At 44.3% G+C, this 67,236-nt stretch overlaps 2 protein-coding genes across 5 annotated transcripts; both read left to right on the forward strand.

Moving 5' to 3' along the window:
• Nucleotides 1-7,403: 7,403 nt before the first annotated feature.
• Nucleotides 7,404-35,971, forward strand: tp53i11b (tumor protein p53 inducible protein 11b). 3 transcript variants are annotated; one of them, XM_072694964.1, is made up of 7 exons: nucleotides 7,404-7,522; nucleotides 25,386-25,523; nucleotides 30,472-30,530; nucleotides 31,613-31,661; nucleotides 32,698-32,794; nucleotides 33,312-33,413; nucleotides 33,612-35,971. In XM_072694964.1, exons 2-7 carry the CDS (start codon nucleotides 25,395-25,397, stop codon nucleotides 33,743-33,745), a joined length of 570 nt encoding a protein of 189 aa, XP_072551065.1. In that variant the 5' UTR covers nucleotides 7,404-7,522; nucleotides 25,386-25,394; the 3' UTR covers nucleotides 33,746-35,971. The 3 variants fall into 3 exon arrangements, with proteins under 3 accessions (XP_072551065.1, XP_072551064.1, XP_072551066.1); XM_072694963.1 differs by lacking the exon at nucleotides 7,404-7,522 and adding an exon at nucleotides 11,698-11,793; XM_072694965.1 differs by lacking the exon at nucleotides 7,404-7,522 and adding an exon at nucleotides 12,578-12,766.
• A 2,335-nt stretch (nucleotides 35,972-38,306) lies between these two features.
• Nucleotides 38,307-60,518, forward strand: cd82b (CD82 molecule b). 2 transcript variants are annotated; one of them, XM_072695377.1, is made up of 9 exons: nucleotides 38,307-38,536; nucleotides 47,074-47,146; nucleotides 48,014-48,086; nucleotides 51,838-51,962; nucleotides 53,403-53,441; nucleotides 55,315-55,413; nucleotides 56,287-56,460; nucleotides 57,392-57,475; nucleotides 58,567-60,518. In XM_072695377.1, the coding sequence occupies exons 2-9, from the start codon at nucleotides 47,084-47,086 to the stop codon at nucleotides 58,642-58,644; spliced, it is 735 nt and encodes a 244-aa protein (XP_072551478.1). In that variant the 5' UTR covers nucleotides 38,307-38,536; nucleotides 47,074-47,083; the 3' UTR covers nucleotides 58,645-60,518. The 2 variants fall into 2 exon arrangements, with proteins under 2 accessions (XP_072551478.1, XP_072551477.1); XM_072695376.1 differs by having other exon boundaries at nucleotides 38,312-38,536; nucleotides 53,367-53,441.
• Nucleotides 60,519-67,236: the final 6,718 nt, after the last annotated feature.

Genomic DNA, 67,236 nt, shown 5'->3' on the forward strand with positions numbered 1-67,236 from the left:
ACTGAAGCTCTCTGGTTCTCGACACATTATGAGAAGAACCAGTTCACTGGAAAAAACAATTGTGATTGGATCAGCTGAAGGTAAAAGAGGAGGAGGAGGAGCAGCAGTAAGGATAGAAACAGAGGATGAATGAGCGTCTATTCGTTAATAATGAGCTCATTTGTAATGTTTTGAATGGGCCTGCTCCCCCACCACTCACTCAGTTCATACTACAGAAGGATAGAAGCAGCAGGACAACAAGAACCAGACGAGACTGTGTTATACAGTGTTATATATACACACACAATATAGATGTAGTGTACAGTCTTTTCAGTCAGAGCCTTTACTGGAATAGTTTACTAACTGTATTAAAAGAGAGCGCTAATTACCAATCAATTAAAAAAATGATTATGGCTTAAAGCAAACCATTACAATGTTAAATCCTTTTCTTTTTATATGTGTGTGAATGTTGGATATATATATATATATATTTAAATATTATTGTGTTGTATTGTGTATTGAGCTGATGACATCAGACCTTTAGTCTGTATTAACCTGCCCAGGGACTACAGATAAAATAATGTTTACTAGCTAACTCTGGCATATTCACATTGACAGGGAGACTGGGCCCTGATAACTAACTAAATCAACCAACATGAGAGGATAGAAATATGCAAAATGATTTCTGCTAAAGACTAAAAGGTCAAGCTGATTGGACAGCTGAGCTGAGTGTGTTTAATCAGAGCTTTAGGTCTGAACTTCTACACAATTCTGCAGCTTTTTCACTGCTTTACTGAGGAGTGAACTTCTGGAGTGTAGAAGAGATGACTCTGAGTCCTCTCAGCTCTGGATCAGCTCTGAATCTCTTTTCTGATCATCACAAGCTTTAGTGTCCTGAAGCAAAAGAGATCAATAATAAAGTTCCTCTGGGCTTCACTCTGCCTTCTCTCCAGACTCAGCATCTGTCCGGCAGTTTGGCTCATAGGGCTTGAGGTGCTGTAGTCAGGGAATCCTCAGCCTGGCAGTGTGGATCGCTGTGTGCAGATCACTTGTTAAATCTGTGTGTGTGTGTGTGTGTGTGTGTGTGTGTGTGTGTGTGTGTGTGTGTGTCGCTCATCTCAAGTGACAGCTCTGCTTTTCGAACCCGCTGGCCAGAACAATACTCTGAGCACTATCTCAGTTTGTCACAGTGGTGCATGCTTTAATTAGCTGCTAATTGGGATTATTATCTCTATTGTTGTTCACAAATACAATTAAGTTGGGGAGGGCTCTGTCTGTCCCTCTGCTCACACACACACACACACACACACACACACACACACACACACACACACACACAGTCAGTGTGTGGAAATGGTGGAGCTGAATTCTGCAGGACTGATGAGGGTTGGTGGTGTACGGTCTCAAGTCTATGGGGGTTGTCTTGCTCTGAACTCTTACGCTGTGTGAAGTAATTGGTGTGTGGGCATCTCCTGTGCCTCCTCTCGGCGGCTGTGGACTCGAGCGCCGGGTCGGTCATTAGTACTGTCAGCCTTTCTCACACTCCGGTGACCACACTCATCCTCCCCCACAGACCAGCACTACATGTTCAGTTTCTCTCTGCCCAAACTTTCTCTCTCTCTTCTTACCAACACTTTATGTCCAAATGTTTGTGGACACCCCTTCTAATAAATGCATTCAGCTACTTTAAGCGGCATCCATTACTTACACAGATGTGCAAATGCACACACAGAGCTTGTCTAGTCCCTGCCAATACTGCCAATAGAATAAGACTCTCTGTTGCAGATCCACATCATGACCCTATTGGCTCCATGCTGCCTAATGCCAGGGATGGGCTGAGTTGGGGGTGATGAGGTGGGGTGGTGATCATCCAACATCCTGACCTCACTAACACTCTTGTCCACATGATGTTTAACCTCAGCAAAACATCTGCAAATGCTGACAGTTGTTTTTTTGTGTGAAAGCCTGAGAGTGAAGCCCCCCCCCCCCCACACACACACACACTAAGCTTCTGAACCTTTCAGAGTGTGTTCCACCTACTCAGAGTGTGTTCCACCTACTCTACTAAATCTTTACTTCCAGTGAAAGACATGCACGGCAGGTTGGCCTCAGAAACTCTGGCATTTTCTCTCTGCCTGGTTCGTGACCAAGCACTGGAAGACGTGGGAGCTCCAGAATGTACCGCTGATCTGAGTGAAACCATTTACTTCAAAGACTATTTAGTGTGTGTGTGTGTGTGTGTGTATGTGTGTGTGTGTGTGTGTGTGTGTGTGTGTGTGTGTGTGTTCCTGAAAAGAATCAATGCTTTATAGTCTCTTCTGCTTTCTCTCTAAATCCACATTAATTAAATCAGGCTGCTGTTAGAAAGGCAGCCCTCTCTCTCTTTAATCATCCTGTGGGCCGTCTCTCTCAGATCAGGCCGGGTCGCTCGCTGGAGTGCCTGAATTACTTTCCTTAACTGGGAGGTTATATGCCGGCACTGCCCTGCAGCAGTTTTACCTGATTGAGGCTTAAGGATCATAGCCCAACTTTCATCTTCATGAACTGTCCATCCAGACACACACACACACACACACACACACACACACACACACATAATAAATACTTCTGGACCTTGCCAAAACTGAAGGGACACCGTTCTACCAGTGAAGCACAGCACAAAAACATGTCAAATGATACTAGAAGAATAAACTGAGAACTGATAATCACACCATGAGACCCTGCCACCGGTTGTCCTTCTGTGGAGCACTTTTGGTAGGTCCTGTCTGATGTTCTGGAGATGTTCTGATCCAGTCATTATCTAGAACATCACAGTCTGGTTCTTGTCAAAGAGTGTCAGATTCTTACGCTTGTCCATTTTTCCTGCTTCATCACCTTCATCACCTTCAAGACCTGACTGTTCACTCACTGCCCAATAGATCCACCCCCTGACAGACAGGAGACACAGTAGATGAAGATCAGTGATCTTCAAGTGTTCTTCACTTGTGCTGATCAGTGTGTATTAGACACTCTTCCACCTCTGAACTGTTGAAAAATGCTGTACAGGATCTAGTGCTGTATTTCTGCATGTTAACAGAATAAAACCTGTCTCTCTCTCTCTCTCTCTCTCTCTCTCTCTCTCTCTCTGTCTCTGTCTCTCTCTCTCTCCCTCTCTCTCTCTCTCCCTCTCTCTCTCTCTCTCTCCCTCTCTCCCTCTCTCTCTCTCTCCCTCTCCTGCTCTCTCCCTCTCTCTCTCGCCCTCTCTCTCTCTCGCCCTCTCTCTCCCTCTTCACTGGGCTGCTTTGATATTGGACTCACTTTGCCACTAGTACCAGTTTGTTCCAGATGAGTGGAGAGTAACAGTCTGAGAGGGAGTCAGACAGAGCTCAGTAGTGTAATCAGCAGAAGCAGCCAGTGCCTCTGATTTGCTGTAAAGGAAGGTCATGTGTGAGGTCTCCTCTCAGCAGTGTGGAGGGCTGTGTTAGGACAGTAGAGACTGGGCTGATATTTACTGCAACGTTAGAAAATACAGCAATTCTCTGCTAGGATCCGTGCTAATCTTCCTTTTGTATACAGCAGTAAAGAGCTCAGCGTGTCTGATCATAACTCGCTGTTTGTGACGGTGCACGTCCTGTGATCAGACTTCAGCATGTTGGAACGACGATGCTGAAACCATATGTTGCGCAGATCTAGGAGAGACTCCCTGTGCTTTGCTGGGAACCTGATGTCTTCCTGCTTCTGTTAGTGTGAACAAACACCCACTCAGCTACAAACTGCTGCCATTAATTAAATGTCCAGATTCATTCAAAAGAGGGTAAAGGATCAGAAGCGTCAGAAGTCCTGTATAAATCCTGCAGAGTTTTCCATCACCAGCTTAAACAAGGTTCATATTAAGAAAAAGCAGCATATTAAGAAAAGTGTGTGTGTGTGTGTGTGTGTGTTTTCTGTGGGCTTTGTTTTCCCTGCCACTTCACCCACAAATAGCTGTTATCAGGACCATCAGGCTGCTGCTTTCCTTAACCTCAACAGTCACGATCTAATGGCCAGAGCACAGCAGAGGTGTAGAGGTGGCACTACCTACTGTTATGTAAGAAAGTGCTGTATTTGTGGAAACCTGTTCTGCTCTGTGGTGTAGAATTGGGTCCAGTGACTACTGAATCGCCCCCAGCATTAATTCTACTGAAAAACAGCGGCCCGTCAGTGTCTAGATGTGCTTGTAGGCTGAATGAGAGACGCCATCCAGCAGGTCTGTGCTGTACTGATTCAGTACTGATTAGCTAGACCTGCTCGTGTGCTTCAGATCATTGTCCTGCTGCAGGACCCGACTGCGCTTAAGCTTTAGGTCAATCTGACGGACAGAGGTTCTCCTTCAGGATTTTCTAACAGAGAGCAGAATGCATAGCTTCATCAGTTACGACCAGTCGTCCAGGTCCTGCAGATGCAAAGCAGCCCCAGGTGCTGTGCTGCAGAGGTTCTCCTTCTGTGAACTTCAGCTTGTTGGAAGAGACAGAAAAGAGTTTCTCCTCAGCTGCAGATAATTGCCTTGCTAGGCCCCTTAACTTCAGCCTGTGTCTAAGTCTTCATCTGAGAGCTCCTTGGACCGTGCTTCACACCCTCCTAATTACTGTAGCATGAGTCAACAGACCTCAGATACCGCGCTGAGCAATGAATGCAGTCCTAAAACCCCACCCAACAGGTCTTTCACACTGCGGCAGCTGGCTTTAGTGTGTGTACTTCAAAACCCCCATGTTCTCCATCAAGGCTTAGAACTTCTAAAAGTGCAGCTTGCTGTGACCTGCATACTCCACACCAGGAGAGCAGGACTGGAACTGTCTTCATCCCTGAGAGCCTGACTTTCACTCCTTCAGCACAATCAGTCTGAAATGCCACTAGCAGTCGGGCTTCATCTGCTGCTTCATCAGGTTGAGTTGACCTTTTTATCTTCATCTCTCTGATCAGATTAAACATGATTCCTCAGATTATTTAAGCATTTTAACATTCATGAATTCAGTCCAAAAGTCTGAGACCGCAGTGAAAGCTGGAAATGATAAAACATAAATATTGAAGATTCTGTATTTTGGTAATAATCAGTAATCAATAATAATAATAATACTAATAATAAGCTCATTTGTGACACTGACCATGCTCAGGCCTTTAAACAGGTTATTTTAGATGTTGTTTTTTAGTCTCTTCCTCTCCACTCCAGGATCAGACTCAGGTAAATCTGATTTACTCATCAGTGGATGTTGCACAAAGCTTTGGAATGCATGCCAGCTCAGGAGCGTGTCGTCATTAAAGCGAAAGGGAGAGAAATATTAATACTAATACATTTTTAATTCATTCTGGTTTTATTGGGAAACTGATCATTTATCATGAAAAGCTGTAGAAGAGTAAGCATTAGTATTAGTATAAGTATAAGTAGTGACTTCTAAACCCCACTCTGTCACAGCGTGCATTTCTGTACATATACACTGAGGGGCGCTGTCACAGATTTTGGGCTCCACAAGCAGATACTACATTGGGCCCCACAACTCTGACAAAATGTGTTATGGGCCCCAGTCAGTCACAGGCCCTTAGAATCATCCTAACTCAACCCCTGTATACAGTACTACACAATGCTGCTGTCCAATGAAAACCATGTATCTCCATTTCTGCCTGTTTGTAGATTCTCCATGGTCTGAGCCCTGCAGCTGCTCTGTACACTATGCCAATGCTTCTGGATAAATGGACCAATAGAAATGCTTTTAATGACCTGGACTTCCTTTACATTACCGTCCATCAGAGTTCAGAACAGTTCTGTTTCTCCTGTAAAGTCAGTGCTTTGGAGGAAACATGTGGAGCCACATTCATACAGGCTCAGGACACATGAAGGAAAGAAAGGTAATGAAAGCATTCAGAGCCGCACTGATGTGATGATGGTCGCCCTGCTTTAGCTGATGGTTTTAGCCTCTTTTCCACTTAGTGGAGCCAAAATGTTGAGGAGTACAGGGAGAACCCATTTAATGGCATTTCCACCTGGGTTTGATTAAGTCTGGAACATTTCCAAACTCTTTGCTCAGTATGGATCACTACCCATGCTCATGTTGCAGAACTGTGGGACATTAGAGTGATGTAGATATTCAGAGACTTCAAAACCAAACCAGGCTGAACTGAGTTCCCTTAGACTTCCTTTAAACACACACACACACACACACATACACACACACACACACACACACACTGTTACACTGACCATTCATCATTTCAGACAATACCAAATAAATAATATACTCAGTGACAGCTAGCAGGTCCACACAGAAACAATATATGATTAATAATAATAATAATAATAATAATAATAACGGGAACTTATTATTATTATTATTATTATTATTATTATTATTAATCATTATCACAATCAATCTATAATATGGACATGTTATCCTAACCCTAAGCAGCTCCTGGAGGGTAGCATTTTGCTGGGACCCCCGGCACTGATGAGCTTATCTTTCTAGTCTCACTTTGAAGTAAACCTGTCGAGGTCTGGCTCCTGTCCTGCAGGTAAAGCAGAAACTATTGTGTTTTTATTTCAAATAAAATAAACTAATAAAATGAATAATCTTTTCTAACCTAATTATTATTCAAATCTGATTAAAAGCTCATCATGCTGGCTCTCACATTTTACAGCTGGAAAACAGGTCATGAGTGCCAGGGCAGGTTAGGCTGAGTTGCTCATCTGCATCTTAACTAAGCCAGAGATTTGTGTCCTCCAGGTGGACGGTCCTCCCTGTGCCTGATGAAGAAGACACATGAGGAAGACACTGGTCCACTGTTTTCCTGACTGTGTGTTTGATGTTAAAGATGGCTCATTGTGGTCCATTGTACATTCTTCCTACTTAATTAACACCACGCCCACTGCTCACCCTCTCCACTGTGCACAGTATTCAGTGAGCTGATGAAGATGACCTCTCGAACTGGCCGCTGGCCTGTGAGGAAGGACCTACGCATTGTCTTTCAGTAGAAACAATATCCCATTCATCCACAGAGCCGAGCTCACATTCATTCTCCACTGTTTCCTCCAGCAGGAAGAAGCTGAGTCAGATTTACGCCCAGGACGGGGACGGGGACAGGGACAGGGACGGGGACGGGGACGGGGACAGTGTGTGGACATGGGGCCTGCAGGTCAGTCCAGCAGTGCAGGATGTGGAGGCTGCAGGGCGGTGTGTGTGTTTCCCTCCTCTATATGATATAATATCATAGCTGTGAGATCCTGTACAGACCCCGAATCTCATCTAATCCAACAGAACCGACCCTGCAGTACATCCCTGGACCCGGAACCTGCCCGCTGTGATCGCGCGCGTCTGAGCTGAGTGGTGAAGTGAGGGACCAGGCTACTCCACACATTACGGTAGAGGCCGGCACGTGTTCGGTCCATTACGGTAAGTTCATACATCTGTCTGAGCTCCGGCTCCTGCAGTCCGAGCAGCAGTGCGATGTGAGGCTCGCGGCGGAGTGATCAGCGTGCTCTAACGCCAGACCGGAAAACAGCAACTTTCAGCGCGAGCTCTCTCCGTCCACCGACCCGGTAAGTCCCGGAGTTTCCGCGCTCTGCTGCTCCGAGCCCGTGCCTACACACACACACACACACACACACACACACACACACTTACACACTTTCTCTACAGACCGTCCAGCTTTACCTGCGACAGGCTGGCAGATAAGTTACACTGTATGGACAAAAGTATTGGGACACTCGCTCCTTCATTGTTTCTTCTGAAATCAAGGGTATTAAAGAGCTGATGCTGCTTCTGTTGGAGTAACTGTCTCTACTGTCCAGAGAAGAAGACTTTCTACTAGATTCTGGAGGAGGAGCATTGCTGTGAGAATTTGATTGTATTCAGCGCCAAGAGCGTTAGTGAGGTCAGGATGATGACTGATGAAAACCACCCCACCCTATCACATCCAAAAGTACTGGATGGAGCTCCTCCACCATCAATCCAGAGAACACAGTTCCTCCACTGCTCCACAGCTCCTCAATGCTGGGGGGCTTTATACCCCTCTAGCCCACGCCTGGCATTATTAGGCAGCATGGAGTCAATAGGGTCATGATATTGATCTGCTCCAGAGAGTCCTATTCTATTGGCAGTACTTCTCTACAGGACTAGACAAGGTGTGTGTGTGTGTGTGTGTGTGTGTGTGTGTGTGTGTGTGTGTGTTGCCACCAAAACCTTGGAGCTTGTTAATGATTCAACATTGTGTGTAAAAAGTTTGTCAGTCTGACGCCCTGTTAAAGTATAAGACCTGTTCGATCACCTGTTCGATCACCTGTTCGATCACCTGTTCGATCACCTGTTCGATCACCTGTTCGACCTGTCAGATCGAACCTTCTTGCGTTCACACATTCAGAGCTGCAGCACTGAAATATTACTCCTCCTTTACCTTCTTCTCACCTGATGTAGCTCCGCTCCATCTGAAGAAACCCTCACATAAGCTCAGGCTTAAATGGCTGAACCGCTCCCTGAGCAGCTGATGGCTCTGATGCTCCAGCTGTTCAGTATCACAGTCTCCGCTCGTCTTGCTGCTTTTACAAAAGAGAGGCTGTGCTCCGAAGGCAAAGTTCCCATCAGGGGTCGACTCCTGTTTATTATCAGAGCTTAATTATTACAGCGGGAGAGGCTGTGTGTTCATCAGCTTCCCACTAGATCTGAGGAGTGGTTTTGTTAGCCAATAGGAGAAAGAATTGGACGCGTTCTTCTTGTTCGTCCTTGTTGTGGGGCAGTGGTGGCACAGCGGTTAGAGCGCTGGGTTCGATTCCCGGGCTCTGCAAGCAGCCACTGTTGGGTCCTTGAGCAAGGCCCTTCCCCCTCTCTGCTCCCCGGGCGCTGGAGTTGGCTGCCCCTCTGCTCTGGGTGTGTGTGTGCTCACTGCCCCTAGTTCACTAGTGTGTGTGTGTGTGTGTGTGTGTGTGTGTGTGTGTGTGTGTGTTCACTACCACAGATGGGTTAAATGTGGAGGACACATTTCGCTGTGCAGTGTACAGTGACACCTTTACCTTGTGACGTAGAGCTGAACACCTTTACGAGGTTAATGAGAGCAGTAGGCAGAGGTAGGATCAGTTGCTTTGGAGTTGGATGTATCTACAGTATCTCCAAACACTCATCCTACCTCAGTAGGCAGAGGTAGGATCAGTTGCTTTGGAGTTGGATGTATCTACAGTATCTCCAAACACTCAGACTCCCACTAAAACCCATACAGACAGCTGTGGTCCTCACCCCCGTTTACACCTGCTCACACTGGGTGGTCAAATGCATCTCCGTTTAGTCAGACTGAAATCCAATTACTGGTATTTTGGCCTGTACTGGGAGCGGGTGCTGGGCTGTACTGGGAGCGGGTGCTGGGCTGTGGAATGTATCTTGGAGAGGCGTATGAGTTCACACTGCTGTATCGTGGCTGAGATGCGTCTCTGACCTCCTCCTGAACTGGTTTGAGTGGTGGGATTAGTATCTGCTGTAAATGAGTCCTGGGTGAGTTTACACCTGCCATTAAAGTGAGTTTTGTATCTGGACAGTATCTGGATCTACTTTCACCAAATGTCTCCAGTGTGATCAGAGGACACCTGATTTTCCTCTCCTTCATACGAAGCACATCAAGAAATGCATCATTTCCATTTCACTTCCTGTAAACAACCGTATCTCATCAACACTGCCCTGCTCCAGCAGACTGAGCGCTGTTCAGAGGAACGGTGGAGGTTCTGTAACACTGTGGAACAATAGCTGGTTCTCCCGTAACGACTCTATTAGAAAATGAGATGGACGAGAGAGAAGCTCCAGTAATTATTACTCCTCTTAACATGCCTTTGACAGATGTATTCCCGCTTGTATGACAGAATCTATAAATATGTATAGTGAAATTAAAAAAATACCTGAATTTTCACCAGATTTCATCAGAAGTCAGTGATCCAGCCTGTCGTCATGGTATTAATAATGCACTCTGTGTGTCCAGTACTGGAGTGAATGATATTGGGCAGGTTTAAATGCCTGGGGTAGATCTGTCCTAATGAAGGAGAACAGTGCAGGTTTTCCTTTTATATCAAACAGCAAAGGGACATGATGATTGATTTAATTAGCCTTAAGTGACCCTGCCTGGACGGCGATGTGACTGTATGCTCGCTGTGATGGCGATGCTGAAATGATCTACTGTGCAGCTCTACCTCTCTAAAGATCTCTGTATGTCTGTGAGGGACAGGAGAGCTCTGGAGCTGATGCGCTCGGGTCAGGACGGACCAGTGTCAGTAAATTCTCTCCTCAGTACAGGAATCAGCCGTGCTCCCATTCAGATGAGCAGTTTCTCCCCCTGCTGAAATACTGACGCTTTAACAGCAGCTGCTCTCAGCTGTCTCCTAACGCAGGGACGCATCGTCCAGATCACAGTCCAGCTGAAATGCAGGGCCTCATTAATTAAGCAGACCCCTCTGTCTTTTCACAAACCCACACCACTGGCTGTCATGTGGGAAAGTCATGTTTGCTGGCAGATCTGCACCAGACTGTGGTGGAGGTGGAGGTGGTGATGGTGATGGTGATGGTGATGACAGACTGTCATCGGTCTCTAGAACCGAGGCAGCGGCTCGTGAGGCAGGAAGTTCATCTCTGCTGGGTTCTCTTTGAGATGAGTTCAGAGTGGATGTCCTTGCTCACTGACGATGGTGAGACCTGGATGGGTTGGATTAAAGGTGTTTGCAGTTCTGCTCGTCTTCTGCACAATGAGAATAGTACTGAGTAGTATGAGTATAGAATTGAGTAGTAAGGGAATATAATGGCTTTAGGAAGATCTTTTGAAGATGTGATGGTTCATGGTCTTGTGCACAGTCACAGCACACTGACAGCCACACTGTAGCCTGGAATTCATATCTGACAAGTGTACATCATAAAGCAGGACGTAATTCAGCTAGAGGGAATAAACCTAGACTGGAGATGGCTGTAAAAACCGTACAGAATAATTCCTAACTGCACACAGTTCAACATGTAATTAATAGGATTTTGGGGCAGTAATCTGATCACAGGTGCATTATTAAACAGGTGATCACCAGCAGAACTGCAGCACACTTTTGTCAAAATCCACAGTCCTGCATTCATCCCAGAGAGCACTGCACTCTGGGTAGCTGAGGCAGATGGTGACCTGCTTTCTGTTGCATCTTAAGTCGTCATCACAGTGTTGATTGGTCATGCACCGACCTGTAAAAAGCCCAGGCTTATATCAGGCCCAAATATTCAACCCCAGAGGAGCTCTGTTGTCCAGCGGAGTGACTCATCAGTACTAGACTTGATCGGGTTCCTCTGTCAGCTCTGAATGTGTACAGAAATAAAGTGGGAATAAATGCCTGAGAGGGATCTTGGGGTCTGTGCATTTTCCTCCAGTAGAAAGCCATCTGATCGCCTCCTGATTGGGATTTCACTGTAAAAGAAGGAGCACATTTTCCATACCTCCCGCCGGTCAGGGCTTAACACCTGCTGGCTTTTGGATTCCAGTAATGAGTTTTACACCAGAAAGTTCTGCAGATTTTGTTTCTGCCAGATTATTTTTTTAATAAATACTTGATTGTCCGGAGCTGCTTGGTCACCAGATTTGAGAGCTGAGCGCTGGCCCTTACTGTGGGTGCAGGGCTTAGTCGGGCAGCGTGGGTGGGTGGGTGGATTGGGGAGGGGTTGTTTCTATCTGCAGTTTCCAGTTTAATTTCCTGCAGTGCCGGTGTGTCAGCGTGGCACCACTGTGCCTCAACATGAGCAGATGTCCTCCCCTGGATTTTTCACACACCTACGAGGCACAGCCTCTTTAGGAACTGCGTATTGCCTGCTTGGTGTGAGTGCTTTCAGTATTGCATCAGATTTATAGATATAGATACAGACAGACAGCAGTGAAAGTTTTTTTGGTGTTTGTGTGTTTGTGTTTGTGTGTGTGTTTGTGTGTGTGTGTGTGTGTGTGTGTGTGTGTGTGTGTGTGTGTGTGTGTGTGTGGCCAAGACTAACAAGTGAAGGCTCCTCCTGGCGGCACGTGTTGCTTATTTTTATCATGTTCTGTGTATATATATATATTTGCTGTTTGAAATAACTGAAGTTGGCCATGAGGAAATGCTGATTACAGTTAACTTTACTATAGTTTGGGTTAATTATTAAACATACAGCAATTAAAGGTTCCTACATTTGGAATAGGAGAGAGCAGGGTGCGGCATATTTACAGTTTTACTAAATAGTATGAGCAACAGTAATTTTTCACATAATATTTGGTACCTTCTGGTTGTAGCAGTCACTACATTGTCTGGTAAAATGATGAAAATATAATGAAATTAAATTTAACAGTATGTTTTGAACAAGACAAGCTAAACGAGCATCTGAATGCTTTTAATATCAGCATAAAAGTCTGTTATTTAGGTGATCTGTAGTTTCATTACAGTGAATCTGGGAATAAAACGTTGATTTTAATAGGATTTTAAAGGTGTAGCCTGATGGGGTCTGTGAGTGCGGTCTATTTCAGACCCTGAGAGGATGATTAAATGAATATAGGTGTGAATTCTGTGACAGAACGTGGAGACACCGTGCAGTCAGGGTCTCCTACCTGTGAAGGGTCGGTGGAGGAGCTCTCTGTGTTGCTCTATACGCTGCAGTTTCCTGCTGCTTCCTGTTTATCCATACAGTGAGCTGTGAGGAATTTGGGCTGCGCGACCAGTTTCCTGACCCACAGATTCCACACGCAGTCACGTAAGCAGTGTGTAGAGGGCTGTAATGTAGCTTTGAGTGTGTCGAGTGACCGAGAAGATAAAGCGGTGAAGTCTGGGGTAAGGAATGAAGTTATTGATCTTTATTTCTTTACAGAAAAATGCCTGAAATGAGTTCCTGAGGCCGGAGCTGTATTTCTGCTTCACACACAGACGCTTCTCTGAGGCTCTAGGAAGGAAGCTCTCCTGAAGGAGGTGCAGAATGGTTGAACAGCTGAAATGGTTCCCACTGCTTGCTGTGGTATTCAAGGTGGTTGCTGTGCTATGGCAGGTTGTTGCTATGGTGTTGCTAGGTGATTGCAAAAGTATTTCAGATCTTCAGACCAAGGTGTTTAGCTGTTGCAAGGATATTGCTAGGTGGTTGCTAGGCTGTGCTATGGTATCCCAGATGGTTGCTATGGTGTCTTGGGTAGTTGTAGTCAAGTGGTCAAGTGGTCAGTGGGGTACTCCTTGTGGTTGGTTGGGTGTTACATGTCTATTTGTAACACTGTAATATAAGAAGGCTGACGAGACGTTGGCATCCTATTTATTTCTTTGGGCATCCAGTAAAACCCACCTCAGACAAAACTGTGGGACAAGTACCGCGATGGGAGGAAGAAGATGAAGATGCTTTGCAATTCACGACCACAACAGTCAGCTGTCCACCTGCTGATCCACATGTGCATGTAACACTAAATGACCCTAATCAGTGCCACAGTTATCCACAGTGATCTGGATGGTCCATGGCAATCACAGACATTAGACCCATCCACTGTTTTTCGCTGGTGCGGTCCTTCAGAGGTCTTGTGGAGTCCATGCCTCGAATGGTCAGAGCTGTTGCAGCGGCACAAGGAGGATCTACTCCTGTAGTTCCCACCTCACAACATGCAGGATCTGCTTCTAATGTCAGTCTTTGTGCCAAACACCACAGGATGTTGAATGCCTTGAAATGGTCAGATCTGTTGTGGCGGTACAAGGGGGACTAGTATTATATATGTGGTGATAATGTTATTGCTGATTGGTGTATTTTAACGTCATTTCAGTTTATATTGAAGGCGTTTAGCAGACGCTCTGCTTCAGAGCGACTTACAGAGGAGCTTCACTGTCACTCAGAAAATACCCTTAACTAGTTTATAGACCAGAGTCCAGAAGATCCCCTTAAGTTTAGACACTGCTAAACACAGAAGTCCGTCTGGAATAAAAGAATACTCATTTCTGTATCAGTATCTCCCTCCTCTCAGTGCTACAGTAGATCATTGTTTGCCTTTTCTAGCAGTAATATTTTAACCAGGCCCAGGTCAAAGCTTAGTCTGGCATCTTTCAGCTGTTTATTTAGTCAGTCCTACTCCTGCCATGTGTTCTATTATTAATGAAGAGAGGAATTTAAGCTCAGAGCCTGAATTTGGCTGGAATAGATAAAAACCCATCCATACAGTTATCCTTGTATGAAGACAAAAGTGTTTAACCTCGGGTTGCTGCATATTTAGTCCCCTAAATCCAGTAGCGTTAGCATGACCCGTTATTCTGAGGTCCCTCTCTGTCATTTTTGTCTCAGTAAATTAATCTGAATAATTTGCAGGAACAATTATCAAATAAATGTAAATCCTTGCAAAAATATGCAACAAACAGGTTGGAGTAGTTCAGTCATGGTTACGTAACCATACAGACTGAATCTTTTAGGGTGAGTGTTATGAGAGTTGTGATTCATTAAACTGTATAAAATAACAGAAGGAAACGAGACGAGCGGAAGTTTTCCTGTAAAGCAGCTGTGCAGAGCTGGAGAAGCTGTACCGGACATTAGTCACCTGACTCTCATGTACGCCATTAAAGAAAAGGCATTAGAGGAGCCCAGCACAGCTTAACTCCCTTAATCATGCTGATCATGGGTGCGCCACCACCGTTCTGCAATGGAGGGCTTGTTGAATTTCTGCCTCCGCTACATAAATGATGCTAATAAAAGACTGCTAATTCTCTGCATGCATGGAGACCCACTAAAGCAGCAGGGGTATGAATCGAATTTCATCCTATTCTCCAGAAAATGATTCTGCCGGAGGAAGCAAATTAGACTTCTTTAAAACACTCCTAAGAAAATATTCTGTTCCGTCAATATAATGTCATAAAACTGATCATATTCCTGAAAAATCAATTCAGAGCATTAATTCTAATCCTTCCATTTGACATCTGTCTGTCTGTCTGTCTGTCTGTCTGATTATTGATCATGCTGGTTATTATGACCACTGATCTTAACCTATATTTTGCAAATGTAAGTCAAATAAAACCAAAGAATTTTACGACTGTACTGTTTTGCTTTTATAGTTGTGGTCAGAAGTTTACAGACACTTCATCATGGCAATGAATGTAATGTAAAGGTGTTTAGACTTTTGCTTGGTCCATAAACACCATGACTGTCTTACTAGTTGTCAAACTAAATAAACAGCTGCTATACAAAAGCATAATAATAATAATAATAATAATAATCTTCTTCACCCCTCACTTCAACCATCAAGATCAGACCAGACTAAACGTCTGAGGTTTAAATCAGACAGACTCCTCCAGAATAATCCTCTTTTCTGACACTTAGTCTTGAGTCTCTCTACTTATTCTGAGGAGGGACACTGCTGTCCCAGGTCAAAGCTTTGACTAAAAGTGGGTGTAGGAATGTTGTGTAGTTAATACTGAGACTTTCAGAAGTATATACCTAAATACATAACATCTTACACATCCGTGTATCTTCTCTATCTCCACGTAGGTCTGACTTGTCTGACTCTGAGATTTTAACCTGATGTTTGATGACTTAACTAGGCTCTGGAAAAGCTTTTATGGAGACCCTGGTCTAGAGTATCTGTGTATTTTTGCTGTATTTGTAATCCTCTAATAATAAATATAAGATTTCGAGGGAGTGCTAATCCTGGTGGATTTAAATGTCGGCGTTGGTTGATATGTACAGCCAACAATTCCCGTATCCCTAGCAACAATGACGGTCTTGCCATGGTACACTGACTGCGTGTGGTGGCACGTGTGTGGGCACAAAGTGAGATCCTGAGAGAAGAAAGCCCGTCAGTCTGCCAGATTTCCGACCTGTGTCGTCGCTGCCTGTCTGCAGCTGCTACAGAAGCCCAGATGGGGTGGAAAGTGCTGTCAGCAGAAATGATGCAGTTAGTGATGGTTGAGGACCGTCGCAGCTTTAGAAGTGATGCAAAACAAGATGTACCAGGATTTCAGCCACTGCCTATTGAATAAATCCACTGAGGTTCATTCATATTCACGTTCAGAAGAAAGCACCGTGGCTTTTTTTATCACTATGCCCCTGCTATTGTTGGGCCGCGTGCTTCTCCTGAGCGCAGTACAGAAAGCCCGTCTCTGCTGATGAGGAAATTACGTGCTTCTTTACCTTTCTAGGGAATTCTAATTGCCTCCTTTCACAGCGCCGCATTCTCCTCTCTGTTGTGTTCGCCACACGACTCGAAGAGTCTCTCTGATTGACAGCCCAGTAGATATGATACCTCGCCTGCTAATGACTTCCAGTGAGACGTGTGGCACGAACAGGACAAACAGAGCAATAGAAATGCTAATGTTGTAATGGTGGGATAAACCACAGCCTCCCTCAGGGATGGAAGACAGGGCTCTGAACAGCTTTCAGTGTGCCAGAAGCAAAGCCTGCACGCATCCACACGCCTGCCTGTCCTCTTCCACAGTGAGCTGCAGGAGCTGCAGTCTGAGCTGGGCCCTCTCTAGACTGAGAACAAGGTGCACAGTCTTGTAGTCGTGTCTTTGACCTTTATCAGCCAATTAATCCCCCTGATGAGGAGTGCCCCCTGGCTGATGCATGTCCCAGTGCTTTATCGGATGTTGTCTGTCAACCATGTGGCTGCTTAGCAACCAGGTGGAATGACGGCAAGAGACAGGAATGGATGGGGAACAGTGGGACTTTTTGAGAACCATGGTGGGCTGGGCTGGGGCTGACTGCAGGACCACGGTGATGCTAACCAAACCCTAGAAGACTGTAGAGGAGGTTATATTCACAACATGATTCTGCAAAGACTGAGACTTGCAGGGTCACTGTCCCGACCACCTTACACCAAACGATAGAGATGACGGGAACGTGCTGCAGCTCTAGTAAGATTCACATGATTGTGTTCCCACATGGGAACTGTGTCTGAGACAGTGTAACTGCTTGGAAAGTTGTTGGGTGGACGAATGGCCAGTGGGTCAGTTTCTGACCCACCTCTTCTCTAAGGGGTCAGACTCCAGTATGTCCACATGTTCACTCCTCAAACATGAGCGCGATCACTCTCACAGCTCCAGACAGCAGCTGTTAGATGTTTTAGGTTAAGAACTTAAGCATTTTGAGAATGAGAGTTTTATATAGAAGAGGTGATGTAGCCTGTTCCATATACCTCCACCTGCTGTCCTGCTCTGGGGCCTCGCATTGACTCCTCCTCACCTCACTGCAGGACTCTGCTTCTGACTGTTTACCTGCTGGACTTCATCACCTCACTGACATTTTCCTCTTGTTCGTCCTGTTTCCCCATTTACCTTTTATTCTTAATTCAGTTTAGTTTTATTGTTTTTATTCTGGTTTTGATTATTATTCTGATCAAGTGTCGACCTGAGGAGGACGTGTTCCCCTTTTGAGTCTTGGTTCCTCTCGAGGGTTCTTCCTCTCGGTGTGTGTGTGTGTGTGTGTGTGTGTGTGTGTGTGTGTGTGTGTGTGTGTGTGTGTGTGTGTGTGTGTGTGTGTGTGTGTATGAGTATCTGGGAACACATGAAAGTGTTTCTGCTGACTCTTTAAAGCGCCAGGGTCTGCTCAGTCTTCCTGGTCAGTTCTTTCCAGCTGCTTAGGGGAGCTCCTGGCTGCTGACGGCATCGCCTGGCCTGCCTGAAGTTGTTGGTGGAGATGCATCTCCAATAATGACCTCTAGGTGATGTAAGAATAATAAGTTGTATAAAGTGTTAATTTTATTAAGGAATCACTGTAAACACTGTACAATAAAGATAACCCTAGTATATTTACAGAAACGCAGAATCTCGTCTGAAACACGTCTGGTTGTTTATACATTTAATTCTAGTTTCTGCAGCACAACCAAACTCTGCAAGTGAAAATGCTGAGTGGTGCGTCTCTCAGATGCGTCTCCATCACAAAGACCGTGCTGGATTTAGTGCAGTGCAGAACTGGGACTAAACTAATCCATCACTAATCCTGTGTTCTGGTACAGAGTCGAGCAAATACAATCAAAAACAATATTTTCTATTACCTGGACGCTCAAACTGCTCTGTGTGGCACGCGGCTTTAGGGTAATTATGTAATTAGCTGTACACCAACATGCTTGTATGTATTCTGTCAGTAATATTGTTTTTGTGTGTTCATTAGATCCGTAGCTGAGGTTGGTGTTCTGTGTAGGACGCAGAGCAGCTCTGCTGGACAGTGTTCTGACCCTCAGATTCAGCTTTTTCTCTCCTATTTGCTCTGCAGGATCAGTAGATCAGTGACGATTCCCCCCGTCACAGTAAGACAGATCTGAGAAGTCGTTGGAAACTAGGAAACTTTCTCAGGCGGCTGCTGGTAGATTATCTGTCAGCGACTCTAGAGGCAGGGATGGAGGCGATGATCTTCTTCCTGGTAGCATCAGGTATAATGTCACTTAGTCTCCAGGGATCCAGGACTGCCTGCCAGTCACTCTAAGCCACAGTATCTCTATTAATCACGAGCTCCACAGCAGCATAAGGTCTCTCCGAGGCCCTCACAGCGCCTGTCAGCTGGCTTCGAGGGCTCCTTTTGGGTTTACTTTGAGTTCGACAGGCGTCTGTTTCAGGACTGGCTCTTTTCTCTGCTCCGTCTTCATTAAGCCCATAATTAATTACATCGTTAAGTACAATCCAGCGTTCTTGACTACAGCTTGAGGACCACAGGACTGCAAATGTCCTCTCTCTACTGGCCTCTTCGAGTCCCCAACTCGCTTTGATGACTGTCAGATGTTTTGTCCTGGGAATTTGAAATTTGGGAATTTTGATCTTTGGGGAGAATATCATTGTGCCGTTGAGGAAATCCTTCCTCAGAGAGCGAGCAGTGCAGTGAAGTCCATAAACGATCAAGGAGAGTTCAAGTTGAACGTGACTCCGACAACGGAGAGGACTCTACACTACAGTACAGAAGACAGAAGCACTGGAAGACAGGCGGCTTTATTTCTTTAGTACAACTAACTACATTTCCATTGTCCAACTGTGTGTACAGTACATTAAGTGCATGTGGGTGTAATTATACATATAAATAAATGTATAATAAATATAAAATATTAATTGTTTTCATCAAACTGATTTGTAATTAAAGTAGCTTAATGGTATCATTTACTGCAAAAGACAAGTAAGAGAAAAGTTATTTTCATGTTTGGTTGTTAATTCTGTACAGTCTTCTTTCCTTATTTAATTATACTATTATAATCTGTTATTATATCATCATTTTTTAGTTTCTATGTCCTATAGAGCTGTTGCAGAACTTTACGTTTAGAAAAACTGCAGAGTAGCACTGGATCACATCACAGCGCTGATTCCTCTCCCACTAAAGGCTAAAGATTGATTGTCCGCCGTTTAAGCGATTGTGCTAGTTAATAACCTCTGTTGCTTTTGGAAGTTTGAGCATCACTGAGAATCTGTGGGTAGATCTTGAACATGCTGTGCGTACAAGATGACCTGAGATTGCTGTAGGACTAGAGGAATTCTGTGGAGTGAGTAAATGTTTGTTTGCAAAAGAAGAATAAAAAGTCTTCTCGTTATGCAGATTGTGGGGTGAAAACAACGCAGAGTCGATTTAAAAAAAAAAATAATTATAATAATTATTTACAGTGTTTAATCCACACCTGAAATCCAGTGAGTTACAAGAACAGAAACAGAATACGAGGTTTTGTTGTTTGGGCAGTTAGTTTTTTCTGAGCTGTGGTCCGGGACCAAAGACCGTTATAGAGGGTGTCCAGGTGGACCTTGGGCTGTGTTTGAAGCCTTCTATGATGCAAGCGCAGAGAAATGCAATCCTGAACCGCAGGACGCCCTCAGTGGAAGACTGGAATAAGTTGGTTCTACAGCAGTAGTGGTCACAGTGAGGTGGGTCAGAACCAGAGACCTGGTTGAAGGTGATTTCTGTGGTCAGCTCTGAAAACACTTATATGGGTGAATAAACCTGAGCGAGGAGATTTCCACATCACTCCCACGTTTCTTCTGCTTGGCAGATTCGTGTGTGTTGCTTAATGAAACCTTATGTTGACTAAATGAGACTCTAATGAGCCGTTCAGAGCTCACCGCTCCGGGTTTAGTTGGTTAGCTGTGTTTACAGTATCAGGGGGTAAACAGCTGGTTATTGTGGAATGGAGTTGGAGTAGCTCTTTGTTATTAATAAAATTTTGCAGGAATACCGCAGTGTTTCCTGTTCCTGCCTTTAAACCGTTATAATCCCACTTCATAAACAGACCCAGCGTGAAGGAGGTCGGGAGGATAGGGCTGTATCGCTGCAGACTTTCTATTGGTGGAGGCTGTTTGACTGAAGAATTTCTTGTTTGATGTTACAGCTAATGTCTAATGTTCTACATGCTGCCACCTGCTGTCCCGGAGGGAAGTGTAGTAAACACCACCAACGTGTTATATCTTTCTTTTTATTTTTAAAGAAAGGTTAAAAATGCTGGAGATTAACAGGAAATCGTTGAACCAGGAGGACAGCAGGAGAGCAGGGGGAACCCCAGAAAAACTGTTGACGGTCGGTTTGAGTATGACTGTAAAATATGTGCTGATGGTTCAGCTGATTGTATCTCATTTACGGAGGCATGCATTCATAAAGACTGATCATTCCAAAGGACGGACACACACACACACACACTTTCTCACAACCGCCTCGTTTAGTCCTCAGACTGCCTGTGTAAGGATGCTGAGCAGCAGCTGTTTCTCAGTGGTGTACTGCAGGGAGGCCGGAGACTCAGCTGGGTGCTTCTAGGACTGTTCCACTCTTTTGGGCTGTCACTCACAGTGAGCTGCTGTGACGGAGCATTACATGGTTTGTTTGTGCAGGAAAACTGTGATCTTCTACAACAAGCGTCATCCAGATCTACCAGGTTGGTTCTAAACTACTGGGGCTGGCTTGTATACGTTGGAAATTGTGTGTTTGTGTGTTTGTGTGTTTGTGTGTGTGTGTGTGTGTGTGTGTATTGAGCTGGTATTTATTATGTATGCCTAGTGCTCACAGCTTATCAGAATGTACACCATTGAACAGATGTTTAAACTGTATTAGGTTGGGGTGACTTTAGTCCCAATTTTTGTGAGCAACCAATTTTGTATTAAATATTTAAAGTGTTTTGGTAAATTATGTTTTTAATATTTATTAACGCAGTTGTATGATATTAGAGGTCTATTCCCTCCCACCATCAAGCGTACCTTCACGGCCCCACGATTCGGGCCTACTTAAAACCCCCAGCCACAGCATTCTGACCACAGTGGACGTCTGTGTTTCTCCATTGTCCTCTTATTTGAAAATCAAAGTATGGTCACTTTATGTAAAAGTTCAGATGTCCAGAAACCTGCTTTCACTCCTGTTTGGTCCTGTCAGACTGGGAGAGACTTATTTCACCTGGCTCTTTGCTGTTCTGGGCCCAAATCAGATACGGTGAATCTGAATAGTCTTGCTTAGAATTGCATCATTCAGCAGCTTTCCACCGTGTGATAAGCTGAGGGTGGCCGGACTCCGCTGTCACAGCCTCCTTTTCTTTAGCGCTGAGTTTTGGTGTTTACTGGTGTTTATAACTGAACTGCTTCTGTTTCACCTTCATGCTGACTTTCCATTAGCATAAAGCCTGATCAGCAGTGTTAGGAGATGCGTTCATTATAAAGTAGGGAGGTGTGTAGGGTCATCTGTTGACTGTTGTATTAGGAGGTGTGTACAGCGGAGATTTAGCACAACAGCACAGTTTTGTAATATTTCTATGAATGATAAATTCATTCAATCGAGTTTCATTTTCAGTCGCTCATAAACCAGGAGACTCTGTGCCTGAAATATGAAGATGACTTACTTTTAGTTTTGTTTTAGTTTTTATTTGTTATTGGTAAATGTTCTTAATGTTCTTGGTTTGAAGGGCTGCTCTTGTTAGTAATATAGAAAAGGCAGATCTACCCTACTGAGCTGCAGCACAGTCTCTGCTCTTGGGATGAACTTGCTAGGATGGCTTGACCTGATCATGTTGGTCAGTTGTTCACACACCTCTTATCTCCTTTACTATAAACTATTAAAACTGACATCACATTACTTAAACACTGTTAAACCCCAGAAAGGACATAATCGATGAAGTGAGGAGGTCTTGTGCGGATGTGGCAGTTACATCCAACATACCATGACTGAGGGAACCATGATGTCCCATGCTAACAAGTAACTGTTCCTTAGTTCCCATAAGATTAGTGGTCATTTACACTAATCTATTAGACATTTTAGGTCTTTAAGTAAAGTTAATAGTATATAAATGTGAATCACATCTGTTTCTGGAATAAGTTAAAAGCATTTGAAGATTAGCATGATGCTAAATGACCTGTGCTCTCGGTGCACTTCAGCACTTCTCTGGCAGTCTGCCTCATTTTCAATTTGGAGTTAAATGGAATAGAAGCCTAATATCCACGACACGATCTCTGTCGCTTCCACTTTCCACTTGCCCTGTCCCAGATTTGGTGCCTGGTTAGCATCAGCAGGAGAATCCTCGGGCTGAGCTCGTGTCCTTTGTTTAATGAGAACTGTCACTGGCTATTTAATAGCAGTTTGTTTCTGCTGGCCTTTTGGATTTACTGTCCTGCCCCCACAGTACTCCAGTAGAGCTCGCTGCCTTTGCGAACAGGAGGGGGGAAATAGCAGCAGTAACTTGGGGTAGGAGAACAAGCAACTATAGTCTACAACAGGTCTAGTCAAGTCCTGTTACTGGCAGCACACTCTGTTCTGTATTTATTTAAAACTACAGTCAGCCTGGCACGGCTGCGGCTGTTTGGAAAACACTGAAGTTATTATACACACATCTCTACACGTATCTAAAACAGCAGTCCTGCAGTCCGTCCGTCCATCTTTCCTCTGTTCCTCTGATGTCGGGCAGTATTCTGGATCCTTCCAGTTCCAGTGTTTGGTGTTTACTGGTGTAGAAGGAGTTCCCCTTTATCAGTTATGGGGTGGGCTGCACCACTGCTTTCAGAAGCTTACAGAAACAGGACACACTGCTTCATGGCTTTGCTACTGATTGCACTCATACACGCACACAGCTTAGCAGACCTGAATACTGAACCCACAACCCTGCAATCAATAACCCAGCATTTTTACCACTGAGCCACCGCTGCACCGGCCTCTGTGCCGGTGAGAATTTGGGGCACGAGTAAATATTTGCCTCACTGTAGAATCTGCAGTTGTTCAGAAGCATTTCCAGGAGCGAGGTCTGGAGTCTGAAATCTACTAGCTGCAGTAAATCATTATTAGGACATAAAAAAAGGCCTTTCGGAAGTGTGGAAGTCTGTATATCTGTTTTGACGCTGTATGTATAAAGTTGACCCTGTGTTGGTTTCAGAGCCCCAAATGCAGTCTGTTTCTGTTTAAGATCTCCATCATACTGTAAAGTACTCACAGCGTGTACTATATAATGTTTGTGTGCGTACGTTTATTCGTTGTAAAATGTACTTAATATAACTTAATATAACTTAAAATACTGATGGTGATGAAAAATGCAGGCATGTGGTTCTCCGTGAGGTTAGTGCGTTTACTTTCTGCAGATCTGTTACGCTTGCCCACTGGGAATGGCCTACTAATGGGAAGTAGTGCAAGGCGTTTAGACTCCACCATAACCATATGGCCTCATTAGTGCGAGGCTACGCTTCACATATTCTGCCTGTGACTGCTGTGACTGCTGAGGCTGCTGGCTCTAGGTCTCTCTGGGAACAGTAACTGAGGCCGTGCCCTGAGGCGAGCTCTGCCGGCCGGTGTAAAGGAATGTTTTCAGCTTTTCAGTCTGACTCGTCGCAGCACAGTCTTTCAGTTTTCCTGCAGTTCTAGTAATTCTCAATTATTAAAAAGAATGGCTGGTGGTGTGTCTTTACTGATTTACTTCACTTCATCTAAAGGCCAAGTCTTTTGGGGTCTTTCTGGAGAGGTATAGATTGCTCTGGCTTCCAGCCTCAGGTTGTGTGATGAAATCTCTAATTCATGAGAGACGTCCTTAACGCTCAGAGAGCCTCTCTTCAAACTCTTCTGCTCAGTTGCTCTGAATACTTTCTTCACTTGAAGATGACCTGATCTTTTAACTGCCCTCTAAAATGTAATTTACAACCATCAGAAGAGCAACAAAGGAGGAGTGTGTCATCAGGAGGAAAGGAGCATCATCAAGGAATGTACTTTGAATAATAAGAGTGTGTGCCAAATGCAATCGGGGAGGTTGCTAGGCAACTGCATCAGCATCACTCCAGTGGGCAAGAAACAGATTGGTGCTGCTGAATAGGTGTCTGAATGGCTCCAGTGTGAGATTTGTACGACATTGATTGAAGCGTGCCCTGTTGCTTCTCTTATATCTTGGTGATTGGGTCACAATGAGTCTGTGAGGAAGACCTCGAAATGTGACCCTGCGTGCTTTAGTGGCGGGAATAAGAGTCAGTACATCACACGCACAGTATGACTTTCATCATTAGTCTTTGTGACCTTTTGTGAGAGCCTAGTTCCTGGGAAAACTGTCGATTGATGACTCTTCAGTCAGGACTAATGAGCAGGAGATACTGCAGTGAGGAGGAATGATCGGTTATGGTAGTTCACACAAAGGGTTGTAGCAGAACTTTCAGGGAGAGAGAGTAGCACCACAACCTTAGAATGCTGAAGTAGGTTTTTACTGAACTGGTGGTGGAAGAACTACTGGAATTAGTAGGGTGTAGGCTCAGGACGACACTGCAGGTCATCCAGTTCCACCTGAGCCTTCCAGGCAGACATTCCTTCACTCAGGGGTGCAGTTTCTCAGTAACAGCTGATCGAGGCCTCGCTCCATAGCCTCTGTTACATTTGTGCTTTCACCTGTACAGCAGGTTCATCCTTCTATTTGATTTACGAGAATTTTAACACTTTCTAATCTGGGTACGGCTGTCCCTTTTTCTTTACTACAGCGGATCTGAAATGAAGAAATGACAAGTTTGACCTGAAGCTTTAATTCAAGCCATTTCATAGAAATATTACAGAAAAGAATTTCAGCCATCTGACACATTTCCTCAGAACTGATTAGATAAATGAACTGAAGTCATGAACAACAGGAGGAAGTGTCCAATCAAAAGACAGGTGAAATTTAAAGCTACTTGAACAGAATTAAGCAGGAACAGCACTGTTTTTCTTTTTTACTTTTTTTAGAGTTCAGTCCCGGTTTGTTTTTGTTTGTTTGTTTGTTTGTTTATTTATTTATTTATTTATTGTACTTTAGGTTCATTTTAGTTGTTTCTGGTTAATTTTGTTATTCTTGGTTTTTCATATTTGCAAAAAAAAAAAAGAAAAAGTGGAAAAGAGAAAGACACGCTGTTGTTGGTCCAGCTGAAAGAGTCTGGCTTGATTTTAGGCCTCGACCTTTTCCTGTTCGACCTGAAGCTGCATGTTGAACTGTGTGTGTTTTGTACGATGGTCAGATGGTTGTAATAAAGAATGGATGAAGCTCAAGTCTGATTCTCCCTCCCTCCTCAGGGTTCCAGCATGGCAGCTAAAACTCATCCACCACTGATGAAGAAGCACAGTCAAACTGATCTAGTGAGTCGGCTCAAGACCCGCAAGATCCTGGGAGTAGGAGGAGAGGATGACGATGGAGAGGTGCACAGGTCAAAGGTCAGCTCCTTTTGTGTTTCGGCTAAACTACTACTCCTCACACTTTCTCTGTGCTGTAAGCTCTGTTGGCAAAGACATGAGTTTAGTTCTGTTCCGACCAAAATGAACCGCACTGTTCAGGAGAGATTCCGACCGAAGCTTTAGAAAATAAACGTAATTATAAACAGATCAAACCTGATAAAGTAAGCTCTGTGTTTAAAGCTCAGCCTTCTCTTATAAACGTATAAACCTCTACAGGGTGTAGCTCTCTCCCTTTCCATATACGGTTTCTGTGCCAGCTACAGCACGGCGTTGCTGTTTTAGGTGCGGTGGTTTGTATGGTGTGTAACGGCTGGTGTGCTGATGTCCCTGTGTTCAGAGGGAAATTCAGGGTACAGGTCAGTAATAACAAGTTTATGAAAATAGTCTGCCCACTGTTTTGCAGCGTATACACACACTCACACACACACACTTACACACACACACACACACACTCACTGCCGAGCTTCATAAGCAAGCGCACTATTTCTGCCTCCTCTCGCTCTTCCTGCTGAGGAGACTCCTGGGAAGGGAGCGCTCGCGATCTCTGAGGGAGCTGAGCTTCTGATCTTTATGGAAAGACTTTTTCTGAAGGAAGATTTTTGGATTTTGGGAATCAGGCTGACTCTCTGTCATCAACATGATTTTTTTCTTTTATTTCTGCTGTAGCTAAAAGCTCTTTGGTGTAGCAGTTCAGACAGTCTCTCTGTTCTGTGGAGATGAATTATTCACTCTCAGCTGGAGAACACTAGAACCGCACTAGAATATGAACAATCCAAACGGAATCCTCTCACAGCGGATTATTCATTCCTAAACATGCACTGATCCAGGGATAGAAATGAGGTCAGCTTTAGGTTCTGCTGGAAGTTTCTGGTGCACAGTAAAAACACCTGCAGCGCGAACCAGGCAGTAGAGCTCTGTTTGGGAAAAACCCTTATTAAAAATCAGCGTAGACGTAATGTATGGAGGCAGGCATCCAGTAAAGGCTTTACTCAGTGCTCGTTTAATCTATAAATGGTCATAATCTTTTGACTGATCTGTGCATTGTGCAGTGTCCACCTACCCCGCACGCGTAATTCTCCGTGAGTTAAACATAATGGGGAACAGAAAGACTCTACGGCTCTTAAATAAATAAGAATAAATCCCATTACACAAAATCCTGAACTATCGTGGCGGCGGGAGGCAGAGACAGAATTTTTCCACCCGTGTTAAAAAATCCCCCCATTTCCTCTTATGACGTGGACACCCTCTTGAATGTCAGAGGTCTCTGTTTATGCGCCAAGTCCTCAAGTATAGCCTTGTTAATGCCTAGCCATTTCTGGTCTTGAACAGCAGTATTCATACTATGAACTGGAGAGGCCTCCTGGCCTGGTGGTGTGAACAGTACTGCTTTATGCTGAGGGTCCTCCCCCTCTACAGCGGTCCGCTTTCACTGTGGAAACCAGGCCATAATACAGCGTCAGCTCCCATCCAGAGCTCCAGTGCACACACTGCTAACCAAGTCCCCTATAAATGAAACTGTGGAGACCTGTGGAGGTCTAGTTCTGAATAATTCACTATATCATGTGCTTATTAGGGGTGATCATAATCCTGACAGAACTTAAACCTAAGATTAGAACCATGACCTTCTGAAGGCCAGGAAGATTGTATTGCTTCTTTCTTGTTTGAGATCTATAGGTGAGGTTTTGGTGCTAAATTCAGCACATGTGGATTACGTGCTCCACGTACTGACCGAGCCATGCCCCCTCAGTTACTACTGCAGTCTCCTAGGTTAAAGCATCTTCACTTAAACCACCCTGGATAAAGCTTCAAACAACCAGCTTACTGACCACAGTTTGGACTGACCTGAACAGACAGTAGGGACCGTTCAACACCGACTAGTAATTTTGTCCAGTAAACCATTGAGCGTGGTGCTAGCCAGGTCAGTAGAGCTCCACCAGTGTTTATTATTATCTGCTCCAGAGAGTCCAATTCAACTGGCAAACTCCGTGTACATTTACACGTGTGTGTGTGTGTGTGTGTGTGTGTGTGTGTGTGTTTGATGCTCAGTGCAGCTCTTAATGGGTCTCTTCTGTCTGAAAAATCTTGGGCGATGCTTTTGTCCTGACACTCACTTGATCGCTCGCTCTCGCCCCGAGGTCTCCTGCTATCTCTGTAAACGCAGCCACAGAATACCGGCATTAGTGCTTACAGAGGGCCAGGTTATTGTCCTGTATCTGGACATGTGACTCTCAAGAGAGAGCTCTGCTCTTCACTGCAGTAAGCAGGGCTCCTCCACGCCTGTGACTGAACCTTCAGCAGAGAGCTGAACTGTAGCCAAAGGCCAGAGGAGTCTGACGGTGGCGGTTCCTGTAGCTCGTGACTGAACACGAAAATAACTTGAAAGCAGGCTCAGGGAAGTGCCGTTACTTTCATTCAGTGTTACATAATGTCACAGCAGGCAGGCTGTAGTAGTGTGAGCTGAACTGGGACCAGAACCACTACGCGTTTGATGTGCGGTGATGAGCTGATTATGTGCTTTATTAAAATAGCCAGTCTGCTTTGATGCTAATCTGCAAAATGCAAACCTACTAAACATAGTTCTTAAGCTTATGATTTAAGCTGCCTGCAGTGCTGTTAGTATACTATATAGACACAAGTATTGGGACACCTGCTTGGTTATTGTTTCTTCTGAAATCTGAAAAGGGGATTAAAGAGTTTTTCCTGCTTTGGTTGGAGCTACTCATTTAGCTGCAATACTGCTGGGTTTCTTACAGCTGTTCTCTCCACAGAAGTTCTACAGGATTTAGATCTGGGCTTGATCTCGGAACAGTGGTCGGGAGAAGCACCCTTCATATCCCCCTTTGCACCAGTCCTGCTCCCAACAGAGCATTTAACTGCCTGCAGATTGGAATGGCCCTGAACCACTGAGGTGGCTGGAGTCTTGGGGGGTCTTGGGAATACAGCCCTACAGAACAGATGCTCTCCATAGAGGCAAAGCTTCTCCGGATTAGTGCACTCGTCCTTATAATTAGGAGAGACAGCTGTGCTTCACTGGAGGACTGTTTAAAGCATCTTCATACAAGAATTTGCATTTATTGCTCCTGGGCTCCCCCTACTGTCAGGATGTGCAACACAAGCATTTCTGGACGAGCTGAGGGATACAGGCGCATCACTGAAAGTGAAAGTAGTGGAGTGAGCGGCGCTCTTGAGAGAATGTTCTCCCTGTTAGTCAGTGGAGCATCAGCAGGAGGCTGAAGCTGCTGATTTAAGGTAGTAATGCAGGTGGTCTGACGTGGGTTCAGGTTGAAAAGCGTTTGTCCCGGCTCTGCTGCGGTAACTGTCTCTGCTCTTTGGGGAAGGCTGTGCACAGGGTTTTGGGTCATTGGTGGATCAGAACATGTGTGCTGCACTGGTGTGTAACACTGTTAATGTCCAGCTTTTAAGTTCCTTTGGTTGGAAACTAAAAAATATTACCAGACTGGCGCACCTCTTCTAGGACTCTCCATCAGAGAGACGTGGCAGCTTGTGGTTTCCGTGTTTGTGAGCAGCCGGCCTTCTTTTCCAGACTGTAAATCTGTTGTAATCTTTCTAGCTGCTTCAGTATCTTATGTCTTATCCGCTTCCAGTGCTTTGACGTAACTTCCGGTTCACTGTCCCTAAAGGTTTCTGTAGGGATGTCCTGTTCTGATCCAGTGGATCGGGATCAGGGCTGATCCAGTCATATTGTAATGGATGGAGTATCGGCTATTTTAACCCCAATCCAGTTCTGAGTCTTTATTTAAACCACGGCGATCAGAGCGCCACCCGGTGTCCTCAGTGTGCCATTAACAGACATTATCTCCAGCCGGCTGCAGCAGCAGTGTGGACGTTCTCAGAAGGTAAATAAAGGAGTTGAGGTTCTGCAGTGTGGAGCTATTTTACAGTGGAACCAGAAAACAGACCATAATATCTGACCCTTTATAAAACTCTCACTGAAACGCTCTGTTTTACCAGCGGGAGAACCGCTTAAACCAGCACTGAGAACCCGTTCAGAACCGAGTGGAGGCTAATGCTAATGCTAACACACATGCTATAGAGACCCAATCTCACACACACACACACACACACACACACACACACACACACACACACACACACACACACACACACAGGAAGTGATCAGACTGCAGTGTGTAAAGGAGCTGGGAGCTGATTGGTCAGGGAGGAGAGTCAGACTGGATTATCAGATATTAAACACTATAAAACATCATTTTAAGAAAAGTCTCGACTAAACTAAATCAGTCAGTCCAGAAAGTCTGATTATAGAAACTGATGCTGAAATAAAGGGATTTTACTGATCAGATTAATCAGCAGCTCATTGATCTAAACACACAGATCGGATCAGTATTGGATTAAATAAACTGGTAGTAGTTTCTCTGCCTGTGACTCTGTGTGGGTGTTGGTTATCTCCCCTATGCTGGAATCGTTTCACCACAGATAACAGATAATCCTCCCACCGGAAAACGAGTCCCATCTTTTCAAATTCTGTAGATTTCCCCTAATTCATAATTACTGAAGAATTTCAGCATTTCAGATACTCTTGTGTGTGTGTGTGTGTGTGTGTGTGTGTGTGTGTGTGTGTGTGTCGCTATATTAGCTTCCATCAACTATAAATATAAATCATATTTTACAGTAAATTTAGATGTATTTATTAATCAGACGGCACCAGTGGGCTGGTCTTTGGGATCTCGGACAAAAAATGAGGGTTAATGGATTTTGAGTGGCTAACCCAGCTTACACCACCAGCCCGCAGAGCTGCATACTGGTTTAAACACTCCTGTCCAGTAGAGATGGAAAATCCAGGCCCGTCTCTACTGTCCATCTTCATTAATGTCTTAATTAAGGTTTAATGATTCATTGCATGTTAATTTTATGTCTTTGACTCTGTCTCTCTCCCTCTCTCACACAGATTAGTCAGATGCTGGGGAATGAGATTAAGTTTGCGGTGCGTGAGCCGGTAGGTTTAAGGTAAGAGAGCGAGGTTCAGGGTCTCAGTGGTTGAGTTTCTACAGTAAAGCTTATTCCCTACAGTAATTTTAGCCCTAACTGTCTTCTGACTGGAAGAGACTGGAATATGGTAGTATGTAGTGCTGGGCAGTTTGATGATATTTTATGGTAAATACTTTTCTGAGAACACTGTTGATCTCATCAGTGCTTAAAGAAAACTGATCAACTGCACGGTTCTGTACAAACAGTGGAATTAGTCTGACCTAATGGATGAAGAGCAGCAGATTTTGAATAATAGCAGCTGGACTCAGTACGGCACAGCAGTTTAAGAATCATCATATAATATTTGGATCATATTGCCCTGCTCTGCCAGTAAGTTGTGAATCTGTGACTGGACTGCTGGTAAAGTACTACTGTCATTTTAAAAATGTATTTATTTAATTAAATAATTATTTATATATATATTTTTACTTGATAATTGTCGTCTGTATCACCATTCATTTTCAGATGCACGGATCACAACTTTTAAATATTAACATTAATAAATTAATAGGAACTCTCTTACTTAGACTGGTGGGACAGGTGGGAATGCTGGGGTTCCAGGGGCAGTCGGGTGGTTGTGGGACCACATCACCTATTTGTATAATCATACACACACTGATCTGTGTGATATTACTAAAGAAAGGGGAAAAACAATAACAATAAAAACATGAATGAATAATAATTAAAGTTTATTGTCCCTATAAAGGGAGCGGGGTGGTGTGGCCAATAAATCCTGGCCTGAAAAATAAGGTTTAAATATTAATGCAGTTTTGAGCTCTGAGATTTGTTCAGTAGATTAATTCAGTGTTCTGGATTTACTCTGCTTTTAACTCCAAGAGACGTTTCTGCTGCTGCTGATGTGAATTATTCTAGAGCTTTCACTTTCAGCCTCATACATAGTTTAATACGCCCCCAGCGAGCCTGGAAAAGAATCTGCAGGATTTCCATACAGTAAAAATGTGCAAATCAGAAGCTCTCTGGTTTAATACGCGTGTTTTATTTCCTGAATTCTTCCTCTTCAGCATGGAGGATCTTCTGATCATGTTTTGTTTCTGCTACAGGATCTGGATTCTGTTCTCAGCAGTGGCCTTCACAGTAATGGCCTTAATGGTGAGTATCCCCAGTCTAGAGAACATAGGACCTTAAAACACTGCTGATCCTGATGTTTCTTCTGAATATCCTTTAAAGAAGTGGAAATGATTAACTGTAGAAGAAATTTGCCAGATATTTGTAATTAAGATAAAGCAGAATTCTGGGAGAACTGGTACGGTTAGCTCCCCCTACAGTTTTGGAAGTGTAATTTAATTTTACACCACTGTTCTAAATGCTAATGACACCTTGAGCTCAACCTTATGGGCAACTGAGAGCTCCAGAAGCTTGATCTGAAGGTAGAGCAGCATGTAGGCTGAGGCGGTAGGGTAACACTACAGGATTTTACACTAATATGACTCTATGGGTGACGCAGCGTTACACAGCAGTTCTGGAGAGAGGTTCTCCTCCTGCAGCTGTTCTATGAGTTGCAGTGTGTGAAGCACTGTACACACATTGGGGTGTTGTTAATCTGTTAAAGCACAGCATTACTCAAAGCTTAAAAGAGAACATTTAACAGTGTTTCACGTTTTCTAGTTTTTCCTCTTTAGAGTTTTTGTAGCTCGTAATTAAGCCTAAAATAGGAATTAGACACTAAAGTCTCACCATTGAATAAATGAATTGCTGTGTTTATTCTTTAGTAAAATGAACTTAATAAATGAATAATAAATAAATGATATTGTATGTTGAAATACAATTGACTGACTGGTTTGCATTAAATGGTCAAAAACTAATTTAAAAACTAAAAAACTAATTTCATTAAATCTTTTGAAAATAAATGTGAGTCAAGGAAAGAGGTCAAGCTAACTGTACAGAAATGTTTCAGTCATGTAATTTTTTAATGTATGTAATTTTAGCCCTCTTTGGTTTGAGTGTAAAATGGTATGATTTTAACTTTTTTCCACATCTTAACGCTGGTATTCACTTATAGAGAAATTCTCCACTCCACTTAGAGCCGTTAAAGAACGGACATAAACCTCAGAAAAGGTCTTCATCTTCTGCTGATCTTTTCTCCAGTGTTTCTCAGGCACTTACTGATTGTCTGTGTGTCCTTTAGGCCTTGGCCTTTCCTAATCAGCTTTATGAGGTTGTGTTTGAGCGGGAAGAAACGGCCACCAGTGTGTCGATACGTCTGTATGGGGGGGCGCTGCTGAGTAAGTCCTGCTGTATTTACTGAGGAGTTTCTTATTCCTGCTCCGTTCTTCTGCTCCCAGCTCAGCTCTAGCAAAGATAAAGTTTCTGTACTGAGGTTAATGTATGTTGACCAAAGTGTGTGTGTGTGTGTGTGTGTGTGTGTGTGTGTGTGTGTGTGTGTGTGTGTGTGTGTGTGTGTGTGTGTGTGTGTGTGTGTGGAGTGAGTGGGTGGACTCTGGAATGTGAAAGGAGGAATATTCTCTTGGGAATTAGATTTTCTGCTCCACTCAGTTGAATTAGTCACTAAGACTTGCTGCTCTCTGCAGTCTGTAGCAAACAAAGAACACAGCAGTGTGTGTGTGTGTGTGTGTGTGTGTGTGTGTGTGTGAGGGGGGGTGTTATTAGGGGGTATTGGGGGTTATTGGGGGTGGGAGTTCCATTTCCATTTCTGGAGGGAAGCAGCTAGTAAAGAACAGAAGTGGGTAACAGGTATGATGATGGTGGGGAAACCTGCCGGCTCTTTCTGCTTCTCTGCAGGTCTGTCTCTCATCATGTGGAACGGTCTCTACACGGCTGAGAAAGTGATCATCCAGTGGACGCTACTCAGTGAAGCGTGCTACTTTGCCGTCCAGTTTTTAGGTTTGTTTACCCGTGTGTGTTCTACAGCACCGAGCTCTTCACTGCTCCTCTGCTGGTGGTGTTTGTATTACTGTAACAAGATCAGCACTGCCCCCTTCTGGTTGGAAACCCACAGCTCAGCACAACTCAGCAAGGATGTGCCAGTGTACGGCTTCATCTCCGATCTCTAATCACTGCTTTAAACTCTGTGTGTTTCAGTAACCTCCGTCACTCTGGTGGAGCTGGGCCTGCTGTCAAACCACGCCATCATTCTCCTGCTCAGCCGCATAGTCTTCCTCACCATCAGCCTCTCCTACTACTACCACCTGGGACGTCGGCCCAAAAAGATCTAAAGGTCCTGCTGTCTGACCGCACATGGGTTTGGTACTTCGGCCTGTGACGCTGCCACACCTGAGGCAGTTTAGTGAGGAGCTTTACCAACATGCTGATTTAGCACAGAGCCCCACACTCGCCTGCTGATCAGGTCCAGCCCTCAGTTTAGGTCCAGTTTAAGACTCAGTTCAGTTTTGTTTTTAATGCATTTTTGCCCCGTTTGGGTCGTAGTGGATTCCGAGTGTTTGTCCTCTCCTTTCTCACCTCCGTGCAGGGAGGTGTAGACCCCTCCTTTGATGTACAGAAAGCATGCCAGCGCATGTTCTTAAACCGTTAGGCACCGCTGAACCCGCTGGTCTATGTAGACAGTCTATTGGCTGGTGCATTGCTTAGCAACAGGAAAGAAGGTGATCCTGTCTTGCTGTTTTTTCCTGGACAGGATGATGCCGTCTACAGTAGGTGCGCGGCACGCCCGGAATTCAAACCCAAGTCCAAGTGGTAGTTATCTTCTCTAAACCTCCTCATTCTTCCAGTGTCTAGAGCAGCGCAATACAGAAATACGGCTTTAACATGCACACTGTCGCTGTCGCACAACACCAGAAGAAACCGTGGAAGTCAGTAAAAAAAAAACTCTATTGGTCCGTTAATAATCACACAGCTGCTGGGCTATGATGGAAGTAATAACAAACACCAAATTGGAGATTGGAGGTTTCTGTGCGACAGTGCTGTGTTTATTTTATCTTTGGAAACTCACGCCGCTGTAAAGGTGATCGTATTTTTGGGATTATGCAGTTACTATGTAGCTTTTCCAGAAAGCAGTTTTTCTGTTGCTTTGCACACCATAGCTGAGCTGGCTTATTGTCCAGTTTAGGAATCCATTTTTATAAGGCCAGTGACCTCCTGCTCATCTTGTGACTCAGTAGTTATCACTGCATTGTGTATTTATGTACATTTATTTTGTTTTTTTTAGAGATGCTAATTATTGGAAATGATGGTTTATTTACACATACGGCTTCCAGCTGCTCATCTTTGAGGACCGAGGCTTTATATTAGTCCAGCTTAAATAAGGAGAGAGAAAGTTCTTGGGTCCAGCTCTTTATCTTTCAGGTGCCGGTTGGTTGATGTGAGGAAGGCAGCCTTAGTCCAAACACTGTAAACATCAGCCCATCTTTGCAGTATTCTTATGTTGAGAAAGATCCAGAGAACCGTGGTTCTGTTCATTTGGGAGCAGCGATCAGAAATGATTATAGTCCCTGGTTCAGTGACTTGTTTAAGGTGGTAAGTGGAGCAGTCTGCGTGCTGAGCTCAGTTTGTAGTTTGTAATTTGAGTGATGGTGGTTTGCCTCGGCTGATCTGTGTAATAATAAAGTTGTTAAAGCAGCTTTCTCAAACCTGAAAATCCTGACCTTACTCCTTACATCCAGATGACTCCTGAATTCTACAGCACAGTGTGTCATACCCATACAGTCAGCACAGGGTGAAACACAGAGAGGAGGAAATGAATATTAAATTAATCAGTTAATTAAACAGATGAACTGGATCTATTTTCTATAATCAAGTGGTTTAAGAATTAAGACTCTGTTTGATCCTGATAGAGCTGCTTTGGCTGCTGGAGGAGCTCTCTGTTCAGTAGTACTGTCTCTGTAATAAAGATCCAGGGTCGTGTAGCAGAGATTTCAGTATTTGCCAATGTAGCAGAACTTTCCCCTCATATCTCAATATTGCCTTAACGTAGTCAGCGGCCATGTGTCCACATGTCTATTCACTGCCAGTAGTCTGTATGTGTCTCTAGATTGTGTGGAAGTGCAGGTTTTTCATTGTTCTGTTAATTTAAGGGATATTTAAATAGCAGATCCAGCATGTTTTCTTTTTTTTTTAATAGGACAAATCAAATAAAGTTTAAATATTTAACATTCTTGAGTCTTCTATCTTATTGGTAAAGTATTGTTATTCTCCTTAGTCCAGTACTGGTAGGATGTACGTGTGCTTTTTAAGGCAGTTGCCAAATAATGTCATTTCTGATTGGTTACCTGTATCCAGTACTATCAGTGGAACTGAAGGGCCTTGTTCAGCACAACAGTTTGGGTAACTTTGGGTTTACAGCTTTTCTCTAGATTGTATCTTCCCTGTATCTACAGCATCATTGGAATGTTGGTTCTTTTAAATGTAAATGTGATCATTGGAACAGAGGGTAGTTGCTATGGACCTGCATTGTTCTCTTTTTGAATAAAGAAATGTTTAAAGAATATCTGATGTGGTGTCTTTTACATGACCTGTGTTGAAGTGTGTGTCGTGCCAATGTCCGACTGAAAGGCAGAGGCCTGTATTGCATGACCATGACTTCTCGTTTGTTTCACAACTAAGGTCTAACTACCTGCAGAGGGCAGCGTTGTTCACATTTCTCTTATTCTCTCTCCAAAACAAAATTCTGCTTGGTTGGTTTGTAGGAAGCCCTACATGGCCTCGCTCCTGCGTACCTGCCAGATCTTATTACTGATTATGAACTGATTATGATTTAGTTTAGCTTAGATAAAGGTCTAGTTCTAGTTCCCCTTAAATAAAGGTTGTAGAAATCAGATTAGTTTTGGAAGCAAGAGCTGTGGACTGCATTCGGCCTCGATTAGCAACTGGAACTGCCTTTCTTGGAAAGAACACCTTACCAACTGTGAGGGGGTGGAGCTTTGGGGCTTTGGGGTTGTGTTGCTGCCAATGGCATTGGCAACAATTTCACGAGTGTGTGTGTGTGTGTGGGGGGGGGGGGGGATTCTATGAAATAGCAGTAAATCGTAGTAAATAGCAGTAAAAAGGCTAAAGCTGTAAAGGAATGACGTCTACAGTAAGATAATGACTTCTCACAGACCTTAAAACCATCATGAAAGACTTTTAGGCTACAAAAAGTGATTTCTGCCAAAGGGGATGTCAAGGTAAGTTGTGACCCCGTAAAATGTCCAAACTTTTTGCTCACTAATGAGTTTATTTCTGTAATGAAGGACAAAGGAACTATTTTAGGATATGTGATAAAAACATGTGTAATTTGACTTTATTTGACTTTTGCAGAAAACTGTAGGTTTGTGGACTTTGTTCTTCTCTTCCAGGAGAGTACGAGGACTTTCTAAATGTAAACAGTGAGTAGAATAACACCACTGCCTGTGCTCCACGTGGCAGAGCAGGGTTCAATTCTCTGTCTGGACAAAAACATTGTGTTCTACCAATAAGAGTCTTTGGGTGAGACTCATAATAGTGTGTTTGCCGACCTGTCTACATGTTTACATTGGAAGAAGCTCTGCATTAGAATAGCTGCCAGATGCCCTCCCTGTTGTTCCTCGAGTTATTAAAGTCAATAATACTCTGCGTCATTTCAGGTGTTCTGTCCTGCCTCATGTGTGGCAAATGTATTACCACCTGTTACAGGAAGCTGCATAAACTCTTTATCAGAGTCTTAAAAACTAAATACCACTGGGGCTAAAACTGAAATCATGCAAACCCTCAGTACTTCATTCAGAATGGTCTCAGATTTCCTGACCTCAGTATGAGCTGCATGGTTTATTTGAGCTTTAAGAAGAACCCACTTGATGCCTTTTATGTTATATTTGATGTTTCTTTCATTTTAAGTGAACTTCTCATGGTGCAGACGTTTCCAGGCAACATGTTGTAAATCCAATCAAATCCAATCAAATTCAGATCTCATTTTTCAAGACCCCTATTAGAGATGAAGGGGTGTGTGATAATTGCTAATTCAATCAAAAAGATAGCTGATCTTATTGATCCAGTACCAAAACAAATATCCAGGTACTTTTAGAAGATTTGCCAAAATACACAAGAAAACAAATAACCCTTCTCTGAATCATTCCTGCCCCAAATGCTGGTAAATCTGCTATGAAATTCCAGAGGTGATTTTGGACAACTTTCAGCAGCACTGTAAAATCTACACTAGTTTACACTCGTGAAAAAAACTACAGAAAAATGTTGTGTTTTTTAATTAATTAAAAACATCTAAACATTTAGGAATTAACTTTAAATGTATTAAATTATAATTAATTAATAAAATGTAATTGATTGAAATGTCATTTTCCTGAGAGGGAAAAGTTTGGACACCCTGTTCTCTGATAGCTGGTATTTGCCTCCTTGGCTGAAATAAGGTCAGTTAGATGTTTCCTGTACTGATCTACAGTCTCTGACATCAACTGAGAGAAAGTGTTTCTCACTCCTCCATGCAGAAATCTTTCAGCTGTGTGACATTTCACCTTCAGCTTTTAAACAGATGCTCTCACATCTTCCTCAAGCTCCCTCTGATTCAGTAAAGAATTCCTACTGGATTCTATATTGGAGAGCTCTCCAGAACCCTCCCGAACCGTGTTCTGATCATCTGCAGCTGATGTTCTGCTCCTGGTACTGATTTTACACATTAGCAGGAGTAATAAATGTGGGGTCCAACTTTTTAAAATGACATTTCTATGAATTCCGTTTTTATAAATGATGGTTAAAGACGTTTCTGCAGGTGTGTGGGTTTAGTGAGATGATCTCAGTATTGAATAATATGTTAATGAAGGGAAGGTTCCTCTGAGCAGGAGCAGGAGCAGGAGCAGGAGCAGGAGCAGGGCTCCTCCTGGTGGGTGGGACAGCACGTGGGCATGAGCGGAAAACTCGCGTCAGCATGTGGCAGTAGGATGTGCTCCAGCCCGGCAGTGGGGGGGTTAAGTGTGTCGGGGGGATCCAGAGTGAGTCAGACTGCTCCTCACTCTTCGCTGACTCTCTGGGAGTTTGGGCTGACGGCTGTTCGGAGTTCTGCGGTGTGAAGCTCTGCTGGGAAGGTAAGCTCTGCCTGTCCGCCTCTGTAGAGCGAAGACACACACGTCTCAGTGCTCGCGAGCTCTAGTCCTAACTTCAGTCCTAACTTCAGTCCTAACCTCAGTGCTACCGTGTCTGGGAGTCAGTTAGTGCAGTTAGCTGCAGCTCCAGCGGGGTTCTCTGGCCGAGCGGCTCGGGCTGAGCGCGCTGCCGTGGCTGTGGAGGAGGTGGAGGAGGTGGAGGAGTCTCTGGCTTCATCCTCGGGGTGTTTGGGCCTTTGCTGGCTTCACTTACTGAACACAGGCCTTCTGCTTCCACAGTTCTGCCTTTAGTCCGACCTGTTGCTTTTAGTCTCGAGTTGATTGGATTAGTGATCTGATCTGAGATCAGATCTGAGTGCTGGGTTTAAATGTGTGGTTCTGTTTAAACTGATCAATAAAACCATCTGAAAGTCACTCCTCCTTTTTCCCCTCACCATCAGGAGGGTGTAGGAGGTGTAGTTCAGCTGTAGGTCCGTGTCTGGTCACCCTGTGCAGGGACAGGCTGGGAGACGGGGCAGCTGTTAGAGTTAGACCCCTCATCAACAGCAGGGATCTTCTGCCGCTCTGTACGCAGGGTCAGACACTGTACAGCTCCTCGTCCTGGAATGTCTGTAGACATATTGAGGCATCGTGAGGCGTGACTTTCGGATCAGGACATGTCTTTAAGGCGTGTTTATAGACACACATTTGAAGATGTCTTCATCACATTAAACATCTCTCTAGATGTTTTTATATTTGTCTTTAATGATGAGAAGGTGATGCTGAATATCATGAATATCAGAGTCTCAGAAGTAAGGAAACATGGTTGTGAGAAGGGTTTGGCAGACGCTTTCCCAATTTAGACACAAGCTGCGGTTGAAGCTGCAGCAGAGTCGCTCGCTGTCTTCACACCCAGACTGAAGATCCTCCTCTTACTTTTGCAACACCCTGTGTGATATATGTAGCAAGAACTCGACTAAACCTGGATTAATAAACGGTTAGACACAGACATGGCTATGTAAACATTACGCAGTTACCACACGCAGTAGGATCCATTACCCTTTACAGAAGATTTAACTGATCCACTAATCCAGTAACCAGGCCAGAAAACGGGACACGCCTACACACCACCCCGCTGCTCCCTCCCAGCCTGGGAAAAGTGTCTGGCATTCATTTACCATCTTCATCTTCATCTTCATCGTCTGTTCTGAGAGAAACAGGAAGGGGGTGTAGAGTGGAGGAGGCAGTTATCTCAGTCTGTCAGAGTTTCACCCCCCCGGAGCAGAGCGCAGGGCCCGAACTTTCACTTTTACTGTCTGATTCTGTTCCCCACTTTCACTGTTTCACTGTTTCACTGTTTCTGTAAAGCCCCCCTTGGAGGAAAGTCCCTTGTTGTGTAGGGGTCATACTGTAATGCTGTACTCTCTCTCTCTCTCTCTCTCTCTCTCTCTGACTGTACACGGCAGGGAGGGGCTTATTGTCATGCTACACGTGGTATCTTGTCTCGGTGGTCTCGTATGAGTGCAGCAGAGAGTCTGTTTTTTCTGTCTGGTGATTCGTCACTTCTTGGAGTTAGGAATGACGCTGCCTGTACGATACCTCTGATATGCTTAGGGAAGCAGATTGTGGATCTCAATACCAAAATTGATCACGGGACCCTAAAATATCATGTTATTGCCCAGCCCTACCAGCTCTAATCCTCCGTGATTGTTTCTGAAAGCTCCAGAGGACTCGGGAAGCATTTTTGTGTTGATTATATTTATCATCAAACGGAGCTGTTTAATGGTGCTGATTCTGTAGTGATGTTAAACACTCTCACAGTTACACTACATGTAAGGCATTTAGCAGAACCTCTGATCCACAGCGGCTTACAAAAGTCATGCCTTCATATTGAGCACAGCAGTTATCTGTTCATTCCCAGTAGATTCATAGTGGCTGTATTTACTTTACTTTATTCTTGATACTTGACAGTGATTCGTCGCCAGTTTGGGTGATGATAAGGCATGTTTCAGATCCTCCATCTGTTCTGTATTCTTTTGTTGAATAAAGTAGAATTTTTGATTTATCCTTTTTTTAACAGTTAATAAGCGTGTAATAATGCTGCAGTGCCCTTTCTTGTGGGTGAGGGAGGGTAATGAGCTGATGATCATGATGAGAATATTTTGCATCAAGCTGAAAACACTCTCACTCAGTGCTGACCCCGACCACAGCCAGCATGTACAGGCCTGGAGGTTTCACACAGCCCAGCCCTGCGCCTGTGTTTACAGCTCTGCTCGGCCCTCCTGGTCATCAGTTTCCACACGTGTGTCAATCGGAGTCCTGCCCCCTCGTCATCATCGGAGTCCCTTTGGTCCTGTAGCCGAGGTAGGGCAGCATTTCTCAGCCGCTGTGACCTTCGTACACAGCCCAGACTGCAGCCTGCATTCGGAGAGGTTTGGATGAACTGATGTATCCCTCCTGCCCTCGATTACCCACAGTTCTCTGCACACAGACACGGAAAAGAAAGGACAACAGAGCCTAGCGGAACTCGAGGCCTCTGGATCAGAGCTCTGTTAAAATGTTTTATCATTATTTATTTCTGTGAAGAACAGAAAAACAAGTTTCCTGCTGCAGCTGCAGCAGCCTGGTCAGCCCGTTCCCTCTGCGTGACCAATAGGACACTAAGAAGGAGTCTTCATAAGAAGCCCTACGAGGTCCTGCCCTACCTCGGCTGCAATCTGGGCTTTGGGACGCAGCTCCTGGGGCTTTATCTGGTCTGGAGTGATTCATGGTTTTAGGGAGTTTTTATACAGCGCGTCTTCCTGTGAGTGATCTGCTTGTTTATCACGGTCCTGTTCCCTTTTTATCAGGATGTTTTGACACACAAACAAAATCTATCAGTGGATCATCAGTTCCCCTGTTCAGCACTAGTCCCCCTGTTTGTAATGGAGCTGTAGACTAGTGACCATAGGGACTGGTGACCAGAGGGACTCCTCATTAGAGTGTAGCGTTAGGATTTAAACTGGACTCTTTAGCACTGCCTTGATCACACTGACTGGGTAGTGTTCAGCTTACGGTGAACACCCATGGATGACCTCAGAAGTGCACATGCTGCAGACTACGGCAGACCTAAGAACAGCAGGAGCCAACCTTTCCCGGGGCGTCAGGGAGGTAAAGCCCGTCTATGCAGAGGAAATCCACGTCCTCTGCTGATGTACACGATGTGTGTGGCAGCCCACTACAAGACCCCTCCACCTGCTCGTGACAGTGATGCCTCCCCCAGATGCACTGAAACACACGAAACATCGGGAGAAGCTGTTTCCTGTTTTCACCAGCTGGGGTCTGCCCGTCATGAGGGTCTGCCCGTCACGAGGGTCCAGAACCCAGTTACAGAGAGGGGTGTTCAGACCTACATCTGTGAGCGCTGAGAGCGGTGATTGTTCTGAATGCTGAGCTGAAGTTGATGATCAGTATGACTGAGACAGTCCGTAAGAGAGTGCTCCTGAGCTGCATTTGTCTGTCATTTTGACGGGCAGACACAGAAATACATAATGTAATTACTACACATAATTTAATGTTTAAATGATATTGAATTTTGAATCCATTTCTAAGCTTGTAGATGAGGTATTTAAATGGGGGCTGGAAGGTGAACAGAGCCGTCACTTTGGTAAAGGGCCAAAAGGCAGAACAACCCTGCGTCCGGCTGCAGCCTGGCCTGAACTGGCTTGTACGTAATCATACACGTTTCTGTTTTCTCCCTGTCATTAGAAATAGCACTGCAATGATCCCAAACACACCTGAAAGTGGACTCTCAGAACGAGGCGTGTTGAGGATCACATCACACAGTCCTGGTGAAAGTGCTTTATTAACACGTCTGAACTGAAAGGGACTCCCTCAGCATAAACATGCAGACCCTCACAGTCCCCCAGACCTCAAAAGAGCAACCGGTCCAAGAATCTCACAGAACTGGAGGACTGAATTCTGCAAGGACGAGTGGGCCAAAATCCCCCAATTAAGAACCAAATAAAAAGTGTTAGTCAATACTGTCCATACGGACGCTCGAACCTCCCTCTTTAGTTATTTTGAAGTTTTAGAACTCCGGGCGCTGCTGCATGTCATTTCTTTTCGGCCATTTCTTGCTTTCTTTGCTGTTGTTGAACTTTCAGTTAAAGTTTCCCTTTTTTAGGGTCAGTAAGACGCTGGGACAGCAGTTTCATAGGGGAATAAGGTCTACTGAATGAGCTTCTCCTGTGTTTGCTGACTCAGGGGGTGTTAGAAATGGTCGGGTCTGCAGCTTTAGGTCTTACTGAAAGGCTTTTCATGCTGTTCTTCTTTGTATAAAAATAAAAGTCAGTGTGAATTGTGGGTTGCTGTTGGTGTCAGTAGTAATATGGTAACCATGTCAAACCACAAATAACTGTTGCACTGTTGTTCTGTATATCTCTCTTTGTGACTCAACACCAGTGGGGGTGTGAAGCTTCCAGTTAGACTCATGGGCAGAGATCTTTCTTAGATGGGTCTCAAATCTAAGGCATGTGGTGAGGACCCGTATGCACTGTGGTCTTCTTCTTGCTGTGTGCCTCTGTGAGCTCTTCTCAGTCAGCTGGGTGTAGAGCAGAAATGGGAAAGAGTGAAACTTGCTGATGTCGCCAGTTTGTCTTAGCTGTGTTTACTCAGCTTAAATTACTGGAGCTTACAGACAATGCCTGGAGCTTGTTTTGCAGTGGAACAGTGATCTCTGTGATATTCTCATATTTCATAACTACACTACTGTTAGATCAAATATAGCTTCCAGCACCAAAAAGTGCAGACTAGCGGTTCCTGGGATTACAGCTCCCTGTAGTTTACAGAAGAAGGCTAGCCAAGTGAGCTTGGTGATGTTGATTTTTTTGGCATCGTCATATTTCCTGTTTGGAGTCCATTTTGCAGAGAAGGCTGAGTGCGTTCTGTGTGAAGGTGTGTGTTCCTGAAAGAGGAAAAGTGGAAATGGCACCTATCCAATACCCAGTATCCAAAAACGCTTAATCAGAGAAAGCAGTAAAACAAAAGCTACGTCCACTGTAACCGAACATTAACATTACCATAAAAATGAGCAGATAGTCCTGCCTACATTTCCCATTAGAATTGCAGTGGCTGCAGAGTGGCTCAGAGTGGCTCAGAGTGGCTCAGAGTGGCTGCAGAGTGGCTCAGAATGCAGAGTGGCTCATTAGTCCTACTAGACCTTAGTGCAGCCTTTGATACAATAGATCATTCTATATTACTAGAAAGATTAGAGAAAATGGTTGGAATCACAGGGACAGCCCTATCATGGTTCCAATCATATCTAACGGGACGCTTCCAATTTGTAAAGATAAACGATTTATCTTCAAACTACGCAGAAGTAAGATATGGAGTTCCGCAAGGCTCAATTTTAGGACCACTATTATTTACATTATACATGTTACCACTGGGCTCAGTTATAAGCAGACATGGCATTAATTTCCATTTCTATGCAGATGACACACAGCTCTATATATCAGCCAAACCTGACGATAAATTTAGACTACAGAAAATGGAGGACTGTGTAAAGGATATAAAACTCTGGATGTCACAACTTCCTTCTCCTTAACAGTGACAAAACCGAAGTTCTCCTTTTAGGTCCAAAAGACTCTAGAAATAAACTATCAGACTTAATGTTAGACTGATGCTTCCATCATTCCTGGTTTAGCAGCTAAAAATCTTGGCGTCACATTCGACTCAGATTTATCATTTGAGCAACATATAGTTAATATTAGTAGAACAGCCTTTATGCAGCTTAGGAACATCTCCAAACTAAGAAACTCCTCATCTCTACAGGACGCAGAAAAGCTAGTACATGCTTTTATTACCTCAAGGCTAGATTACTGTAATGCATTACTGTCAGGTTGTTCCAGCAGGAACCTCAATAAACTTCAGCTGGTGCAAAATGCTGCAGCCAGGGTCCTTACTAAAACTAGAAAATGTGACCATATCAGTCCAGTTCTATCAGCACTTCATTGGCTCCCAGTTAAATTCCGTATTGAATACAAAATTCTTTTATTAACATATAAAGCCCTACATGGCCTCGCTCCTGAGTACCTGCAGGATCTTATAGTATATTACGAACCATCAAGACTACTTAGATCTCAGGGTGCTGGACTCTTACTCGTTCCCAAAATTCAGAAAACCTCAGCAGGGGGAAGAGCCTTTTCCTATAAAGCCCCCCAGCTCTGGAATAACCTTCCAGATAATGTTCGGGACTCAGACACAGTCTCAATCTTTAAATCTAAACTGAAAACTTATATGTTTAGTTTAGCTTTTGGTAATTAATGTTTCTTAGATAAGGGCTGCAGGTCCAGGGGTTCGCGGACCCAGGGAATTGTAGTACTCTGAGATGCTGGAGCTGTCGTCTCGCTGCTTACACGCGATCACTCAGGTTTGTTGACGGTGGAGCAGATAGATGCTGGTGTTCTCAGGGTACGCCCGTGTCCGTGTTACCTTCTGGCTCTCTCCTTTTAATTATGCTGTGATAATCAGACCTGCCGGAGTCATCAGACATACCCAGATGCTGATGATCAACATTTTCTGCACTCCATAAAATTCCTCTTAGAACTAACTTCTCTCTCTTTACCTTCCCCGAGTAAATGGCCACCCAGCCCGATCTGCAGGAAGATTGCCCGCTGAGGTCCCCTCTACCTGCATCTAACCAGCTGCCACCTACCAGTCCAGCCAGCGGGTCCCCCCCCCCAACCCACCACCACCCATGGCTCACCCGCCAGCCGCTGCTGCCTGTTTGGTGGCCGTGCTGAAACCTAGATGGACTCGTGCCTGTCTGACACTATTAATATCACCACTATTAACTTTCTGTTGTATCTGGTTTGGTAATTTTTATCATTAATGTTTAAAACAGTCTGGCCAGAGGAGGACGGGTCCCCCTTGTGAGTCTTGGTTCCTCCCAAGGTTTCTTCCTCCAGCTCTGAGGGAGTTTTTCCTTGCCACTGTCGCCGTTGGCTTGCTCACGGGGGTCTTTGACGCTTCATGTTATTTATTCTTTCTTCTCTGTCTCTGTTCTTTATTAAGTAATAATTATGTAAAGCTGCTTTGTGACGACAACAGTTGTAAAAAGCGCTATACAAATAAATTTGACTTGACTTGACTTGACTCAGAGTGGTCCGGGGGTCGCAGGTTAAAATTCTCAGCCAACCCTCTTTGCCATCAGCAGCCGGAGTCAGAGAGAGCACAATTAGCTGGGCTCTCTCATGGTGGGTAGATGGCGCTCTTTCCTCTCATTACTATTAAGTGATGTTAGCAATGTCTGTTAGCTGGTGTGGTGGAGCTCAGGACCCGGCACTTTCCTATGAGCGCATCGGAAGCAGTTTAAAAAGATGTGGTATCTGGCTTCACATGTAGCAGAGGAGACGTGTGTTAAGTACTTACCCTCCTACCCATGCAGTACAAAACTGCAGAAAAGGAAACAACAAACAAATTCATAATTATGATCTTTTCAAGGTTTTGGAGTAAACAACTTAAACTGGGATCCATAATGATTACCTTTCACCTGTCAGTCTGACCTTTTTAGCATGCATTTAGAAGCAGGGTGTCTGTATTAACAATACCTGAGCATTAAAAAATTTTATAGCTCTAGTGGAGATACAGCTCTAGTGGGGAGACAGCTCTAGTGGAGATACAGCTCTAGTGGAGAGACAGCTCTAGTGGGGAGACAGCTCTAGTGGAGAGACAGCTCTGGTGGAGATACAGCTCTAGTGGGGAGACAGCTCTGGTGGAGATACAGCTCTAGTGGAGAGACAGCTCTAGTGGGGAGACAGCTCTAGTGGAGAGACAGCTCTAGTGGAGATACAGCTCTAGCGGGGAGACAGCTCTAGTGGAGAGACAGCTCTAGTGGAGATACAGCTCTAGTGGGGAGACAGCTCTAGTGGAGATACAGCTCTGGTGGAGAGACAGCTCTAGTGGAGATACAGCTCTAGTGGGGAGACAGCTCTAGTGGGGAGACAGCTCTAGTGGAGAGACAGCTCTGGTGGAGATACAGCTCTAGTGGGGAGACAGCTCTGGTGGAGATACAGCTCTAGTGGAGAGACAGCTCTAGTGGGGAGACAGCTCTAGTGGGGAGACAGCTCTAGTGGAGAGACAGCTCTAGTGGAGATACAGCTCTAGTGGGGAGACAGCTCTGGTGGAGATACAGCTCTGGTGGAGATACAGCTCTAGTGGAGAGACAGCTCTAGTGGAGATACAGCTCTAGTGGGGAGACAGCTCTAGTGGAGATACAGCTCTAGTGGAGAGACAGCTGTAGTGGGGAGACAGCTCTAGTGGAGATACAGCTCTGGTGGAGATACAGCTCTAGTGGAGAGACAGCTCTAGTGGAGATACAGCTCTGGTGGAGATACAGCTCTGGTGGGGAGACAGCTCTGGTGGGGAGACAGCTCTAGTGGAGATACAGCTCTGGTGGGGAGACAGCTCTGGTGGAGAGACAGCTCTGGTGGGGAGACAGCTCTGGCCTGCAGTTTCTGCCATTGTTCCCTGATGACCGTTACCTCTCTCCCTCACAGGGTTGCAGCTATGGGGAAAGGATGCATTACAGCGACCAAGTACTTCCTGTTCTTGTTCAACCTGCTCTTCTTTGTAAGTACACCCTCTCCCACCTCGTTAATGTCTCCTGTTGGGCCAAGTCTTCTCATCAGTCATGTTTTATCCTGCAGCTGTTAGCATTTGGAAGCATTCTGTAAAGAACTGATCAGAATATCTATCAGAACTGTGAAGACATGAAGACCAAAGCCGGATCTGTACAGATGAGGTCTGTCTCAGGAAGTAGATGGAAGGAGTAAAGCGTGGGGTTGGCATGCTCCCGCTCCAGGCTAATTAGACCTGTTAGTGAAAAGGATGGTAAACAGCCTCACCCAAAGACTAATGAACAGTGTAGAAGGGTGTGTGAGTGTGTGTGTCTCTGATGTCTGTGTTCCGAAGACAGAGGCCTTTAATTAGCCAGCAAGCCTGTGCTTTACTGCCTCTCCTACAGCGGCAGCCACCACGAGCCCAGCTCACCGACGCCAGGCACAGTAGTCAGGCGGTGACGGTGCCTGACTTTTCTCAAGGCCAGAGAAAATGAAGCTTCTCTGATTGGATTCTGATCACTCAGTAAAGCATGCACCAGCACCCAGCACACTGCAGTGGAGACACCAAGAGCAGAAATGCTTTTGCATAAAAAGTTGAAGCACTGTCTCCTATATTTTATTCTTATTATTACTGCAAAAAATGCTTAAATCCTCCTAATTAAAATGGTATAATCTGCAAACTGAAGTGAATGTTAATAAACTTGTTAGACACCTTTCACTAGCACTAGGCTAACAGTGGTAGCTAAATGGCTAACTAGTGTAACTCACTCTCTCTCTCTCTCTCTCTCTCTCTCTCTCTCTCTCTCTCTCTCTCTTTGTGGTGGGAAACAGAAAGTCTTGTAAGAATGTATTAATCAATCTCTTTTTTGCTCCTCAGATCTTTGGTTCTCTGATCATGGGCTTTGGACTTTGGGTTCTGCTGGATAACCAGAGTTTTATTGCTGTTCTGCGTGAGTATAAAAACTCAGCTGGCCTCAGAGTCACTGTCAGGATAGATTTCATTCAGAGGAGCAAAGGGCAGAGGAGTAGGGCTGAGGAGTAGAGCTGAGGAGTAGAGAGCTGAAGAGTACGACTGAGGAGTAAGAATGAGGAGTAGTATAGGGCTGAGGAGCAGAGGACTGAAGAATAGGCCTGGGAAGTAGAGCTGAGGAGTAGGAATGAGGAGTAGTATAGGGCTGAGGAGCAGAGGACTGAAGAATAGGCCTGGGGAGTAGAGCTGAGGAGTAGGAATGAGGAGTAGAGCTGAGGAGTAGGACTGAGGAGTAGAGCTGAGGAGTAGGACTGAGGAGTAGGACTGAGGAGTAGGACTGAGGAGTAGAGCTGAGGAGTAGGACTGAGGAGTAGGACTGAGGAGTAGAGCTGAGGAGTAGGACTGAGGAGTAGTGTAGGGCTGAGGCTGTTTTTCATGCGTGCTGGTAACTGGTTCTATCCTGTGGACTCTGGGAGCAGGACTGTAAAATAAGGGACAGATACAAACACACTGTAGAATCATGAAACCCATCTGGCTTGTTCAGACTCTCAGGAAGGGTTTCAGTGCTCAGTGGTTCCTCTGGTCACGCAGGAGGACCTCAGAGCTGGTCCCTGTCCTTACCTGTCCTTGACTCCATCAGATGATTGGATTAGTAGATTTAAATCATACTTTCATCCATTATCAGATGTTTGTAGGTGGAGGCTCTCAGCTGTCTGAGATTATATAAAATATGTATATAGAAATGTTTTCCTTTAAGTCTTTAAAGACGTGGTAGAAGATCAGAGAGAAATGCATCACATAAACTGAAGCAGGTTTTGGGTTAGAGTTGAATTTAATTCTGAAGGAATCTCGTTGACTCTGCATCACTGCATCTAGTTCAACATCTCAACATCTGCACTCTGTCACTCACAGTACACTCATAGTTTCCGTTCTCCAGGCTCCAGGCTCTCCCTGTATTAACACTTCAGTCAACTATGTTGCAGAATGTTTATAGACAGACTGGACTGTGGAACCCGACAAATAGAATGTAAGTAAAATAGACAGGAAGTAAAACCTTCTCTTTGGAGAACTGCAGTAGAGATTACCACAAAACAAGCTTTTATGAAAATAAAGAGCTCCTGTATTTTCGTTGCGCAGCTGTTCCAATCCCTATAAATAAAAAGTAGAAGCTGAACAGCAGAGGAGGAAAGCTGAGAATGGAAACTGAGAACACTGAGATCCTGTTTCTGCCTGATCTCAATGGACGTTTAGAGTGAACCCCTCTCGATTCAGTAAATAAACAGGCCTCCACTTACAGTGCAGCATGGGCTCCAGGGACCAGGGGGGTCCAGCCCCTATAGCAATAATACAGAGGACCCTACCCATGTTCGCAGATAGAGGACGTCAGACCAAGGCCACTCCAGGCATGAGGATATCCTCATGGTACTGAACTTGACCAAGAGCCAGGTCCTCTGTTATCTCCAGAGGACCAAATGGATACTATAAACAATAGCATTCTAAAATGGTCATGATAAAAGAGGTGGGGGGGGGTCACTTTTCTGAAGAATAATAAACATTTTTCATTTCTGGGAAAGAGGGACGTGTTGCTTGTAGACATTCACAGAGAAAAGTGGATTATAAACCCATGTTTCTTTGGAAAAATCTACAAAGAAATATGCATAATGACATTTTACTTTTTATACATATAATACTGAATTATACATATTAATGTATAATAAAATACATAATGTAAAATATAACATATATAATATGTAATTATGAGAAGAACAACTAGAGGGAGAATAGTGTCATACTGGGATATTTTCTAAGGTGTTAATCATACCATGAAACTCCATACCGTCTCTCAACCCTACTACCCTCACAAGACATCCAGTTATGAACTGCACACATGCCGCCTTACTTCACCCGCATGTTTACTTTTAACAAGCACGTTATCAGCGCTGAAGGGTTGTGTAGGGATGATGTGGCCTACAGAAACTAACCTCTGCTGCTCCTCCCCGCCGCTGAAGTACAACATCTGTTTGTGGTGGGCTGAGCTCTCGGAGCTCCAGGAGAAATACCTTCTTTCTGCTTGTCTACAGTTAGACCAAAAGTAGAACACTGGAACTAGAAGCAGCTGTAAGACAGCGTCTCATTTTCCTTTAAATTATATCCCCAAATCTCATACACACCCAACCTACACAGACCCTCTACTCTCAGCACCAGCCTGTAATTATCCTAAAATGACTGAACTGTACGGAGCTATACATAGCATCACTGGGGTTAACTCTGTAGGTTAAATACTGATCCAGATGAATCCAAATCACATGCTTTATATGCAGCTGTTTTACACACAGGAAATGCCCCCAACATACAGAAATATCTAAAGCCAGTTAACTAAATCTAAACAAAGAATAACGTTCAGTCCCCCAAAACAAAAGTGGCACATATGGAAACTTTGGCAGCTTTTAACAGCTACAGCATATGAATCAGTTCAGATATGAATCAGTTCAGATATGAATCAGAGTTTTTTACAGCTGGCGTCACAAAGTAGCTTCACAGGAATCAATAAGAGGACAACAAATCATAAATCATCAAAACCTTAGACCCCCACTGAGCAAACTAATAACCATTGTGCAGGAGCCACTGAGACTGATCTACTGCTCAGGTGTGCTGACATCATCATAATATCATATAACTAATATAATCAGAGTAGAGATGTTCGGAGTAATGAGAGGAATGATGGGTAATGGTGGTAGTAATGATGAGTCTATTTGAACTTCAGTGTAGTCGGTAGGCAGATGTCAGCAGTGACGGGAGGGTCACCGACCATAGTAGCAGAGGAGCCTGGTTCTCAGTTCAGTAGATAAACCTGAATTGTACCTCAATTTGCTACAGTCACTGCTGTGTCTTAGCCCTCCAAAGCAGTGCAGCATATGATAGCAGCCTGCCACATCAGTGTCAAGGTTGTGCTGAGAATGGCCCACCACCTAACTAGCATCTGGTCAGCTGTGGTCTTTTTCATTGGTGGATTAGTAAAATTGTGGTTACTCAGAAAGGGGAAATGACAGGCTGTACCCCCTATAGCTGGTTCAGCCTCTAGTGTTTTAAGCAGTAAAATGAACGTTAGCCTGTTTGATGTCTTTCCACACACACACACACACACACACACACACACACACACACTACAATTGTCATATATGCCAAAGTACTGCCCTCATCTGATTCGCTGTGACTTCATGGTTTGAAATTAGAAGGAAAAAGGCCAGAGTGTTGCACATTGAAAACCAAGAACAGACACCAAACATTCACTGTATGTCCAAATGTTTGTGGACACCCCTTCTAATGAATGCCTTCAGCTACTGACACAGATGTGCAAATGCACACACACAGCTTGTCTAGTCCCTGTAGAGAAGAAGTACTGCCAATAGAATAGGACTCTGTGGAGCAGATCATCATCATGACCCTATTGGTTCCATGCTGCCTAATACCAGGTGTGGGCTAGAGGGGTATAAAGCCCCCCAGCATTGAGGAGCTATGGAGCAGTGGAAGAACTGTGTTCTCTGGAATGATGGTGGAGGAGCTCCATCCAGTATTTTTGAGATGAGTTGGGGATGATTAGGTGGGGTGGGGATCATCATCCAACATCCTGACCTCACTAGCAATCTCTTGTGGCTGTGTGTGTGTTGTGTGTCTGTTTGAGGGGGTGGTGAGTTCCCACAAGTCAATCTTTTTGTTGTGTGTCTGTGCAGAGGAATCTTCCACCACACTGAAGGTGGGCTCCTACATCTTGATCGGTGTGGGCTCTCTCTCCATGCTCATGGGCTTCCTGGGTTGCATTGGAGCCATCTATGAGATCCGCTGCCTTCTAGGACTGGTGAGACTGCTTTAAATAAGACATCAATTCACACTTTCATTACACTGAGACAAATAGTTTGTTGAAAATATTGGTTGACCAAATGTATAATTTTTATCATTTTAATGCTGTAATATTAACACAGCCAAATAAGTATCTCTATCTCATATAGAGATCTATCAAATATCTAACACACTATATGGACAAAAATATTGGAACTCACTTCTTAATCAGTTAATTCAGGTGTCAAGATTCAGTCATATTCAACCACAGGTATATAAAATCCAGCCTCTAGTCCTGCAGTCTGCCTTTCTTCCACACATCAGTGAAAGAACGGGAGGTTCTGAAGAGCTCACTGAACTCCAGCGTGGTTCTGTTTGTAATAGGAGACACCGCTGCACCAACAACTACAAGTCAGCTGGTGAAATCTCCTCCCTCCTAGATCTTCCTCCATCAGCTGTGAGTGGTGTTATTATTGAACAGTGGAAGAGTTTAGGAGGAACAGCTCACAGAGAGCAGCTCAACCACGAGTGTCTGTCAGACCACGTAAAGTTACAGAGCGGGATCAGGGCCGAGCACTGAGCTCAGAGCAGAGTGCAGAAAAGCCTCCAACTGACTCAGTAACTGCAGCAGAGCTCCAGACCTGCTGCTGCTGCTAGAGCTGCAGAGGAGGACCAGCTCCTTATTAATGCCTGTGGGTTTAGAATGGGATGGTAGAAAAGCTCCTGTAGGTGTCCCAATACTTTTGTCCTTATAGTGTATATAATCAGTGTTATATTGTTTGTATCTGTAATATTAGTGACAGACTTCTGAGGTGAAAAACGTAGTTTTAACTGAACTTGAACTGAATTGTTAAATGTGTGAGTCAGTATTTTCACACTGCATTATAACGGGATCAGAAACATGCATTTCTGCTGTACAGCGTTTACGCTGGTCATCAAAGCAAGAATGCTAGAATGTAAAATGCTACATGTGCTAAGTCAAAAAAACGGCCATAAAAACAGAAATCAGTACATGCCAAAGGACTTTCATAAAAGCCCTTACCATTAGCATGATAAAGGCTCTGTGTGAATTGGATTTTTGAGGATAATGCCAGTGGATTTGCTGAGCTGGGGAGACGGGGATAAGCCAGTAAGGTTCAGAGGGGCCTCATGAGGGGAACTGGTTTCCTCTACATGGTTAAATAAGCCTTTGAGAGGACAAATGGCTCTGTACTGTTTAACCCAGTAAAGAAAAGAGTAAGGCCTGACCAGCTGATCCTCCCTCTGCACGCTAAATGTGGGATAACACAGCCCTGCACTGCCGTGCTCCCTCATCAGAGAGGCATGAACATTTAAAGGGTTAAAAACAAGAGGCTGGAAATGTACCTTGTGATTATTTTGTACTGAGTCTTGTGTGTCCTGTGTGGTTTCCCTTGTCTGGCAGTACTTCACCTGTCTTGTGCTGATCCTCATTGCCCAGGTGACAGCAGCTGTGCTCATTTACCTCCAGAGAGACTTGGTAAGCATTATGGGAGAACCCAGAGTTTGTGTCTGTGTTTAATTTGCAGTGAAATATAAAGTAGATTTTAATTCCTTTTGTAGGTTTTAAAGGTGGTGCATCACTTTTATGTCAGGTGAAGCTTCATGGCACTTTTACTGCAGGAGCGCTCCACCCATACCCTTAAAGAACTCTGCCTTAAAAGCCTTAAAACACGAGAAGTTAAGAAGAGCTGGATGTCATCAGTTGAGAAGCTTGTGGACATAATTTTGGTAGTCCCATCCTCTAGCACAAAATGCACTGTATACATGATAGTAGTTTCTTGAAGAACCTCTAGGTTCCACCAAGAACCCTAACAGTCCTAATTGCTCTAAGAGGTGTCTGTAAGAACTAGAGGGTTACCCTCAGTAAGAAATCTGGTTCTTCAAACTTCATTTGAATTGAGGCTCCTAGAAGATCTTTAGGGCTGCTATATTGGAATGTCCAACTGGGGAATTTATCTCACCAAATAAACGTTAGCTCTTTCCAAAAACCTTTTCCTGAAGATTCCTAAAATCACCTTAAGATGTTCCTTCCACAGTTTCAAATTGAAGAACCTCATAATGTTCCTCAAGGATCTTGTCCTTTTAACAGTGTACATGCCCGGTTTTAGGTTCATCATAATGTAGTCTGTTTGCACAGTGGCAGCAGTTGCAGCTGTCAGTCAGTGCTGTTTATAGTGGACTCCAGTAGCTCATACTGATTCTTTCTAGAGGAGCTTTGGTGGGTTTAGGGAGTCTGCGCTCCTCACTGTTAATATTTAGGGAATGAGAAGTGTACACTGTGTTCTCGGTGTTGTGTTCTGGCCTCCAGGCATTTGTTCCTTCTCCTCCACTGTCTCAGACCCACCCTAATCTTTAAATTCACCCAGACATTTATCCAGCTAGTGGAGTTCTGACTTTTTAAAAACATTTTGGGAGATGGGCCACACCTCCAACTCCTCCTCCTCAGCCCTATATAGACCCCATATTTCCACCTCACCTCCAAGACAAACAACTTTACGCCCATCTCCTCCCTTTCTCTTCATTGATCACCTCTATCACATGGGGGCTCGACATTGCGTACCCCGCCATACCAGCTCAGTAAATATACACGCCTTTAATGCTGTGTGTGTTTACATATACACACAAAGTGCGCGAAGACACAAAATATACAATTTAATAAAGTAATTAAGTGTCAGTGATATCAGGGATGAATTCACAGCTTAATGAGTTCACTACTGTCTGACCTGATCTGGTGGGTTTTCCCCACTGGAAGTTTTCTGGTTTTCTGGGAGTTTTGCTGCCTGTGATAAAATCTTAATCTAAAATCTTTATTAAATCATTATTGTCTGCAGGTCAGATTCTGTATGTAGTCCAGTTTACCCCGCAGGGCCACTGCTTATTATGTGCACCCTGTTAGAATATTAGTGCTACATGATTTATAGCTCACTACCTGTATGACCTGTGGAGAACAGAGCTGGAGCCTTTGCCTGGGCACGCTCTGTTTTTCTCAAGTAATGGTTCACCACAGGGCAGGGTGGCAGAGCTTTTCTCAGAACTGGGAGAGGTTCCATCGCTCTTTGCACGGACGCCCAGCTGTTCCCTTTCCATCGCAACTCTCCCATGAAATACATATGGTTATGTCATTCAGATGTTTTCTCAGTTTAATGTAAACAGATTTTTAAAGGTTAAAGTTAAGCATTTTCTCTGATGAAGCAGTATCAGAACACAGCAGAGAGTATGCTGCAGTCAGTAGAATGAGTCTATAACTGTTATTCTTATGAATATATATATATATATATGTTATGTAAAGATTCTGTCGCAGGTTTAGAAATGTCTGTCTGCTTATTTCTTGTTTTTCTCGCTCCTCTCAGCTGAAGCGTGAGATATCCACTATTGTGAACACGATTATAGTGGGTTATACAGGTCAGAACAGGACATCTGAGCATGCGTGGGATTACCTGCAGAAAACGGTAAGCCTTTTCTGGTCTTTTTGCGAGCTGTTCTCCTTCTGCAGCACCGGAGACACAGAAACCTGTATTCTGATCATTACAGACCTGCCAGTCCAAAAACACATACACTTTTATTATTATTAAGAACACTATATTAATATTGGGAAGGGCCTCACCTGCATACATGTTTAAGTGATGATTGATTGGTGTTAAGTGTACCACACCATTCCACCATCTCCACCAGCCTGGACTGTTCCACAGATTTGTGTTGTTGAGAAGTGGAGCTTGACATGCTCCCCTGCTGCTGATCTACCTCGAGGTTGGGTTGATCTTTTGCTCATCACTATTGCAGACCATTCTTCTCGATCATCAACAAGGCACTGAATGTCCCAGATCAGCAGTCATAGAAATACTTAACACAGGTTAACACCTGCCTGTCACCAACAATCATACTAGGACGGTCTGACCCGGCCATGTTGGTCAGCTGTTCCACTTTTGTAAGTCGCTCTGGATAAGAGCGTCTGCTAAATGCCTGAAATGTAAATGTTTAGTGGATTTGAGTGGATAGTGATTTTTTTGTCATGCTTTACCTTGAGCTGTGAAGGAGCACAGACCAATAAAATGTCTGTTCAGACATTAAATATAGCTTGAGGTCACAGTGTGAGTGTGTGTGGTGCTCTGCATATCTAAAAAAATAAATTCTGGTGATACCACAAATACAGTGCCTGCATGGTTTCATCTCTATTAGGGATATCATGTGTGGTGAACAGTGTGGTAACAGAGGGACTGAGAGGGAGACCGTCTGCATGTCTGCCTGCCTGCCTGCTTTTAAATGTGTGTTCTGTGTAATAAACACTTACTCACTCTCTGTCTGTCTGTCTGTCCATGTCTCAGGTTCAGTGCTGTGGGTGGACTGGACCGTCTAACTGGACTGAGAATGTGTGGATAAAGAACAGCACGCAGACTCTGTATCCATGCTCCTGCAGGAATGAGTCCATTCCTGGCACAGAGCTTCAGGAGACGGGCCTGTGTCAGAGTCTGGTCCCTGAGTGGCCTGTCTACACTAAGGTACATGTTAGATCTGTGCAGTACAGGTCAGTCCTCATAACTCTTACTGAGTCTCATTTGCATATTCCAGTCTTCTTTAATAGCAGAATTCTAACAGTGGATGTTGTGATAACTAATAAACCCCATATTGTGCAGCTAGCATGCGCCCTTATTTCTCTCCAGCAGAGGAATTACATCACACTTAGATGATAATCAGAGGGTCGTTTTGATATTTGCAGCTACCTCATGTCCTTTGTTCCGCTCAGTTCACACAGGTATACCAAGCAGTGTTTTACCCAAGATCCACAGCTAATGTGACCTGTTTTTGGAGTGTTTTCCAGTGACATGTTTCAGTCAATAGATCCAGGAGTTTATCATCATACACACTCCAGGTCATTAGTACCTATAGTCCAGCAGGAAGAAAAGTGCTGAGTAAGAATTTTAAGATACAGTGTAACTGCTTGTTTCTGTAACAATTACAATATAAATACAAAGTAAAGGAAGCACACTGTCTATCTCTCTATATATACACATGTACACACACACACACACCATCTGCTATATACAGTACTCAGGTACCCTTAATAAGAATATGTTCGTACCGACGTGTTGAATTCACCGGTGTATTGGTGCTACAGCTGCAGTCTGCGCCACTGAGCGGTGGACTGTCTGTAGTGTTCTGGCGGTCATCTTGTGGGAGAGAGGAACGGGCACAGACTAAAAAATGACTGGTCAGATGCTTGCGTGGGAAGAGGCAGGTTGGAGGGAGGGCTGTCAGGTGCGAGGTGTTCAGAGCTCTTTGGCCTGTGGGACTGTTCTGTGATCTGGAGGTGGTCTCACACTCCCGTATTATCCGGCAGAAGAGAGATGCTTGCCTTCTTCCCTTTCAGGATCAGCTCCATGTCCCTCTCTGCATTTCTCTAACCCTCTGTTTGCCTCTGTTTGTGTGCAGGGCTGCATATCCAGTGTGGAGGACTGGCTGCTGAGTAACTGCGGTGTTATTTTGGGAGTCTGTGTGGGAGTGGCGGTGCTTGAGGTACAGATCTGCTAAAACTCTTAAACACTGAGTAGCATGTTGTGTGCAGTGCGATTTCCCTGCAGCTCCACAAAGCAATTCCAGCTGCATGCGTTACTCAAGCTGGAAAGATGAGCAGAAATTCTATATAGAAAAAGCTGCAGTGTGAAGAAGGATGCAAGTGAAATCCTCTGAATGTCTAAATCTCTGATATTTCTAATCATTTTGAGATTATAGTAGTAAGGTGTGACCTGGGAGCCCAAGGGAGAGACTCAGGCCAGCGTAACTGAAACAACCAAGAGGGGGATTTTATTTTCTAGTAGTCCGATAGTCCGAGAACGTCAGGCAGGAGTACTGCTGGGCCCACAGTGAGCTGGACCGGGCGGCTTTGGAATAGGGCGAAAGAGAGAGCAGTGGACAGGACGGCGGGAGCAGGCGGCATCAGTCCAGGTCGCCTGTGTAAGGGTTCAGTCCACACCGCCAGTCACCAGCAGGGGGCAAGATGGTGTAGTAAAAAAGCATCTGGGAGCAGTTCTGAAAACTCAATTTCCCTAATTGCTAATTACTGCTGATCAAACACACCTGCTGGACATCTGCATGAAAGCGCTCCCAAACAGCAGCGCTATACTGCACCTTTATAGAGGGGCAGACGGTAAACCGGTAAAGAGAAAACTAGAATGAGACCAGAAGAAAAGAAAGAAAAACACCTGAGAAAAAGAGAAAAGATGAGACAAGAGGATTCCTGATTTAGGAAGGAAACTCTGTTTAAAGTGGGAGCTGAATTAAGGGCTCAGCTCACTGCCTTTAGTTTATTCAATTATGTGAAACTTTTCAGTTACTGCCCTCTTCATCTCTAAGGGTAGGAACGCACTGCCCTCTGGGGAGTGTAAACATGAGAGATACTGCAGATTTATATTTCAGAGGATTTAAAAGCATCTGCTAATGATTCAGTTTTGGAGTGTGGAGTTAGTTTATATTAGTATATTATCACTATTTCAGTTTTCTGAACATCTGTAGTGTGTGTGTGTGTGTGTGTGTGTGTGTGTGTGTGTGTGTGTGAGAGAGAGAGAGAGAGAGACACCGACCACTCACAGCTCTGTTTTGTGTTTCAGCTCCTGGGAATGATTCTGTCTATGTGCTTATGCAAGAGTGTCCACCAGGAGGACTATACCAAAGTCCCCAAATACTGAGAGTTGGGACCACACACACACACACACACACACACAGAAAATGTATACACATCACCACCACCATCCTGCCTACACCCCCCCCTCTCACACACACACACATACACACACACACACATATATAAATACACACACTCACCACAGAGCTTTTTTTACCATGACAAACAAACAGACCAGTCTGTGCTTTCTGTCCCTCCTGCCCTCAACGCTGGAGTTATTCGGCTCTTTCTGTGTTTGTTAAACTTTGAGTCAGAATCAACTTTTAGTTGGTGTTACATTGCCTACATTGATACACTGTGTCCAAACGTTTGACACATTGCTCCAAAATCTAGTAGAAAGTAGACCGTTCCTCCAACAATAGCAGGATCAACTCTTTTTAATACCCTTAATTTCAGAAGAAATGATGAATGAGCAGGTGTCCCATTACATTTGTCCATATAGTGTATGTGTGCTTTATTTTGTGTATTGTCTTTTTTTTCTGGCTGTAAGGGGAGTGTTTTGTGACAGTCCTCCCTAATCGTACTGTTACCAGTCTGAGATGTGTTGTGACGTATCAGTAAGCAAATCCTGAAAGTCTTAACAGGGTGGTCCCGGGATTTTCAGGACAACTAGATTTTGCACAAGTAATAGCACTTAATGAGAGGGTTGGTGTTTGTATACATACAGACATGATCCGGTTTCCAGAGGGGGGTTATGGGAACAGCAGCGTTCATAGATTAGATGACCTCAGCTTTTCTTCTTCAGTTTACTTTAACTGTGTAGGGTATCTTTAGTGTAGATGAAACACACATGTGGAGAGGGTCTGATTTGGTCAGTGAATTCTCAGCACTGCTGTTTTTAGTAAAGGGTGTTTAAGGGTCTGATGGGACGCACTGGTGCAGTGCTGCCTGCCTTTAATCAGACAGCTGCAGTTACTGTCTGCTTCCAGTAGCTGTTCTTTTCCCCCTGACTGTCGTTTAACACTTAAATTTGTCTAAAAGGTAGAAAAACAGATACAGACCACTGTACCCCAACAAAGACCAGAAGTCCTACAGGTTACAGAAATGAGTCAAATTTGATGGTCACTTGCTTAAAATAGGTAAAATCTTAAAGTCACTTTTTTATTTATTGTTTTTCAATCTTGTGGCAACACCACGTCCACCACGGAGGAACCGGTGGGGTTGATCAGGTCAGATGGAGAGGATTAGGGTTGGAGCTGTTAGAAGAGAGGTCTCCAGGAGCAGGATTAGGGGCAGTAGTCTATACCAACAGTTCCTAAACCCTGGTCCTGGAGAACCTTCTGTTCACCCATTTTAGTGTTTCCTGCTCCAACAACTCAGGATGGGCTTGAGGGGTAGAGGGGGGTGGATGTTGGAGAACGTTCCCCTGCTTTTTGCCTGTGGCCTTTAGTTTTCGCTTGCATGACACTCCTGTAGAGACACGTTTTGGTAATGGGTTCTGCATCATGGAAATAATCCTGCAGTCGTGGTGCAGCGCTGACTGTGAGCTGTTCCTGTTTCTCTGCATCGCTTTACAGTAACTGAGAATCTGAGAGGGCTGCAGGTAGAGCTCTTCAGTTTCAGCTTGTCTGTTCATGTTGTTTTGATTTTATCAGTTTAATCACAGGCCAGGAAACCAGCCTGAAAACAACCTTCCTGACTAAACGTCTTGTATAAAATTCAATACCTTGTATAAAAGCTGAACTACAGAGATGGTGATATCGCTTTATTAACAGAATTGCTGTAATTGTTGGATTTATGACAATGAAGATGAAGGCTTTTTTCATTTTTGCTTTTTTATTGGTATTTTTATTGTTTATGGATCCTGGTTTGTTAAAGATCAATCTTTTTTTGCTGTAAAAGTATTTATACAGTAGAAATTAAATAGAACTTGCTAAAGTCTGTGTTGTAATGTGTGATCTTTACTTTTGTGTTCCTTTATTTGTTTTTGGAGTAAACAGTAGCAGGACAAACTCCCTCAGATCAGGAGGAAGAAAGACTGAAGAGGAGAACTCATCCTTCTCTGGTCTACACCAGCGAGCAGAACAGATCACAGTAAAGCAAGAAACTGTAGGATCAGACAAAGTAATGAACGGAGAACTGTGACTAAGATGAGAGCAGAATGGGGGTCTCTGAGAGTTCATAGGGTTGGTGTTACTGTAAGAGAGGGGTTGGTACTGGTGTCCATGCAGGCTAAACAGTCACATGACCAAAATTCATTACCAGAGGAAACTGCTGAGAATGGAAAACTGCAGTGTTGGCAGTAACCAGCAGAGGGCAATAAACCCCAGACACTGAAACTACTGAGAGCTCCGTTCCTGCCCTATAACAACCTGCACAGCCTGAGAGCCCTGAGCAGTCCAGCTCTGTGGGCCTCAGCAAAAGCACTTCAACCCTGACCCCTAAACTAGTCAAACACTAAAGAGAGAAATGTCTGAGTATTTACAGATAAAACTGGGACTTTTGAGAAGTGTTGTTTAATCTCTGATTGGCCGAAGTGTCCTCGTTTAGACTAAGGTGAGGGGTCAAGTGTGTGGCCTGTTATTAAGATTTTGGGTTCTGCTGCTCAATTCATCTGCTGAATCGATCTGGACGGGAGATTAAAATTAAGCAGACTGAAGGGGCCTGACTTTCAGTGTTTAAGTGTTTACGTGTGTCTGAAGTATTACTATTTAAGTGTACTTAGATAGACTGTAAACACACTAATGAGCATAATACCTCCAGTTCTGTCTTACTACAATAGCACACTACTATATATCTGAGTTTACTGAATTACACCTCCATCATTAGATGTGAGAAGTGTGCTTTAGGTGAGTTCCTGTAGCAGCAGTAATTTAATACACACTGCTATTATATACTAAAGTTTATTTGAAAGCAAGTATTTAAAAACGATATAAAAATAAATTCAATTAAATCTGAACTTAAACTTACTTAAACTTCATAGTGATGTATTAATAAAAATATACTTATTTTATTATTAAACAAGTGATCAAAGTTGACCAGCAAGCATGTGATAATCATATGTTAGGAGAGTACAATTCAGTGTAATTAGGCTAATCTCAGTGTTTTCAGTATAATGAAGTGAATTAGAAAATGTTTAGACTAAATAACCTACAACAGAACCTGCTCCTAATTCCTGCCACCCTCAGTCTGGTGTGTGTTAGCTGATGTGCACTGTTGGAGGTTTGGGATGGGGGGCCGGGCCGAGACGCCGTCGCTCTCCTCTACTCTCTCTCAGCCCTGTGAGTACTGAAGTGTGTGTGTGTGTGTGTGTGTGTGTGTATTGATTTGAGTGAAATGTAAAATGCGTCTGTCTGTGCTGCACGGCTAAGCCCATGACCCAAATTCAGTTTACAATGAATAATGCAGAGGTTCTCACTCAGATCTCTGCTGCTCCAGAAATACTGCTGTTTGTCTAAATCAATCTATAAACAGTCCACTCACATACATTAGATGGCCAGAAGTGTCCAGACACCCCTTCTAATAAATGAATTCCACCAATTTAAGGTGTACCCATTGCAGATCCAGATGTCTATAGTAGATAAGATAGTCCTTTTATTAGTCCCGCAGTGGGGAAATTCACAGTAGTAGTACATAGTAGTACACCCATACAGCCCAGCCAACACGCTGATGCGGAGCTCACATGGGTGGAACATGGGCGTGAGCTCTGAGTGGGTTTGTATATGTGTTGGTACTGGAATCCAGTTGGCCTTTCTAAATGGTCCCTATCATTACAGCCCACCCTAATCTCACATGGGTCCCATCTAGGCCCCATATGCAGAGGACAATCCAGATGGGGCCCATGCCCATGCCCATGCCCGTAGACAAAATGTCTGATCCCTCGTTGGACTGACGACACAGGCCCCACATGGACATGTTATCTGGGATGTTGTGTGATCACCATTAAAAAAAAGCAAAAAAACACTAGTGGAAAGAGACACTCTGGGCCGTCTGCACATGAGGTCGCCTGCCTTATTGCCCAATTCTCTAATGCTCTTGCAGCTGAATAGAGTCAGGTTTTCCAATATCAAGTGAGGAGGAGCAGAAACTGCTGATTAAAGCTCTAGATTACAGAAGAAACTGTCTATAAACTTTTGGACTTTAATGGCTCACAGTTCTTTCTGCTTTGGCACCAAGAGAAGATGGAAGTTCCCTCAGTGCTCTCTAAGGACACCTGGTGCATCCTCTGTTCATGCACACACTTTCCACCAGGCACAACAGTGATTACCCCAGCACCACCACACACACACACACACACACACACACACACACCTGAGGGGCTCTTCCTTATCCTGCTCCACTCGCCCCTGTGTTCCTCTTTCATTCACTGTGGTGGTGTAGGGGTGTGTGTGTTGGATCTGTTACACAGGGAATAAAGAGACCTGGCTCATTACTGCCACTGCCATTACTCACACACTCATTCACACACACTCACACACACACACACACTCACTCACACACACACACACTGCACCTTTTCTGTGTGAATGCTGGTCCAGCAAATAAAAGTGAGGTCTAGGTAAACGGACAGTGCTGTAGGGAATACGAGAAGAAGCAGAACGGGAGCTCCGTTTATGTCGACTGTGTGTTTTTCTGTTCTTCAGAGGTGGAGCAGTGTTAGCCCTCCTGAGAGGTTCTTTCTACTGTGTGTGTGTGTGTGTGTGTGTGTGTGTGTGTGTGGTGATTATTCAGCAGCAGGGATGTAGATAAAAGCCTCTGCATCTGTATCAGTGCTGTTATTAAGCATCTATCCAGCATCACTAATTCCAGCAGCTTCATCAGCGCGGTGTCAGGGGTTTAATCCCTTTACTGAACTCGTCTCGTGTGTCTGCCTGTCTGATCCTCTCTGTGTTAGACTGAGGGTGGAGGTTTTTTAATGATGAGATACAAATGCTGGTAGAAAATGTGTGTATGTGAGAGTGTGTGTTCAGAAATCTACACTACATGCATCCTTAACAATACGTTTACCTCAAAGGGTTCTTGGTGCGATGGCAGAGCAGAACCACATTTGGTTCCCTCAGTGAATATGTGCAGAAAGGGCTTCGCTTTCATGGTTTAAAGAATCTTATGATCTTATAATCATTATATCTCTATAGCAGTATCTGTCACACATCTTATTTACAGAGCAGTTCTGTAAGGAACCATTAACAGAACGTTTCCTTTAGAGAACCAGGTGTGGTTCTTTCTCCACACATTGCCCAGCACAGTTTCAAGTCTTGTACCACCTGATCCAGTACCAGGTTCAACTCCCACTCTCTCTCATGATCATTCATTCAGTTCCAAACTGTCTAAGTTTGACAAGACCTCTTAACGTCCTGTTAGTGATCCTGACTGACTACAGTTGGTAGCTTCTTAAAAGGGTTTGGTAGACAGCACGCATGGGACCGCCCAGCACATAGTACAATGGGAAAGTGCAATGAACTCCGAGCAGATCTGAGGAGTCATCATTATTGGAGGTAGAGTCATTCTGCTAAGGCCTGAAAGAATGCCAATGGACAGGAACAACCCAAGAAGAAGAAGACAGAGGCCTACCATGAACTGGAAGCAGCCGAAACACCAGTGTCACTGTCTACAGTCAAGTAAACGAGAGGATGCCATCCAGGAAAGAAGCCCTGTTTCAAAATTAACATCTTTGAGCTCAACTCATTTCTGCAGCTGAACCACAAGGAGAAGAAAGGGTCTTCTGGACGAAAGCTTTATGGACACATGAGACAAAGATTGAGTTGTTTGATTACAAAGACCAGAGGTCTGTTCGGAGCAGGTGCGGCATTTAACCCCAAGTACACTGTACCAGCTGTTAAACATGGTGGTGATAGCATCATGCTCTGCCAGTGGAGCTGCTACATTACACCAAGTGGATAGAACAGTGAAGATGGAGGACACCCTCAGAGTTTTTCAGTAGAACCTCAATGGTGGTTCACACTTAGATACAAGCGGGTGCTCTAACAGGACAGTGACCCTAAACACACATCAGAGGTGAGTGGATGGATAAATATGGCTTTGGCATTAAGCCTTGGCCTTCCCAAAGTCCTGACCTCAAAACGTTCAAAAATTGGTGGACTGTCCTCAGCAGCCGGGTTCGTGCCAGGGAACCAACTAATTAAATCAAACTTCATTAATTCTGCCAAGAAGAGTCAAACATCCGACCAGAATTCTGCCAGAAGCTCATTACTGGCTACCACACCTTACTAAGGGACCTTCATATCAGTGGGGAGTGTGTGTGTGTGTGTGTGTGTAGGTGGTTCTTGGGAAAGGGTTACAGTGCGGCAGCAAGCTGGAAGCTGGAATTTACTACAGGAAACTGTAAAGCTCGGCTCGCTGGGGTCACTCCATCATTTTCCACAGTTAGTTCACTCGGCCGGGTCACAGTACTGAACATTTTTAGATTATTTTGTTCTGTTTCAGTTTTACTTTTCTTTAATTTATTGGTATCATTGTTAGTTACTGCTTAACTTTTTTATTGTTTTATATTTCATCTAATAATTTAATATCTCTGTATTTGATCTTTGACTTTTTTTTTATCATTTTATTATTTAATGTTTGGTTACATTTCTACACCTGGATTTAATTTATCTATAGTTTATGTCTCAGGTTGGCTATGTTGTGAATGCACTCTGAGTTTAAATAAAGGTTGATTGATTGATTGATTGATTGATTGATGAATTGGTGTAAATCTCCAAATACAACAGTGTGTAAAATCAGGCTCTCAATTCAAAAGCAATGGTAGCAGACTGACCTAACAGAGTGTAAGATTTACACACACACACACACACACACACACACACACACAGGGGGAATCAGGGTACATCATTATCATGCTCAGAAACAGCTTGATACCCGTCTCTCTGTTCACAGGGGTTTGCTGATGAGTTGATGCCTGCATGCAGATGGTAGAGAGAGCCTGGCTTTTCTCTGTTTGGGTTAGATTTGGGGCTGTACCGCACCCCCAACCCCCCCACCCCCGGTCCCTGCTTAGTTCATGCCATTCTTATTGCATCTCATCAGTGGAAGAATACGGTGAGCTCACCTCAGGGCATGTTGTGCACTGGCACTGAAACTGATCTGTGTGGAGAACCCTGTGAGCAGGACAGCGACATCCCTCCCAGAAAGACTCGCAGACACCCGCACACCCTCATCTGATTAATGTTCACCCATTTATTTACTTTTATCATTTATTACAGTACACACCAATCAGCCATAACATTAGTGATGGGTGAAGTGAAAGGCATTGATCATGTTAATCTACAGTGACTGCTGTGAAGGGGTGGATATATTTACATTTACACTTAATTCATTTAGCAGAAGCTCTTCTCCTGAGGTCTTACAGAAGAGCTTCACTGTTTACTGAAGAAGAACCTCAGCTAGTTTAAATAGACTAAAATTCAGATCCTCTAATCTTAGACTCTACTAAACACAAGTCAATATGGAGACCATAATACTCTACTCTTCACCCAAGTCCTCTCAGAAGAGGAGGGTCTTCAGTCTGGGTTTGAGGACAGTGAGTGTTGGACTCTGCTGTTCGGACACCCAGGGGAAGTTCGTTCCTCCACTTCGGTGCAGGACAGTAAAAAGTCTGGACGCTCGTCTTCTGTGGATCTTAAAGGATGGCGGGTCGAGCCGAGCCGTACTTGAAGCTGGATGGGCTCTTGGTGCAGATCAGCTTTTGACCATCGCCATCAAGTACGGAGGGGCTGGCTGGTCCAGCCTTGGCTTTGTAGACCAGAGTCAGGGTTCTGAATCTGATGAGGGCAGCAGCTACAGGAAGCCAGTGAAGAGAGAACGCAGCAGAGGAGAGACATGGCAGAATTTAGGGACATTGAAGACCCGTGCCGCTGCATTCTGGATGAGTTCTGGATATATTGGGCAGTAAGTGTAAGATCTGTAAGATCTGTGTGGCAGGTGGTACTAATGTTATGGCTGATTGGTGTATGTTTTATTTAGAGATTAAGGATCTAAATGCTCTTTTGTTTGTTGTCCCACTCCTCCCGGTACGTCGGACAGGTCTGTGTCGGCTCAGCCGGCAGGACCCGGCTCAACAGATGCCTGTGATAGAGGCAATCTTCTCAGAGGCTGATTAGAGAAACTGAGGTTGCTAATGAGATTCACTGGCACAATTTTAAAACCTGAAGAACAGCCTTCCCCTTTACACCCCCCGCCGGGCCCTGCTGCTCCTGTCCTACCCTCTCTCTCTCTCTCTCTCTCTCTCTCTCTCTTCTGCACTCTCCCATCTGCACTCCTGACATATGGGGGTCTGCTGTCCTGTGCAGTGGTATTGTCTTCTTTATTTGGAGAGATTTGGGGATGCATTACGCTGCTAAATGGTGTAGTGGTCCTAATGTCCTGCTGGAGTTTTGTTGTCTCTACTGTCCAGAGAAGAAGACTTTCTACTAGATTCTGAGGGAACATTGCTGTGAGGATTTGATTGCATTCAGCAACATGAGCATTAGTGAGGTCAGGACGTTGGAAACAGTGAGGGGAAGGGTCGTATTAAGTGGCCTCTCTTCTCTAGCGGCCGTTTGGAGAGAAGATGGGGTTTCTTTTGCTAAAGACAGACGTACAGGCTAATGGTTTTCATTGGTGAATGACCTCCAGCAGTGTTTACTCAGTGACTGCTGCC

The sequence above is a fragment of the Salminus brasiliensis genome, chromosome 13 (assembly GCF_030463535.1).
Source record: "Salminus brasiliensis chromosome 13, fSalBra1.hap2, whole genome shotgun sequence".
NCBI lineage: Eukaryota > Metazoa > Chordata > Actinopteri > Characiformes > Bryconidae > Salminus > Salminus brasiliensis.

What these genes read in the sequence shown, in the direction of transcription:
- cd82b (XM_072695376.1), top strand. Translation starts at nt 47,084, where the DNA reads ATGGGGAAAGGATGCATTACAGCGACCAAGTACTTCCTGTTCTTGTTC. An exon ending in GAGTTTTATTGCTGTTCTGC is followed by an intron (nt 48,087 to 51,837) that starts GTGAGTATAAAA and finishes GTGTCTGTGCAG; the next exon opens with AGGAATCTTCCACCACACTG. An exon ending in TGGGAGTGGCGGTGCTTGAG is followed by an intron (nt 57,476 to 58,566) that starts GTACAGATCTGC and finishes TTTGTGTTTCAG; the next exon opens with CTCCTGGGAATGATTCTGTC.
- tp53i11b (XM_072694963.1), top strand. Translation starts at nt 11,722, where the DNA reads ATGTCCTCCCCTGGATTTTTCACACACCTACGAGGCACAGCCTCTTTA. An exon ending in GAGAGGTGCACAGGTCAAAG is followed by an intron (nt 25,524 to 30,471) that starts GTCAGCTCCTTT and finishes TCTCTCACACAG; the next exon opens with ATTAGTCAGATGCTGGGGAA. An exon ending in TCACAGTAATGGCCTTAATG is followed by an intron (nt 31,662 to 32,697) that starts GTGAGTATCCCC and finishes TGTGTCCTTTAG; the next exon opens with GCCTTGGCCTTTCCTAATCA.